The 72,089-nt window shown below is 40.9% G+C and overlaps 1 protein-coding gene across 3 annotated transcripts; it reads left to right on the forward strand.

Annotated features, from left to right (window-relative positions):
• The first annotated feature begins 25,143 nt into the window (after positions 1-25,143).
• LOC308243136 (transformer-2 protein homolog beta) lies at positions 25,144-47,470 on the forward strand. Of its 3 annotated transcripts, none has more exons than XM_080658376.1 (10): positions 25,158-25,378; positions 31,106-31,377; positions 36,459-36,592; positions 37,564-37,726; positions 39,519-39,707; positions 41,452-41,567; positions 42,966-43,049; positions 44,300-44,359; positions 45,040-45,113; positions 46,507-47,470. In XM_080658376.1, the coding sequence occupies exons 4-10, from the start codon at positions 37,694-37,696 to the stop codon at positions 46,515-46,517; spliced, it is 567 nt and encodes a 188-aa protein (XP_080514502.1). In that variant the 5' UTR covers positions 25,158-25,378; positions 31,106-31,377; positions 36,459-36,592; positions 37,564-37,693; the 3' UTR covers positions 46,518-47,470. The 3 variants fall into 3 exon arrangements, with proteins under 3 accessions (XP_080514501.1, XP_080514502.1, XP_080514500.1); XM_080658374.1 differs by lacking the exon at positions 31,106-31,377 and adding an exon at positions 39,136-39,255 and having other exon boundaries at positions 25,163-25,378; XM_080658375.1 differs by lacking the exon at positions 31,106-31,377 and having other exon boundaries at positions 25,144-25,378.
• The last annotated feature ends 24,619 nt before the right edge of the window (positions 47,471-72,089 follow it).

Genomic DNA, 72,089 nt, shown 5'->3' on the forward strand with positions numbered 1-72,089 from the left:
GAATTCGGCAAGGTAGCAGGATACAAAATTAACGCCAAGAAATCTATGGCATTTCTATACACCAACAGTGAACTTATAGAAAGAGAGACTAAAAAAGCAATCCCATTTTCCATCGCACCAAAAAAAATAAGATACTTAGGAATAAACCTAACCAAGGAGGTAAAAGACCTATATGCGGAAAACTACAGGACACTGAAAAAAGAGATAGAGGAAGATGTAAACAGATGGAAGAACATACCATTTTCATGGATTGGTAGAATCAACATCATCAAAATGTCCATACTACCCAAAGCAATCTATAGATTCAATGCACTCCCCATTAAAATACCAACAGCATATTTCACAGACCTAGAAAGAACTCTCCAAAAATTCATCTGGAATAAAGAAAGACCCCGAATAGCCACAGCAATCCTGAGAAAGAAGAATAAAGTAGGAGGGATCTCAATACCAGATTTCAAGCTGTATTACAAAGCCACTGTCCTCAAAACAGCCTGGTACTGGCACAAGAACAGACATATAGATCAATGAAATAGAATAGAGAATCCAGATATCGACCCAAACCAATATGTGCAATTAATATTTGACAAAGGAGGCATGAGCATACAATGGAGTCAAGACAGTCTCTTCAATAAATGGTGTTGGGAAAATTGGACAGATACATGCAAAAAAATGAAACTAGATCACCAACTTACACCATACACAAAAATAAACTCAAAATGGATACAGGACTTAAATATAAGACGGGAAACCATAAAAATACTAGAGGAATCCACAGGCAGCAAAATCTCAGACATATGCCAAAAGAACTTTTTCAGTGATACTGCCCCTAGGGCAATGGAAGCCAAAGAGAAAATAAACAAATGGGACTACATCAAAATAAAAAGCTTTTGCACAGCAAAAGAAACCATCAACAAAACAACAAGAAACCCCACTGTATGGGAGAACATATTTGCAAATGGTATCACTGATAAAGGTTTAATTTCCAACATCTACAGGCAGCTTATACAACTTAATAAAAGGAAGATAAATGATCCAATAAAAAAATGGGCAATGGACCTAAATAGAATCTTTTCGAAAGAAGACAGAAGGAAGGCCAAGAGACACATGAAAACATGCTCAAAGTCACTAATTATCCGAGAGATGCAAATCAAAACGACAATGCGATACCATCTCACACCTGTCAGAATGGCTATCATCAACAAATCAACAAACGACAAGTGTTGGCGAGGATGCGGAGAAAAAGGAACCCTCGTGCACTGCTGGTGGGAATGCAGACTGGTGCAGCCACTGTGGAGAACAGTATGGAGTTTCCTCAAAAAACTGAAAATGGAACTCCCATTTGACCCAGTAATCCCACTCCTAGGAATATATCCTAAGAAACCAGAAACACCAATCAGAAAGGATATATGCACCCCTATGTTCATAGCAGCACAATTTACAATAGCTAAGATTTGGAAACAGCCTAGGTGCCCGTCAGCAGATGACTGGATCAGAAAACTATGGTACATCTACACAATGGAATACTATGCTGCCATAAAAAAGAAGGAATTACTACCATTTGTAGACACCTGGATGGAATTAGAGAACATTATGCTAAGTGAAATAAGCCAGTCAATGAAAGAAAAATACCACATGATCTCACTCATTTAGGGATAATGAAAAACATTATAAACTGATGAACCAAAAGATAGTTACAGAGGCAGTAAAGCATCAAACAGAGTGTCTAATTACAGCGGTAAGGTTAGGGAGAGGTGGGGGAAATAAGAGATCAACTGAAGGACTTGTATGCATGCATATAAGAGTAACCAACGGATGCAAAACATTGGGGGGTGAGGGCAGGTATGGGAGTGGGGTGGGGGGGGGCAATGGTAAGATATGTACACATATAATACCTTAATAAAAATTTGAAAAAAAAAACACAAAAAAACAGTGGTACGTCTACACAATGGAATACTATGCTGCGCTAAAAAAGAAGGAATTCCTACCATTTGCAACAACATGGATGGACCTGGAGAGCATTATGCTAAGTGAAATAAGCCAGTCAGAGAAAGATAAATATCACATGATCTCACTCATTTGGAATATAATGAACAGAAACTGATGAACAAAAGTAGATCCAGAGACAGAAGCATCGAACAGACGGTCAAACTTTAGAGGGAAGGCAGGAGAGGGGGGCATGGTAAGAGATCAACCAAAGTACTTGTATGCATGCATATAAGCATAACCAATGGACACAGAAACTAGCAGGGTGAGGGTATGGCCAGGGAGGTCAAAGGGGGAAAAGGAGACATATGTAATATTATATATACTACTTTAAACAATAAAGAATTTTAAAAATTAAATTTAAAAAGTTTTTAAATAAAAAAAATAAAGATTTAATTAATCAGGATTCTTATTTGCAAACAATAGACACTGATTATGGAAATTATTCAAATGATATGGGACAATCTCAGAATTCAGAAATGCTGAGAACAAAGCTCAGAGAGGCTGAGCAGCCAGGACAGATCTCAAAATGATCTCACAGAACTGGTCTGGCAAAAGTACCATGACTGCTGCCGCTGAGACGTCACAGCTTATAACCACCAACACTGTGGACTCTGGATATGGACCAGGAGAATTAGAACCGCTACCCTGCTGCCTCTGGTAACTGCATGTAGCTGCTGCTGGTGCCTATACCCATTTCCAGAATGTATTCTCTACAATATTGTTCCTTTGCATCACAAACTTCTGATTCCAAGTCTGGGGTGGTACCTTGTAGAGAGCGCCTGGGAAGGCACATGAGCATTTCTTTAATTATTGTCAGCTGAGTCCAGTGGCATTGGCAGAGCCACATCCTGGAGACGTACCATGCCAGAGGCAGATACGTCGTCAGCCTGACCCTTACCTCAGGTGCCAGGGGGTAGGTTTCATTATCTAAATTCAGCCAGGCACAAGGAACGGGCACAATTATCTGGGCTTAGCCAGGAATGACGATTACAAAGAAGCCACAAGAAGGAAAAATTATAGCTTGATCTTTAACCATGTTTTCTTATAATTTCCTTTGTTTTAAACTTTAGTAAAACTTCCTGGAATCATGCTGTATATAATAAACGTGCTGCACCATCTCTCCATCAGAGGACAGCTGTCCCACCCGGTCCAAGCTTTCCCTACTGTTTCTGCGTTTGTCTCTTTCATTTTCTCAATCCCCCGTCGCCCCTACTCAGGACTCCTGTCTGCTCTCTAGCCGCGCTGGACGCAGTAAAGAGAGAATTACTTAATAGTACCTAGCTGTGGGGAAAGCAAATATCTGGGATCCATGACTTTCGCATTAGAATCAGACTCCACTGTGTGTGGAAATTCCTCTAAACATGGGAAAGGAATTCAGATGCTAAGTGACCATGAGAGAGGCAAATTTCACCACAGTCTACCCTTTTGGCTCCCCGAAATCAACATATATATTTCTTCCCACACATACACTACTTTTAAAACAATAATATCTAACATAAAGAGAAACAGTCGAGAGATGGAAGACGCTGATGACGCCTTGCCATACTAGCAGTCAGCAGCTGTGTGTCACTGTAGGTTGCCCAGTACCAAACCAGAGAGGGTCGGACCTGCATTACAACCGTTTGTCCACCATCCAGAACTGAAATATCATTGCTGACATGTACACATAAGGATCTGTTTGACATTGAAATTGGGACTCAAAAGAACTGTTCGCCCAGAAAGAAACTCACTACAGACTGACTCATTTGCCTCTCAACATAACCATTATTGCTTGTCTCATTTTTGGTTCTTATAAGTGTATTTCTAGTATCACATGATCTCACTCATCTAGGGGAAATAATGAACAACATAAAGTGATGAACAAAAACAGACCCGGAGACAGGGAAGCATCTATCAGACTGTCGAACCTCAGAGGGAAGGTAGGGGAGGGTGGGGGTTAGGGGGAGAAATCAACCAAAGAACTTGTATGCATGCATATAAGCCTAACCAGTGGTCATGGACAACAGGGGGGTGGGGGGATGGGTGGGGAGGGGTTTGGGATGGGAATAGGGGGATGAGGACAAATATGTGATACCTTAATCAATAAAGAAATTTTTTTAAAAAAGAACTAAGAAACTGAAAAGTGAAAAAAAAAGAAAAAGAAAAAGAATGCAATAATCAATAAATAATAATACAGGAATAAAAAAGATACCTAACATAATGCAACTACCTCTTATATCTTTAACCTCTCTTAAATGTGATTAAACCAAAATCTCAATTATTGTACTCAGGATCATCTCAGGATGATGCTCATCTATCTTTTAATCTTCTTATATTCCATCTTGAAAATTTGCCCACTATTCTTTAATTTAACAAGCTTATTTTTCTATATCAAATATTGAGGGAGATGGAGAACAAAGATAAAAATCAGCCCCAAATATATCGATATGTACATAAAAATGCAACTGAATCCAAGTCCTTAGCTAGTATTTACAGCTTGCCTTCTCAACTACCCATTGTTATCTTTGTGGATAGCCAGCAGCACCTCAGCTAATCAAACTTTAATTCTAAGACTTGAATTCTTGAGAGAATTAAATTACATCCTAGAATTACAACTACCTATGTAAGGTTACGATAGTTTTTCTTTTTAAGAAATAAGTTTATTGATTTTTAGAGAGAGGAAGGGAGAGGAGAGAAACATCTATGTGAGAGCATAACATTGATTGCACACCCGCCACTGGGGATCGAGCCCACAACCAGGGCATTGTGCCCTGACCAGGAATCGAACCAGCAACCTTTTGGTGCACTGGACAAGGCCCAACCAACTGAGCAACACCAGCTAGGGCTATAATTTTCATAATTTTTTACCACCAGATTTACCATTACTGGTCAACAACCCATCAAAAATTATGCCTCTTTCTTAGTGGTGCAACTATTAGTCCTTCCATTTGGAGAGAAATCAACTGGTCCCCAAAAATGTCAGTGAGATGACACACCATTGTAATTTTATGGGATTCTTCTCCCACCCTCTGACATAATTGTTTTTTACAAAGGCATGTAGGTCGTTGCATCCTAATGTCATCAATGTAGTGGGCTAGTGTGTAACAGCCTGTGGACTGATGAAACAATAAATCCTCCTGGAGCACAGAGTCAGAATTGAGCTAAGTTTGATGGCAGACAATGAAGTTGTACTGCTGTCCCTCCTGGGAAAAAGATGTTCTCACTTTATTGGGATCAAGAATAAATATAATTTGTTAGATCAACAGCTAGGTATTAGTTACCAGGCCTTACGTTTATTTCCCCAAAAAAGGAGACCATATGGAATAACAAATTCAATTGGGGTTATCACCTAATTAACTTTAAAGTAATCCATTGTCATTCTCTAATACTCATTTGCCTTTTGCACAGTCAAACTTGTGAGTTAAATGGGTCTAAGAAAGGAACCACTATCTTTGTGTCTCAAAATTCTTCGATGTTGGCCCTAATATCTGTGGTTCTACAAAATTTCACTATGATGATAGGAAAGAAGAATTCCAGGGGCTCCCACTTGGCTTTTCTACCATAATAACTCTTACTCTATAGGTCAGAAAGACAATACAGAGATTATGCCACATAATAAATATGGTGAATTTCTATGGTGATATGCCAATAAAACACATAAAAAAAGTCAAATCCAAAACATCAATTGCCAAAAATGCAGAAATATGTTATTGAGGATCTAATAAAATGCTCCGGGTGAGCCAAACTAGGACTGATCCATAGATTCAGATCCAGTGCTTTCTAAGCACATCTGTTCCGGTTGAGGCATGGCACCACCTGGTGGAAATGATCTACTCTCATTTAAAATTTAATTGAGGTGATTCTGAGTCCTGTGGATGGCCAGGACTTCCAGAACAACTACAATAATTCCAGGAATATAAGGACTAGTTGGCATTGGTTTAATTGGTCCAAATTACGAATATTGGGGTCATCCTCTACCTCATATTACCCACAGAAGCTAAATATTGACAAAGAACAATCTCTATAGGTCTATTTTTTAAAATATATGTTTATTGATTTCAGAGAGGAAAAGGGAGGAAAATAGAGATAGAAACATCAATGATGAGAGAGAATCTTTGATTTGCTGCCTCCTGCACGCCCCACACTGGGGATCGAGCACATAACCCAGCATGTGCCCTGACCAGGAATCGAAGCATGACCTCCTGGTCCCTGGCTCAACCACTGAGCCACACCAGCTGGGCTCCATAGGTCTATTTTTTTAACGTTGGTGTTCATTTCATGAAAGTATTTCTCAGTGCTTGAATGAGAGAAGTATCTCCTGGGTTCTTTCAGGACATAGCTAGAGGGGAAATGAACAGATTGCAAAAAAGAAATCCACTATAATGTTCCAATTTCTTTAAATCTTTAGATTCCTCCTTGTACCTTATATCAAGTAATAACAAGAAATAAGAGTTATAAAATTTGGAAAGAAAGAGGTGAAATTATCATTATTTGCAAATGAATGTATCACCTATCTAAAAATAGCAATAGAATCTAGATACAGCCTGACTGTGGTGGTCAGTAGATGGAGCATCATCCCACGGACCAAGAGGTCCCGAGATGTGGGCTCGATCCCCAGTATGGGGCATGCAGAAGGCAGCCAATCAATTATTCTCTCTCATAATTGATGTTTCTACTCTCTCCCTCTCCCTTCCTCTCTGAAATCAATAAAAAAATATTTTAAAAGAAGAATCTAGATACAAACTATTAGAACTAGTAAGTTCAATAAGTTCTCTGCATATTAAATCAATATACAAAACCAATAGCATTTCTCACACTATCAGTAACCAACTAAAAGTATAATCTATACTAATCTATATTAATAAAAGAGTATTATGCTAATTAGACCTGGAGACCTTCCGGACATCCTTCCGAACAAAGGTGGGGGCTTGGCCGGCTTGCAAACCACCCCCAAACAGCCCTCAGCCCCTCGCCCAGGCTGGCCACGCCCCCCAGCAGGGACCCTCACCCTGATGGGGGCGTGGCCAGCCTGCAAATGGCCCTCAGCCCCTCACCCAGGCCAGCCACGCTCCCCACAGGGACCCTCACCCTGGTGGGGGCATGGCCAGCCTGCAAACGAACATCAGCCCCTTGCCCAAACCCACCCCACCCCCAGCAGGGACCCTCACCCCAATGGGGGCGTGGCCAGACTGGAAATAGCCATCAGCCCCTTGCCCAAGCCGGCCATGCCCCCCATTGGGGACCCCCACCCTGATGGGGGGCGTGGCCAGCCTGCAAATGGCCCTCAGCTCCTCACCCAGGCCAGCCAGCCCCCCCGCAGGGACCCTCACCCTGATGGGGGCGGGGCCAGCCTGCAAACGGCCCTCAGCCACTCGCCCAGGCTGGCCATGCTGCCCAGTACCCTCTCCAATCTGGGACTGCTGGCTCCTAACTGCTGGCCTGCCTGCCTGCCTGATTGCCCCTAACTGCTTCTGCCTGCCAGTCTGATCACCCCTTAACTGCTCCCCTGCCGGCCTGATTAAGACCTAACTGCTCCCCTGCTGGCCCAATCACCCCCAACTGCCCTCCCCTGCTGGCCTGGTTGCCCAAACTCCCCTCCCCTGCTGGCCTGGTAGCCCCCAAATGACCTCCCCTGCCGGCCTGATCTCGCCCCCAATGGCCCTCCCCTGCCAGCCTGATCTCGCCCCCAACTGCTGTTCCCTGCCAGCCTGATCGCCCCCAACTGCCCTCCTCTGCTGGCCTGATCTGGCCCCCAACTGCCCTCCTCTGCCAGCCAATTTGGTTCTGAATTGTCAGTTTCTATACCAGTCAGTGTCAAAAGCTCTGCCTCCTAAGCAGCCATTGGCTCCTTACGGTTGACCCACATTTGGTTCTGATTGGTCAGTTTCTATGCCAGCCAGCGTCTCTGGGCCTATCAATGGGGCTTGATCAGAAAGGCGAGGCTGATCAGCAGTCCCGGGGGAGGCCTGGAGAGAAATGGTGGCACGGCTGCTGACCAGGCCGGGAAGGAAAGAGAGAGGCAAGTGCTGATCAACAGCTGCCACAGAGACAATGGATCAGACCCTGCTTCTCTCTTCAGGCCTCTCTCCAGGCCTGATTTCAGCCCCCTCATCAGTCAGTGCTGGGTCACCGTGCCTGCAGCCATAGCAGTCAGTGCTGGGTCACCAGGGCAACCCAGTGCTGACTGCAGGACTGATTTCTGGTTGGTCGAGCCTCCTGGTCATTGCAGATGTGACAGACCCAAGGTTTTTATATATTAGGATGAAAAATAATTTTTAAAGCAGTCTAGGAACTGGTTTACCTGTCACTGACCCAAATAATCAAATGATGTTGTTGAACTTGAAAAAGGAGGCTCTTCCTCTGGGTATAAAAAGCACATTGCCTACACCTCAATTTTCATGGACCCTTGCTAGGTATGCTCTGAACAACCCCCAACAGAGACCTTGCTCCTCATCCACCCATCTCCAGTTTTCCTGGCCCACATCACTCCTCAGATTTATGCTCCACACTGTAACCACTTTTCTAAAACCTAAAATCAATAATATAATTCACCTTTTTAACCCCTGGATGTTGAAAAAGAAGATATGTTGGGGAAGAGAGTTTAGACTCTGTAATCAGTAATCAAATTTGGAGGCCATCTCTGGCTCTTCTCTAGGCCATGGGAGTAACCTCAGTTAGAGAATATTCCCAAGCAGCACATTGTTGCCGTCTGCATATACCCGCCCTACCCACAAAGCTTTTTTGGTCATTTTTTACTATCACTTTTCCTTTTATACACATACAGTAAGTCCCTCCATATCCATGTGGGATTGGTTCCAGGATGCTCTGCAGATACCAAAATCTGAGGATACTCAAATCCCTTATATAAAAGTAGAGGCCCAATGCATGAAATTCATAGCAAGGGCCTTGGCCCCAAACCCCGCCCACCTCTGCCGCCCGCTGCAGCTTTGTCCAGAAGGACATCCGGTCTAATTAGCATATTATGCTTTTATTATTATAGATGGCATAAGAAAGCCCTGGCCCATGTTGCAAAGTGGTTAGAGCATTGGCCAGAGCACAGAAGAATGGAGGGTTCGATTCCGAGTCAAGGGCATATAGCTGAGTTACAGGTTGGTTCCATGGCCCCGGTGGAAGGCAACCAATCCATGTGTCTCTTTCACATTGATGTTTTTCTCTCTCCCCCCTCATCCCCTGCCATCCCTCCACCCATCTAAAAACGCAATGGAAAAATATCCTCAGATGAGGATTTAAATGGCATGGTATTTACATATAACCTACCGTGTTTCCCCGAAAATAAAACATCCTCTGAAAATAAGACCTACTCACAGGTTTCCTTCTGAGTGAAATATAAGGCATCCCCCGAAAATAAGGCCCCCAGGCTCTGTCTCAGAATGAAAATTAATTTACCGTAAACTGGTCACTAGGGCCGCCCCGACTGGCGTCTAGCAACCAGTGATGTTACGCAGAGTCCTGACGTCACTGCTGTGTGGAGGCGGAGTAGAGGTCAGAGTGAGCGGTGAGCGCGGGGCGGGAGAGAGGAGGAGACTTTCACAGATGTGTGTAGAAGAACAGGAGGATTAGAGTGGACGGGACGCGGCGAAGGTGGTGAGTGCTGGTCTGTCTCTGGTGACACTACCTGATGCTCGCGACCGCCTTCATGATGATTGAAGGTTCTCAGTCAGTGGCAGACACTGCTCCAGCCCAGATCCAGGCCCCAGCAAGCCCAGTGACAGTCCCCAGGTAGGCCCCAGGGGGTAAATGTCTGATAAAGGGGTAGGGGGGATGTCTGGTGAAGGTGTTCAGTGGCACAGGGGTGGGGGGAGGGGGATCACTTAAAATGACACAGGAGGATCAGAGGGGGCAATCAAAATGACACAGGAGGATCAAAAGGGGTTACTGAAATGGTAATCCCCCCTCTGATTCTCCTGTGCCATTTTGATCCCCCCCTCTGATCCCCCCTGTGTCATTTTGAGTGATCCCCCTCCCCCCACCTTGATACCCCAATTCCTTTTTTTTACCCCTAGAAATGAGCGCAAAAAGAAAAAGCTACTCCGTGGAGTACAAGAAAGGAATCGTGGAAGACTCTTGGGGCCAAAATCTTACTGCTTTCTGCAAAGAGAAGATGTTGAGTATCCTATTGGTCCGAAAATGGCGAGCAGAGTATGGTAACCTCATTGAACAAGTGGACAAGGGAAATTCTAAAAAGCGCAAGTGTGGATCAGGTCGGCAACCATTATTTTCCGAGCTGGAAGACCTGATCTGTGAATGGGTTGTTGACAGGAGAGCAAAGGCTTTGGTTGTGAATAGGACTCAGATTCAAGAATTTGCCCTTGCAATGGCACCACAGTTTGACATAGCCCCCAAAGACTTCAAAGCATCACAACACCGGCTGGATAATTTCCTTCAGCAAAGTGAACTGTCTTTAAGATCTACCAACATTGTTTAGGTTGGAATAGACTCAAGTTATTAAGCGAGCACTTGCATTCAAGTCCTTTATTGATGATGCTGACTTCTCTAAATACAATCTTTCCAACATGATTGCTATGGATGAAACTGCAGTGTTTATGGGCCAATCATCTCAAACAACAATTGAACAGCGGGGTGCCTCCTTAGCATACATTCCCTCCACCGCTTACGAAAGTGCACGTGTTTCCTGTATTTTGGCAATTCATCTGGATGGCACTAAAATCCCACCTTTAATCATTTCTAAGGGCAAGAAGGAAAAGATTGAACAACGTGTTTTGGGCGTTTTTATTCTTGAAACTGAAAAAGCCTGGACCACACAAGCAGTTATAAGGAAGTGGGTCGATTTAATGCTGCCGCTTGTTATGCGAGGGAGCCAAAGAGGTCTGCTAGTCTGGGATGCAGCCAGCACTCACCGCGCTAAAGACATGAAGACATTTCTTCATGAAAGAAAAATAGATCAGATAATGATTCCCGCAGGAATGACGGCCTATCTCCAGACTCTTGATATTGCAATAAACAAGCCATTCAAAGACAATTTGCGCATGGAAATTAATGACTGCGTTGAAAATAGAATGGAGAGAAATCAGCGTGGAAACTTTATGAAACCTAAACTGCAAGAAGTTGTGACTTGGGTGGAAAATTCATGGGAGAAAATCACTGACAGTTGCATTGCAAATGCCTGCGAGCAGGCTACCTTGACAAGAAGTACTCATTTAAAGACAGTGCTATTGCTAAACATGAGAGATTTGGTCCACTGATTCTGAAAGAAATGGAGTCACAAGAAATTCACCAGGAAATTCAGGAATTGGATTGTTATGATGATGTTCCAGAAGATGATGACATGATTGTCATTGAATAAATGAGTAAATTCTTGATACTGTAGGATTCACAGTTTGTCTGGTTTGTGTTGACAACTACCGTACTACCGTACCGTATACAGGTAATAAATTTCCTTTATTTTCATTTAACAATAAATGTGTACCATATTCTTCTTCATGGAAAAATACGACATCCCCTGAAAATAAGACCTAGCGTGTCTTTGGGGGCAAAAATTAATATAAGACACTGTCTTATTTTCGGGGAAACACGGTACTAGGGGGCAGATGCTCAATGTGGGAGCTGACCCCTAGTAGTCAGTGCTCTCCCACAGGGAGAGCCAGAAACCAGGCTCACAGCTGGCAAGTGCAGCGGCAGTGGCAGGAGCATCTCCCACCTCTGCGGCAGTGCTAAGGACCCCTCTGCCAACATCCCCTGAGGGGTCCCAGCCTGCAAGAGGGTGAAGGCCAGGCTGAGGGACCCCCCGCATCCCCCAGGGCATGAACATCATGCACTGGGGCCTCTAGTAAGCACATAAAAGTCCCTGATTGAAACCATAAAAGTAGGTGAAGTTGGCTCTGGATATTATGTAAAAAGAGATCTTGAGTCATCACCAAACCTCTGGGTGTCGGGTACCTTAAATACTGATGCTGTTCCAGATGACTACTTTAAACCAAGCAAGAATATAATCACCGGAGAAACCAAGATGGCGGCATAGGTAAGCACCTAAACTGCTGCCCCGCACAACAATTTCAAAACTACAACTAAAAGATAGAACGGACACCATCCAGAACCACAGGAAAGCTGGCTGAGTGGAAATTCTACAACTAGAAGGAAAGAGGAAATCTCACGGAGAAGGAGCAGCAAAGAGCTGAGATACGGAGACACGCGTGCGCAGAGAGGAAGGGTGGCGGAGTGCCTGGCTGGCTTTCTCTGGCGGGAGGGGGAAAGAAGCCCTCAACTGCACTGAACCCCAGTTCCGACTGCACTGAACCTCAGTTCCGGGCGAAACCCTGTGGACCCAAGCTCATACAGGGGGAGTTTGGACTGTCAGGTAGAGAGAAAGGCACATGGAGACTCGGAGACTCAGAGGAGCCGCGGCGGCAGGGGTCTGGAGGCACGAGTGTGCACAAAGACTGACTGTGGAGGTTACCACAGGCTATCCCTAGCAGAAGGGAGTCGGAAGCTCCTGACTGCACTGAACCCCAGTTCCGACTGCACTGAATCGCAGTTCCCGGCGAGCCCCTGGGGACCCACGCTCTTACTGGGGAAATCTGGACTGTAAGGCAGAAACTTGGGAACCGCGGAAGGCAGAGGTCTGGAGACTCGTGCACAAGGGCAGGGCTGACTGGAAGCCAAGACTGTCTGCCCCGCCCTGAGACTCCACCCCTTCCAAGCTGAGCACAGAGGCTTTTGCAATCTGGCAAGGCTAATCCTATAAGGCTGTCTCCAGCACCAAAAATCTCCCAGTGTAGACACAGCTGATCCTCACAGCCAATTGGCCTGCAGGTCAATTCCTCCCAGTGATACCAACAACAATCAAGACTTAACTACAACAAGGCTGTACACACAGTCCACAAAGGGATGCACCAAGAGTGTCCACCTCAGGTTAACTGGGGAGGTTGACCCACTGGGCCATATAGGAAACCTAGCACACAAAGCTACTCTACCAACTCAGCAAAGCAGTGAAAAATGGGGAGACAAAGAAACAGATCACAAACGAAAGAAATGGAGGAAAACAAACGACTGGATATAGAATTCAAAACCACGGTTATAAGGCTCTTCAAGAATATCCTAGAAAAGGCCGATAAATATAACGAGACCCTCGAAGATACGAAAAAGGACCAACTAGAAATTAAACATACACTGACTGAAATAAAAAATATTATACAGAGACCCAACAGCAGACTAGAGGAACGCAAGAATCAAGTCAAAGATTTGAAATACAAAGAAGCAAAAAACACTCAACCGGAAAAGCAAAAAAAAAGAAAAAAGAATCCAAAAAGTTGAAGATAGTGTAAGAAGCCTCTGGGACAACTTCAAGCGTACCAACATCAGAATTATGGGGGTGCCAGAAGAAGAGAGAGAGCAAGATACTGAAAACCTATTTGAAGAAATAATGACCGAAAACTTCCCCCACCTGGTGAAAGAAATAGACTTACAAGTCCAGGAAGCCCACAGAACCCCAAACAAAAGGAATCCAAAGAACCACACCAAGACACATCATAATTAAAATGCCAAGAGCAAAAGACAAAGGGAGAATATTAAAAGCAGCAAGAGAAAAAACAGTTAATTACCTACAAGGGAGCACCCATAGGACTGTCAGCTGATTTCTCAACAGAAACTATGCAGGCCAGATGGGAGTGGCAAGAAATATTCAAAGTGATGAATAGCAAGAACCTACAACCAAGACTACTCTACCCAGCAAAGGTATTATTCAGAATGGAAGGTCAGATAAAGAGCTTCACAGATAAGAAAAAGCTAAAGGAGTTCATCACCACCAAACCAGTATTATATGAAATGCTGAAAGGTACTCTTTAAGAAGAGGAAGAAGAAAAAAGTAAAGAGAAAAATTATGAACAACAAATACATATCTATCAACAAGTGAACCTAAAAATCAAGTGAATTAAAAATCTGAGGAACAGAATAAACTGGTGAATATAATAGAATCAGGGGCATAGAAAGGGAGTGGACTGATAATTCTCAGGGGGAAAGGAGTATGGAGGGTGCAAGAAGAGACTGGACAAAAATCGTACACCTATGGATGAGGACAGTGTGGGTGGAGGTAAGGGCAAAGGGTGGAGTGGGAACGGGGTGGAGGGGAGCTATGGGGGGGAAAAGGAGAAACAACTGTAATAATCTGAACAATAAAGATTTATTAAATTAAAAAAAACAAACAAAATAAATAAAAATAAAAATAAAAAATAAAAAAACAAAACAAAACAAAAACAAAAAGAATATAATCACCGAACCTTACAACTCAATAAAAAATATTAATAACCCAACTAATAAATGGGCAAGGTATCTGCATAAACATTTCTTCAAAGAAGATCTACCTACAAATGGCTCATAAAAATGCTCGACATCATTATTAGGGAAATGCAAATCAAAACCACAATGAGATACACTTCACATCCATTAGGGTGGCTAGAATTAAATGGCACTTCCTCAAAAAGTTAAACAAAGAGTTACCATACAACCCAGCAATTCCACTCTTAGGTATTTTCCCAAAAGAATTGAGAACTGAAAATGTATGTTCATATAAAAACTTGTACATGAATGTTCATAGAAGCATTATTCATAATAGCTAAAAAGTGGAAACCACCCAAAAATTTAACAACTGATGAATGGATAAATAAACATGATATATTTATGCAATGGAATAGTATTCAGCAATGAAAACAGATAAATATTATTTCACTTATATGTGGAATCTAAAGAACAAAATAAACAAAATTAAAACAAATTCATAGACACACAGAACAGACTGATGGTTGACATAGGGGAGGGGGATGGATACTGGGTGAAAAGTTGAAGGGATTAAGAAGTAAAAATTGAAGATCCAAGATGGCGGCCAACAGGATGGCAATGAGCAAGATATTGTGAGTGAGTCAGAGAGCAAAAGGAGAGTGCATGGATGTGCAGGGAGTGTGTGTATTTGTGAGTGAGGAACAGTTATATTCCAAAGGACTATCAGGGACTGGCGGACCAGGCTTCCCAGGCTGGACAGTCTCTACTACTGCTGAAATCTCTCCCAGGGAAGCCAACTCTGCTACAGAGACTGCACTGTCTTGAAGGGGAGAGCAGCTGGGATCCGAAGCCCAGATTTACCTTCACCCTGGGACCCTAGAGCCAAAACACCCAGGGGCCGGCTGCCTCTGCTGTGAACCAACAAACACCGAGACTCCAGCCTCCCCAGCCAAGGGCAACTAAAAAGTTTGTCCAGGGGGAGACAAGGTGGCAGCCAAATAGGTGGACCGATGCTACACCTCACAGAGCAGATAGAAGAAACAGCTGAATCGAATAACATCTGCCCTGAATTGGCAAATTAAACACAGCTGGTGAGGCAATCTGTGGCGAAAAGGTCAGAGAACGCCTGGAGAGAGGTGGGATGAGGGATTTGAGCTGGAGGAAGAAACTCATGTAGCCAGGACTAGAGTCTCAGACACTTTAGTCCAGTGGTCGGCAAACTCTTTAGTCAACAGAGCCAAATATCAACAGTACAATGATTGAAATTTCTTTTGAGAGCCAAATTTTTTCAACTTAAACTTCTTCTAACGCCACTTCTTCAAAATAGACTCGCCCAGGCCGTGGTATTTTGTGGAAGAGCCACACTCCAGGGGTCAAAAAGCCACATGTGGATCGCGAGCCGCAGTTTGCCGACCACTGTTCTAGTCTCTGCATCAAATCCGCATCCCTTGGGGTCATTGTTGCCCTCAAATATATATGGAAGGGGGTCCACAGGGCTGCCGGCAGCAGGAGACTCTAGATCTAAGCCCATAGCCGTGGGAGGCTGTACCCAGAAAGGCAGCCTGAAGTTCCATGCAGTGCCAGGGGGAGAAAGACAGGAGGTGGCGTGGTTTGCTCTGTCTTTTTTAAAAAATATATTTTATTGACTTTTACAGAGAGGAAGGGAGAGGGATAGAGAGTTAGAAACATTCATGAGAGAGAAACATCGATAAGCTGCCTCCTGCATGCCCCCTACTGGGGATGTGCCCGAAACCAAGGTACATGCCCTTGATCGGAATGGAACCTGGGACCCTTCAGTCCACAGACCGATGCTCTATCCACTGAGCCAAACCAGTCAGGGCTTCTCTGTCTTTATACCTTCCTTGTTTTTACTTGCTAAACCCAGTGCATAGGATCTTTCAATTAAAAAATACTCACCGAGACTGCAGGGGAAGGTGGTTTTTGTGGAAACTAGGGAGCAGAATAGGGAGAGACAAGTAGGAAGCCAGATCTGGGACAGTCCATCCCTTCAACCCTGAAGTCATTTTTCTCCTGAAGACCAGGCTCCTCCTAGCAGTGCAGCTGCACCCAGTCTTGAGTGCAGCAGGGAAAGGAAGATTCTAAATACCCCCAGGGACCCCTGGGGAAATGAGTTGAGGGGCCATTTGGCCCCAGAAACTAATACAGAAACACCAACACCTAAGGGCTATGTCAGAAATAGATGCTTGTGTAAATACGACCGAAAGCAGGCAGAAAAACAAAGTGGGAAGATTGATCCCACTTGCTTGAAACCTGGATCGCTGGGAACTTCAACTTTGTGCTGACTACCTGACAGGAAGAACAGTAGAGAGGGGTCTTAAACCAGCCCCTATAGGACATTGAAGCTCTGCTGAAGCAAATGAACTTCACTTTTTTATTTTTTATCTATAACCTAAGAAACTAAAAAAATTTTTCTCATTTTATTTTTTTATTATTATTTTAATTTATTATTATTATTTTACGTTTTTTTCCACTTTTTTTTTGATTAGTGTTCTACATTCTATTTTTATTTTTTATCATTATTTTACTCTATCTCATTTTTTCCTTTATGCCAACACTTTCACACACACTTTCCCTTTTTCATCATGTTTCTCTTCTCCTATTCCTGCTTTAAGTTTTCTCTATCCTTTTTTTACTTTCTGTTAAAAATTGATCTTCTTTATCTGCTTTATTGATGCATTAGTATTAAAGTAGTCTCTGTTGACTGACTCATATATATAATTTCCTCTCCCATGCTCCAAGTTCATGCACACTTCTCTTTTCTCTTTCTTCACTACCCAAATTTTCTTTCTTTCTTTCTTGTAGTTATTGTTTGTTTGGTTGTTTGTTAGTTTGTTGTTGTTTTTCTATTTTATGCTTTTGTTTTTCCTCTCCTCGCTTGTTCTCTTCTTCTAATAGCTTAACTAGTTTCAATTACCAACTCAGGCCTATCTGCTCTCTATGCTCCTTTTCCAAAAATAGATGAATACATAGATAGGTGGATTAAAGAAAGGGGAAAAATTTATATATTTTTCTTTTATATATATTTTTTAATTATTATTTTCTACTTTTTTTTTAGTATTTTGTTTTTTACTTTTATTCTTATACACTCATTCTCTTTCTACCTCCTCTATACTGAATCATGGCCATTTTCCCATTCAATTCCATGAACTTACATTCTGGAAATAAGCTCTGCCTCTTCACATTCAGTTTCCTTCCTTCTTTTCTAGGTGTTTATTGTTTGCATTTTTTGGATTAGTTGTTGGTTTTTTGGATTTTTTTCCCCATATACATATATTTTCCCCCTTCTTTTTTCTTTTTCTTTTCCCTCTTACTTTTTTTCCTTTTCTCAATATCATTTTTGCACTCTTTTCTCTCCCCTAATTGTCTTTTCTCTGGTGGTCACCTTTATTTGGGGTTATTGGTATCGTGAATACATTTGTGTTTTGTGCCCTCTGTGTTGTGTCTTGTCGAGTTGTATTTTGTGCCTTTAAGTCAACATGGTAGAGAATGAGCCACATAACCAGACACCCTGAGAAGAGTGAAAATGGGGAGACAAAGAAACATCCCCCATATGAAGGAAAAGGAGGAATCACCAGAAAAGGAAGTAAACAAAATGGAGGCAAGCAACTTGTCAGAGAAAGGATTCAGAGCAATGGTCTTAAGGATGCTGAAAAGGATGGAAGACAAATTCAACAACATGTGTAAGAACCAAGAGGATATGAAGAACCAAGAAGAAATGAAGAGTGACATAGCTACAATAAAAAACACAATAGAAAGCATCAACAATAGACTACAAGAAGCTGAGGACCGCATCAGTGAGCTAGAAGGCAAGGTAGGAAAAAATACCCAAGCAGAGCAGCAACTGGAAAAAAAATTTAAAAACAGGAGGAGAGTCTAAGGGAGCTTTGGGATAACATGAAATGAAACAATATGGGCATAATAGAGGTGCAAGAAGGAGAGGAAACTGAGCAAGGAATACAAAACCTGTTTGAAGAAATAATGACAGAAAACTGATATTGGGAAGAAAAAACTCACACAAGTCCAAGAAGCTCACAGAGTCCCAAATAAGATAAACGCAAAACGACCGACACTAAGACACATTATAATTAAATTGGCAAACACCGAAGACAAAGTAAGAATCTTAAAGGCTGCCAGAGAGAGACAGAAAGTTACCTATAAGGGATCTCCCATCAGACTATCAACTGATACTCAACAGAAATGCATCAGGCCCTGGCTGGTTGGCTCAGTGGATAAAGAGTCAGCTTGCAGACTGAAAGGTCCCAGGTTAGATTCTGGTCAAAGGCATGGGCCTTGGTTGCAGGCACATTCCTGGTGGGAGGTGTGTAAGAGGCAGCTGATCGATGTTTCTCTCTCATTGATGTTTCTGGCTCTCTGTCCCTCTCCCTTCCTCTCTGGAAAAAATCAATAAAATATATTTTTTTAAAAAAATGTATCATGCAAGAAGGGAATAGAATGAAATATACAAAGTCATGCAAAGCAAGGGTCTGAATCCAAGAATACTATACCCAGCAAGGCTATCATTCAAAATTGCAGGTGAAATCAGGAGCTTCACAGAAAAAAAAGGACTGAGGGAGTTTATTACCACCAAGCCAGCAATGTAAGAAATGCTAAAGCAGCCGTTTTCAACCTGTGGATCACGACCCCTTTGGGGGTCAAACGACCCTTTCACAGGGTCGCATAAGACATCCTGCATATCAGATATTTACATTACAATTCATAACAGTAGCAAAATTACAGTTATGAAGTAGCAACGAAAATAATTTTATGGTTGGGGGCCACCACAACATGAGGAACTGTATTAAAGGGTCGCGGCATAAGGAAGGTTGAGAGGCACTGTGCTAAAGGGTCTGCTGTAAAAAGAAGAAATAGGAAGGGAAGAAGGAACACAGCATAAAAACTAAAAATGGCGACAAACATGTACCTATCAAAAAATAACTTTAAATGTAAATGGATTAAATGCCCCAATCAAAAGACATAGGGTAGCTGAATGGATAAGAAAACCTGATCCATGTATATGCTGTCTAAAGGAAAACCACCTCAGAACAAAGGACTCACACAGACTGATGGTGAAAGGATGGAAAAAAATTTTTTCAGGTGAATGGAAATGAAAAAAAAAAAAAAAGCTGGGGTAGCAATACTTGTATCTGACAAATTAGACCTCAAAGTGAAGACTATAACAAGAGCTAAGGAAAGCCACTTCATTATACCAAAGGGAGAAATTGAACAAAAAGATACTCTGGTAAACACATATGCACCCAATAAAGGAACACCCAAATACATAAAAAAAACTTCTGGAAGATATCAAGGGAGATATCCACAGCAATACAGTCATTGTAGTGGACTTTACTGCCCCACTGACACCACTGCATAAATCCTCTAAATAAAAAATCAGCAAGAAACATCAATTCTAAATGACTCACTAGATCAGATGGAATTAATTGACATCTTCAGAACATTTCACCACAAAGCCACAGAATATACATTCTTCTCAAGTGCACACGGGTCATTTTCAAAGATATACCACATATTGAGACACAAAGTTTCTTCAAATTTAAGAAGATAGAAATCATATCAAGCATCTTCTCAGATCACAATGGCATAAAATTAGAAATCAAGTACAATAAAAACAAACAAATCAAACACTTGAAGGCTAAATAACATGCTATTAAACAATGACTGGGTTACCAGAGAGATCAAAGAAGAAATAAAAAGCATCATGGCAACAAATGACAATAAAAATGCAACAATATTGCCGAAGCCGGTTTGGCTCAGTGGATAGAGCTGGATAGAGCGTCGGCCTGCGGACTGAAGGGTCCTGGATTCGATTCCGGTCGAGGGCATGTACCTTGGTTGCGGGCACATCCCCAGTGGGGGGTGTGCAGGGGGCAGCTGATTGATGTTTCTCTCTCATTGATGTTTCTAACTCTCTATCCCTCTCCCTTCTTCTCTGTGAAAAATCAATAAAATATATTTTTAAAAAATAATAATAAAATAAAATAAAAATGCAACAATACATAATCTATAAGACACAGTGAAAGCAGACTTGAGAGGGAAGTTCATAGCTCTACAGGCCTACCTCAAAAAACAAGAAAAAATGGCAATAAATTATCTAACCCTACAACTCAAAGAGTTTGAAAGAGAGCACCAAGAAAAGCCAGCGTAAGCAGAAGGAAGGAAATGATAAAGATCAGGGCAGAAATAAACATCATAGAGACCAAAAAAACAATACAAAAGATCAACAAAACCAAGAACTGGTTCTTTGAAAGGATATATAAGATTGATGAACCTCCAGCCAGGCTCACCAAGAAGCAAAGAGAGAGGACCCAAATAAACAAAATCAGAAATGAAAGAGGTGAAGTAACAACCAATCCCACAGAAATACAAAGGATTCTGGAACAATACTTTTTAACATCTCTACTCTAACAATCTAGACAGCCTAGACGAAATGGACATATTCCTAGAAAAATACAAGCTCCCAAAACTCAATCACGAAGAATAAAAAAACCTGAACAGGCTGATAACTACCAAAGAAATTGAAGCAGTAATCAAAAATCTTCCAGCAAACAAAAGCCCTGGTCCGGACGGCTTTACAGGGGAGTTCTACCAAGCATTCAAAGAAGAACTAAAACCTATCCTCCTCAAACTATTCCAAAAAATTCAAGAGGAAGGCACACTTCCAAACTCTTTCTATGAAGCCAGCATTACCCTAATTCCAAAACCAGATAAAGATACCATAAAAAAAGAGAACTACAGGCCAATATCCTTGATGAACATAGATGCTAATGTTATGCCCAGATTTCATGATCCCCAAAGACCACCAGGGAGCCCAGTCCGATGCAAAGCAAAGAGCCTTTAATGGAGCTAGCTCGAGCCCAGTACCCCACCCACACACACACCTGCGCAGCGGCGAGGTGGAGAGAGAGAGAGAGCCCCAGAACCCAAACGCGATGATTTATAGGGGGCCTGGGAGAGGTAGGAGGGGTGAGGTAGTGTGGCCTCCGCTGATTGGTCGGGGTCAGGTTGCACATGGGGGCAGGGCGCGGCTTACTTTCCTCTTGCATTTCTATTGGCTAATTCAAAAGTGTGGGTTGGGCTCTTGGAGAGGTTCTAGGGTGGGAACCTGACTCCAGGAGGTGGAGGACATGGAACAAAAGGAACATGGAGTCGGTCTCTCCCCGCCCTTTCACTAAAATCCTCAACAAAATTCTAGCAAATCAGATCCAGCATTACATTAGAAAGATCATACACCATGACCAAGTGGGATATATTCTGGGGATGCAATGATGGTACAATATCTGCAAATCAATAAATGTGATACATCACATAAACAAACTGAGAGACAAAAATCACATAATCATATCAATCGATGCAGAAAAAGCATTTGACAAAATCCAACACCCTTTCTTGATAAAAACTCTCAGCAAAGTGGGAATAGAGGGATCAAACCTCAACATAATAAAACCTACATGACAAACCTACAGCCAACATCATACTCAATGGGCAAAAACTAAATCCATTTCCCCTAAGAACAGAAACAAGACAGGGATGCCCACTTTAGCATTATGCTAAGGGAAAGCCAGGCAGAGAAAGATAAATATCACATGATCTCACTCATTTGTGGAATATAATGAACAACATAAACTGATAAACAAAAATAGATCCAGAGACAGAGAAACATCATTCAGAACATCAAACCTCAGGGAAGGTAGGGGAGGGTGGGGGTAAGGGGGAGAGAACAACCAAAGGACTTGTATGCATGCATATTAGCATAACAAATGGACACAGACACTGGGGGGGGGAGTGGCTGGGGAGGGTCAATGCGGGGTGGGGGGGGGGAAGGAGACATATGTAATACTTTAAACAATTAAAAAAAAGTAAAAATTGGTAGTTACAAAAATAGTCGTGATGTATAGTACAACGTAAGGAACAGAGTCAATAATATTGTAATAACTATGTATGGTGCCAGGTGAGTACTGAATAATATCAGGGGAACACTATATAATGTTTATGATTGTCTAATCACTATGCTGTATAACTGAAACTAATACAAAATAATATTGAATGTAAACTGTTTTTTTAAAATGTATTTTTATTGATTTCAGAGAGGAAGGAAGAGGGAGAGATAGAAACATCCACGATGAGAGAGACTCATGGACTGGCTGCCTCCTGCAAGTCCCCCACTAGGTATTGAGCCCACAACCCAGGCATGTGCCCTTGAGGAGAATCAAACCTGGGACCTTTCAGTTCATAGGCTGACGCTCTATCCACTGAGCCAAACTGGCTAGGGCGAATGTAAACTGTTTGAGACAGCATGGAGGGACCTGGAGGGTATAAAGCTAAGGGAAATAAGCCAGTCAGAGAAAGCCAAGTATCACATGATCTCACTTATATGTGTAATTTAATGAACAAAATAAACTGACAAACAAAATAAATCTAGAGACATGGAAGCATGCAAAACACTGGCGGATGTCAGAGGGAAGGGGGTCGGGGGAGAGATTAACCAAAAAATTTATATGCATATACGCATAACCCATGGTCACAGATAGTAGTGCAGGGAAGGCCTGGGAAGGGGCTGGAGCAGGGTGAAGGGGGACCCTGGGGAGGGAAAAGGGGACATCTGCAATACTTTCAACAATAAAAATTAATTTAAAATAATAAACATTTTAAAAGAAAAGGAATGAAATACTGATAGATGCTACAACATGAATGTTAAATTAAAGAACCAGTCACAAAGGACTTCATGTAATATGATTCTATTTATATGAATCTAGTGGCCCGGTGCACGAAATTCATGCACATTAAAAGGGAATTAATTAGAGGAAATATTTTAATATTACTATTTGCCCTTTCTCTATAATAGAAGTGTCAGAGATGAAAGAAAATTAGTAAAATGTATATGAAAATCTCCCTCCTGTCAAAGTCTGGGGCATGCCGCGGGACCCAGAGTCAAGTCTCCGCCCACCTACACATGCCTCGAAATCACAGGAGACCCAGACTTGGCCGGCCTCACTCATGTCAAGCCCTGCAGGGCGGGGGGTGCAGCCTCAGGTCCCCCAGCACCAGCGCGAGGGCGTGAGGGCTCAAGGGCAGGAGGGCACGAAGGCACAACGACCATTTGCATATTAGCTCTTTATTATACAAGATGTCCAGAATAGGCAAAACTATAGAGACAAAGTAGGTATGAGATTCCTTAGAGTTGAGAAGGTGACAAAGGAGATTGGAATGACTATTAATGAGTACAGGTGTAATTTTGGGGGCAATGAAACTGTTCTAATATTGATTGTGGTAATGGTTGCACAATTCTGTCTATATAATAAAAGCCATTTTGAATTGTACACTTTATTTTTTTATTTTTTTAAAATACATTTAATTGATTTTTTTACATAGAGAAGGGAGTGGGATAGAGAGTTAGAAACACTGATGAGAGAGAAACATCGATCAGCTGCCTCCTGCACACCCCCACTAGGGATATGCCCGCAACCAAGGTACATGCCCTTGACCGGAATCGAACCTGGGACCCCCTCAGTCCACAGGCCGACGCTCTATCCACTGAGCCAAACCAGCTAGGGCAAATTGTACACTTTAAATGGGAGTTTTGCATGGTATATGAATCACATCTCAATACAGTTGTTTAAAAAAAAAATTTTTTTTACAGGTATCAAAGTACCTCACCAGTCCAGTACCATAATTTACGTTAAAAGATGAGGAAACAGGTACAGAGAGGACTCAACTTCCAAGTCTGGCTCTTTCCACTATAGTAGTCCCCTCCTCCCCATCCACAGGGGATGTGTCCCATGACCCCTAGTGGATGCCTGAAACCACAGATAATACTACACGCTATGTATACTTCTTTTCCCCATACATACATAACTATGGTAAAGTTTCATTTATAAATTAGGCAAAGTAAGAGATTAGCACCAATAACTAATACTAGAGAACAATTGAAACAATATACTGTAATAAAAGTTATGTAAAAGTGGTGTCTCTCAAAATATTTTATTGTACTGTACTCATCTTTTCACTTAAAGGAAGCACTTTAGGGCTTTTTTTGGCAGCATCACTACTCTTGCATTTTGGGGCCACTGTTAAGTAAAATAAAGGTTACTTGAACACAAGCACTGCAATGCTGGGAGGATATACAGCCTGGAGCGGCTGGATAACGATATGATTCACATCCCAGGCTGGACAGAGGATGGTATGAGATTTAATCATGCCACTCAGAATGGTGCATAATTAAAATTTTAAGTTGTTCATTTATGGAATTTTCCATTTAACATTTTCACAGTTGACCCAGGTTACTGAAACCATGGAAAGTTGGGTGACGGAATACTTAATCTTCCCACCTTGTGACATTACTATAGTTGTACATGCCTCTGGCACTTAAAATCATAGTTCACTAACATCTTCGGAGATTGTCTGACGTCAGCGCATCAAGATCTAGTAAAGTGCTTTGGCATTTAATACGTGCTTAAATGGACGTTTATTTAACAGAGAGATCTACAATTAAGGCTAAATATATGCAAAATAAAGAACCCAGTACATGGATATCTGCCCAAAAGAAGGCACAAAAATAGAAACGAATGAAGCAGAAAAAAGAAATGAAAGATAGGAGAAACGGTGGATATCTCCCCCGCCTCCTTCCTTTGCCTAAGACGATTTCCCCGTAAAGTTCCAGAAAGGAGTCAGGCGTTACCGGGGGGCAACACTGCCTGTCGGTCCTGGCGAACATCACAGAGGCCAACCGGCAGGCTTACTTTCCCGCCTCGCTGAGACAGAGAAGGGGGTGGGGCCCCACGAAAGGCGGCTTGACGTCATATCCGGTTCCAGTCGCGCCTTTGCGGGGAAGGGATATGAGCGCCGAGGGGCGGGGCCCACAAAGCGCGCGTTTTGAGAGGGGGCGGGGCCGCATTAAAGACGCTGCGTCACATCCGCGAGACTTAGAGCCGGTGTGGCAGCGGTGCGGAGCGGTTGGGTTCTCAGCGGTGTGGAAATTTGTGGGTGCTGAGAGGCTGCGGCCGAACCTCTGTAAAGAAGGTGCAAGAGGTTGGCAGCTTCGGTTGAAGCACATCGAGCCGAGCGGCGGAGGCAGCAGCAGCTAGGAGTCATGAGCGACAGCGGCGAGCAGAACTACGGCGAGCGGGTACGTAGAGGTGCTACAGGGGGGCGGCTGTGTGGTTCCAGCTTCTTGTATCTCTTTCCAGGCCCGCCGGCCTCGGACAGGGAGGTGGGCGATTTCGGCTCCGAAGTCAGGCCGGGAGGAGAGGAGTCGGATTGAAAAAGCGTTTGTGAATAGTGTTTTTATTCGTGAAGAGGAGAGGCAGGTTTATGTGGCCCCGGACCCGAGTCGGCGGTTTTTTCCGTTACAAGGGGGGATTAAAATGGCCGCTGCGTCCCCTCGGTGTTGGGGGAGGGGTGCAGTATCTTATTTCGCCGTTGCTCTCCTGCGAGGCCTTGCCGCCGCCATCTTGGGCTGGCGGGCTGGGCGCGCTGCCAGTGGCACAAAATGGCGCCAGAGCCCCGAGTCCACGCGGGCCGGCCCCGCGCCTCACAGGGCTACTTGGGTTAGAAAAAGAAAAGCACGTTCATTGGGGACATTCACCCGGTGTTTGGATTAAGAAAGGGTCGACTTATGAAGCACCCCCCCCACCGGCCCCAAGGATGGAACCTAGTGTGTTCTTGGGGCTTCTTTTGGGATGGGGAGAACTAACCTGAGGTAGACTAAATTCTCGGCCCGTTAATTTGAGGAGATTGCGCGCGTGCTTTGTGTTAGGCCTAAATGGAGTGCTTTTATTTGATACCGAAAGGGCTTTCAAACCAAAACTCGTTATCAGTATACCAATAGAAGAGACCACGAGGTCTCTTAACGTTTTCTTATTTTATGGAGTACATATTTTTCCATGGGATTGTGTACGACAAATTGGCGGGCAACGACGATTTATGGCGCCGTTACTTCCTTTGTTTCGAGGCATTCTAATTCTGTGGACCACTTGTACCTGTTCTTTTTGTTGTTGTTCTTTTTTTCAGTCTCCACCCGCCGGGTGGAGTTCGGTGCGGGTTGATTAGATTTCAGGAACAATTCCCAGGTTTTAAACAGCACGTTATGAAGGTTGGTGGCGGGGTGTAGGCTCTAATGACGATGCAACAATGCAAGGCTTGCATATTTGGAGATTAAGGAGAATTTGTTCGAAGAGTGGTAAAAAGCCCCACAGAACTTGATTTTTTAACTTGATAGAAATAAGGTGGGTGTTTTTACACTCCGTTACTTGTTAAGATTTTCCCCCCCTTTCTACTAGGAATAAATAAATCTAATTGTCAGGTAAATATACTCAAATATCTTAGCAAACGCGTGTAAAAACAGATTCGAGGTGGTTTAAAAATATCTTAGCTCCTGGCACATTAGTGAACTTACTGTGTAATATTGAAGCCAAATCTGTTTGATTTGAACTACTCAGGTCTCCCTTATATATTCAGGTGAATGTTTCGTAGGGTAAGAAAGTTTGAATTGGGCTCACAAATTGTGAAGGTTGTGACTTCTGGTTTCTACTAGTTGAATATACTTTGGAAACCAGTCATTGGTATTTGGACTGGAAGGGAAATGATAATTTTTAGTACTCATTGACAAAACTATTACTGGGTACTTTTTTGCACTGTTTAGGTACTACAAAATGACTGTTTTCTGACTAGCTTAGTTGAATATTCCTGGAAGAGTTACTCGGATCGTGAGCTTGTGGAGATGAACATTTGCCTAAAAGAAAATAAGTATGTTTTACATAAGAGAAACAGTTGTGGTTAGGTCCAGGTTTGAGACAGCTGAAGAGGTGTCATTAATGAGAATTTTTTTGAAGCGGGCATATTTTCTTCTATACATCCTAGTGTTTTCCATAATTCATAGAATAGGTATTCACTAAATTATTATGGAAAGAGAAAGATATAAAATAACTTTTAAGCTACATGTTAGGAGAAAAAATTTTCTTACTCAGGAGTCATGGCTTTCCCTGGAAGACATTTCTAAACTTGAAGTTGTGGGATACTTCCATTTTATTTGGTTTGGTGTTTTGTATGTTTGCTTTCCAATTGGTGGTTGGAACCTGGAGTTGTTAGAATAGACCTAAAACATGTGTTTGGACTCCCAGAGAATGCTTGGCAAACCATAAAAGGTCAGTGGAACAGTTAAATTACCATAAAAAGGCCTGGGGAGGTAGAACAGTCAGGTCTGATTAGCAAAAAACTTGCTTGTGAACACTGAAAGCAGTGAAAAAGTTGCTTTTAGGGCAGTAATCTTGGACATGCCTGTATCCTCTTTGTGGAGCCTGAAAAATTACTTTTCATTTCACTCTAGGCTCTCAAACATTCCAAACTGATCATGTAAATAAATCGCTCATACGAATCTCAATTCCGCTGTAATCTCACCCTTCGTTTATATAAATCTCTAATCTACTCTCTCACAAACACCAAAGTAACTCCAGAAATTTTTTGCCCCTAATCCTTTAGACATTGGAAGTTGTTCCTCTTCTAAATAGAAATGTTGTGTGTGTGCAGTAATAAATTATCCTCTTAAAACTGATTTAGTGTGCCTCCCCTTGTCTTGTTTTAAATGTGTATGTTCGGTGTGTTCTTGAATATTTGTGGTTCTTGTCACACTTTGATGGCAGAATCTACCTTTTACCTTTACCTGGGATTTTTGTGTCAAAGTTGATTACAAGAAATGTGTCTCTAATTAGAGTTGAGGTCCCTCATCTGGCCAAACCTATGCAAAAGTAAAATTTTTTTATGGTCTCCAAATTGAAGTATCCTCCAGAATTTCCAAAACTTGCCTGCAAACTTTTTTTTTCTACAAAGGGGCTGACATCTTTGCCATAAGAGGCACTCTTAACAGTTATGTCACATTTGGTAGATATTGGCTATTTTTGTAGACGTATTTGCAATGTAGGTACTTTATCTTCAATCTTAACTTTCGTTAGACATGAATAGTATCTGGATACCATCACATCAAGCTGCCCTTCAGATTCTGCATTGTTTTCTGTTTAATCTATAATTCTTCGTGTATTCTTTGCTTTTAGCCCCAAATTCTAGTTTTTATAATTAAAACATCTCAATCTAATTCTTTTCTAGAAAATTGTAGCCATTGCACCAGCTTCCTTTAATTAAAGGATTGAATTTATGGAGTGGAAGGAAATAGTTTGTTTCATAGTGAGTGATTAGGTATGAGTCTCCTGAAGAAACCAGGTTAGCTAAGAATATTTTAATATTGTGGATAGTGTCTGAAACTAGAAAGTGACATTGTGAAACTGAAATTCCAAGTAATAAGGTAAGTAATACTGGTTTTGTGGGGGCGGGGAGAATGGAGAGGAATTCAGATGGCGAGAGATACATTATATGGAATTCCCCTAGTACATCCAATTCCCATTTATGGCTGATAAAACCCCAAACCTAAGCGATTAATATTTTTATAGTTGACGTTTTTGCCCAAGAGTACCGAACTACAATTGTCTGTATCTTTTGCACCTTAGCATTGTGTCATTTGTTGATACGTTTTTATATTTTATACGTAAGTTGTATTATCTCACAGTGTATAGTGATGGGGTGGTGATTGGTGTGTAGGAAATTTAAGTGTTTTACCAAGGTTAGTTTTGGGTGGTATGGGCTGCATGGAATTAGGTATGGTATTGTCAGCTTTGTTTTTAAGCTGCAAACCAGAAAAGTTCTTCACTACAGCAAATTAATCTTCAAGTTACCCCAATCTTTGCTTTGAATTGGGTTTTGGGAGTTATTTTCAGATTGTTACTTTTATCAACATGGATGGTCTAAAATGGTAGCATGAGATGAGATATGTCTTTTGCATTGATTTTTGGGCTTAGGTATTAGATGAAGAATAGGTAGTCTTCTGAAAATCAAAAGGCATACTTAAACTTGCTTTTGCTGGAAAGTACTGAATATTTTATGAATGTCAATTTTAGAGTACTGTTTTTGCAAGAGATCTCTCAAAAGCATGGGCTGAAAACTGATGGAGGTATGTAAGATAGTGGTGTTTTTTGTTTTTTTCAGAGTATATTCTCAGTATTTTTCTATCTACCCAATCTTCTGGTAGAGTGGCTGCAAAAAAAAAAAGATTAAATAGTCCTTATAGTGATATGAGAATTAACCATAATGGCAGGATTGATTTGCTCCCTCCCAATTTTTAAAATATTAACCTTGCAATCAGCCTAATGAGTTTGCACGTTTTTAATGTTACATGAATTCCACTTGTAACCTCTAGAATCGTTTTAACAGAAAAATTGTTGACAGGATGGGACAAGTTTCTGCTTATTTCTAAGTAGGCTCTCCAAGTAATTAAGCTCAATAGTTGGTGTTCTGGTTTTATAAAGTGGCCACTTGGTAGCTACGTTGAAATAAACCTCTTATGTACATTATTTAGTAGTGTATTTTGTAGTTCAAATACAAAGAAGAGGAAAGGTTGGAAAGGACTAATAACAGCAGGAAGGCGTCCATATTGAAAAGTTGTGATATCTAGAGCTTTGGCCTCCATTCCAGTATCTTCTGCATCCAAGTCCTGTGTCTGTACATACTCTTTAGAGGAGCCCTAGGAGGAAACCTGCTTGGGCATTCTGATTCCACGATTACATTTGTGCTGCTAGCAAACAGTTCCCATTACATTTTAGTGATGGATACTAAAAGAAAACTAATTACTGTGACTCCCTTAAATAAAAACCTATTTAAAATTTTTCCTGGGTTAAGTTAACAATAATTGACCTTAAAACGATATTGAAATTACGCTTACTTTCTTAGAAAAGACAGCACTTCCACAAATAACCATGGCGGTCTTCATGCCCAGATAGATATAGAGACTTTTTTTTTTTTTTTTTAAGAAAGCTTTATTTTTCCCAGAAAGAAAATAAAACTAGGAGAGGAAATAGTTGACAGTGAAACAGAAGACATAAGATGAAATGCAGGAAAACTAGGGTGTTTTATGAGGACAGTATTTTGTTTAGGGTGTTGAACAGGCACTAGTATATTGATGTTAAATATTTTTAGTAACTTGAAGAGGTGAGCTATACTTTTCCCCATATTGCCACCTTTAAAAAAGTAAAATTTCTCCTTTGGACTGCAGAAGATTTTAATATTTGTTCATTGAGGGGGGGGAGTTTACAACAGTATTTGAAAATACCAATGTTGCACTCTTAATTTGTTCTGCTTTCCTTCATAGCTACTTGAATGTAGTAGTTGGCTGGCTTGGTTTTAGTTCTAAATTTAATAATTGGACCATTCAGAACATAAAAACTTTCTAGAGCAGTTTTCTAGGGGTAGGTTGAACACTTAGATATAGTCTAAATTTTTCAGATTCCCTGACATTGTCTTTCTATAGAGCTCTTTAGACCTACGGTACAAAAATGTGTGACATTAAATACATTTCTTGACCTTATAAGACAAGTCACAATTTGTAAATCTCTCCTACCCTGAGCCCTGTCATCATTGTACAAATGAATTGTTCATGCTTTCCTTTCTTGCACTTTTGTATTTACGTGTCACTTTTTGACTGGAGTTGTGCTTTTGACACTTAACATATTTTCTATTGATGGATAAAATAAGAAGTGTGAAATATAATAGTTCTTAAAATGTTAGATGAACAGTAAATGTTCAGTAGCGCACTTCACATTCAACTTAAGCATGACAAATGAGACTGATTACCATAAATATTTTAGAACCAGCAGGAGACTATAGTTTCAGGTTTTTGAGCTGCATATTCTAGGTGTTTTTAATTATTTTTTTAATCCAAAACAAGGGATTTTTTTTTTCTAGTTTCAGTTTTGGCACTGGATTTTATCCTGGAGTTTTAAAATATTCTTCATCCTGTTCTTTTTCTATTAAGGTTAATGTTGAAGAAGGAAAATGCGGAAGTCGTCATTTGACAAGTTTTATAAATGAGTATTTGAAGCTCAGGAATAAGTGAAGCTGAAATTTGAAAAAATTAAAGAATGCATGCTAATTATCAGACCAGAAGTCCCACTTGTAGAATATTGAGCAATTTGTGTGAAGTGGGGAAGATGAAAGAAGTCAGAATTTGAAACGGAAGAATGAAGAAAAGAAATAAAAATGAAGTTAAGATAAGAAGTAATCTGGAATCAGAAAGCACTACGCTAAGTAATTACTAGTCTGTTTATGTGTCCCTGTATATTTTGCTAAACATGCATGCATTATTTGTTTAATAGAAGAAAATATATACAGGGTAAAGAAGTGCCTTCCAGGGGGAACGTTTAAATTAGGTAATTCTAATTTTAACTTCTTAGTCAAATTATATTGAAATGCAACCTAAAAAAAATAACCCTTTGTAGTCAAATACCAGGCAGGAATGAGCTTTCCAGCATGGGTAACAGTTGGCTTCATGTTGTTTCCTCTAGATTTTTTCGTCTTTCTAACTGCTGCTCCTAGGGACATGAATAAGTAACTCCAGAGTTGGAACTGGTGGTCTCTGCCACCCCCCTGGACTTTTACTATGCACTGACCCCTATCTTAAGTACTAAGCAAATATACAGGGTGGGGCAAAAGTAGGTTTACAGTTTTGAGTATCCAAAAAAGTTTGTATTATTTTTTCCCATAGGAACCAGCTGTAAACTACTTCCCCCTACCCCCATATAATAGGATGTTGTCATAATTTCCCTAAAGAATGTCAGGAGAGTGGTTATAGAAGCAAGCCCTCAAAATCCAAGCAAAGCATTGAACAGGATACTTTTTGGCATTTATGAAAACATAAATTTGTTTACAGATGGCAATAGTGGAAAGCTATGACCACTTAGGTCCTAACTTTAAGATGCATGTGTGCTAAATTCACAAGGATGATTCTTAATTCTTTTCTGTTTAATGCTTATTCCAGCTGAATGACAAGGGTTACTGCTAAAAATACCGTGGCTTCCCTAAGAATAAGGTGGGTCACACGTAAAAGTGAACAGGATATCTAACTCAAAATGGCAATAGTAGCAGGTGCTTCATTCCAAAATCAGCTTTATTTCTTTTTCTCATTTTCTGCTATTAACACCTAGCTATTATAATGATGTAAGAGGTATGGGTTTATAAAGTAGCTTTCTTCTGGTTCTCCACTGCCACCACTTATGGGAGAATAAATCTAAAAGTTCTGTCATTTTCCTTCTGTATGTTTTGTTGTAGCTGAATAGAAGAGTCAGATGATTGTAATGATGTTGCCTTCAGTTGGATGGAACAAGTACACATCAAAGTAATACTCAATGCTAGCCAATCAACAGCTGTCTTCTATTTCTACCCTATTGGAGAAGCCAAGGTTATCACTTCTCCTTTCTGACCTGAAAAAACCAAAAATCAACTTTTCCTCTCACCTGAAACCTATATAACTGTTAACCAATCTTAACCCAGTAAATTGAGTTACAACTTAAAAAAAACAACTTTCCTCAGAGTTGTGGGATCTACTGCTCATGGAAAAGTGGCTTAAGTTACATTTCTAAAGAGATCCCATTTTCTGAGGTGTTAGGGCCTATCATCAATGTGAAATTGGCATTTTTTAATATTATTTCTATTTCTGTATCTTGCAAGGAGACAAAAATTATTTCCATTTGTAGGAGACAGTTTCCAGCATTTGCCTTGCCCCATTACTGCTTTGTAAAAAAAAAAAAAATTCCGCCTACAAACTAATATTAAATTCATAATGTAACTTGCATCCTGAATTACTTAAAATAGCAGAGGGTTGAGGTGAAAGTGACAGGAATGGATATTTCTATTCAAGCCCCTGGATTCTTTTATTAGGAGACTGAAAGGTTCTTGAGGTCCAAAAGAAAAAACTTAGTTTGGGGGGGTTGAGGGGGAGAGAAGGCAGTTTCGGGTTTGATTAAATGGCCCAAGGTAGATAAAGGGCAAAAATAAACATTGATATTAAACCAGTGGTCAGCAAACTGCAGCTCTTTGGCCCCTTTAGTGTGGCTCTTCCACAAAATACCACCTGCGGGGGCGCGCGAATAGACAGTGCGATTGAAACTTCGTGGCCCATGCCCAGAAGTCGGTTTTCGGCTCTCAAACGAAATTTCGATCGTTGTACTGTTGATATTTGGCTCAGTTGACTAATGAGTTTGCCGACCACTGTATTAGACCTTCTCACCCATAAAGGTATTTTGTTTACCTTTCAGGGTGAAGGGGCAGGCCTCTTGGGCAATAAGGTAAGGCTGATTAATGTGAGGGAGGGGTGCAGATGAAGCAGAGAGAGCACAAAGTTCCAGGAAGATGCCTTTGTTGAGGAAAAAACAGGTAGGATGCATAACACTTCAGAGGTTGGCTAAGTCAGTGACACTTAACTAGCATCATAAACATGTATGGTGCTTTTAAGAAATGAAGGTACCCAACTCTAGACAATAGTTAAAATCAGCTCCAGATAGGGGATTTGTGTTTTTAAATGCATCTAGGTCTACAAGAGCCAGTTTTAAATCTAATTACTGCTTCCAGTCTTTTAAATAATACAGGAAAAACCTAGCAATTAGATGGCTATTCCCACTTCTGTCACCTTGCAAAGGTTTTCTTAGCTACTGCCTTCTCAGAATAGGAAGATGAGAATAAGGTGTTTTGTTGTAAGGCTGACTTCTTTTCCTGGTGTGTTTCCTGTAGGTTGTATGTTACTATATGACATCCAATTCATAACAATTCTTTAAGACGTTTTCAGGGAAATTTTGTCTTTGTTTTAAGTATGTTCATCTTAGTTCATGATTCTTCTCCTTGAGGTACAGATGTTCAGAGTAGTGCTTCTTTTGGTAGGATTTAATGTTGACACCTGTTGTTTGTCAGCTAAGAGTAGACTTGGTATAGAGGATTTTCCCAGCTGGTTTTGCAGATTTGCCTGTGGATCAAGGTTTAAAGTTAACTGTATGCTTTTAGATTTGGCTGATAATTTAATTTTAGATCTCATTTCTTCTAGACACGCTAAATTTCCTTGCATGTATTTCCAAAACCAGCTAATGGCCAACATAACTATAAAGGGGTTAACTTTTTTAAGAATATTCCTGGTGAGAACAGTTGGTGCAGGCATTGTTTAGATGTTAAACTAACCAGGTATCAGTATAGAAAGGGAAATTTTTGCATTCTGGTGTTTCCCCCTTTCCTGGTTAAAGAAATGATTGCCCACAAAATATATATGCCAGGTAGTTTCAGAGGCTGCGTGAATTCTTAAAATTCTTGATCTGTTAGAATTTCATGAGGGAGGTCTCAATATGGCTTAGAAGGCTGTTCTATTTAATAAAGCAAGAGGCTTTTTAAAGAAGGGGAATCTTGACCCTCTCTACTCAGATCCCTATGCTGACTGGTTTCAATTAACTGCATAACTCTGTTGGTAATCTTTTTAACTCTTACTGTGAAGCATCCATATTCTGCTCCCTTCCAGAGCATGTTTTCTTCTTTGGTTTCCATTAAAGGTTATAATTGTTCCATGACATAATCATTCTGGTAGTGAAGTAAATACGTGTGTTTAGTAACTTTTGGGTCTTTATTACTACCTTCTCTTCTAGATCAGATTTTGCCTGTGGTAGAAACTAAGCCCCCATTTTTTAAAATTACTTTGTCCAAAGTACCATCTATTTCTTTGACTCTATTATCACTCCTGGAGGGAAGGAGTGGAAAGTTTCGCATTTCGTGTCACATCACACCATGTTTTATGATGACTTGAAATGTTTCTAAAGTTGTTATGGCCTAAAAACCAGAACTTATTTTATAGGCTAAGTTAACTCTTCCCTATTCTAATCTTCAATTTTTAATTTGTTTCATCATTGTATATAAATTTTTTTCTCTGGGTGTCATAGGACAGATCCTCCAAATTTTCTCTATTGTGCTGTAAATCTAGAACATAGTCTAAAATGTTTGAGGCTGTAATTTAAAAATAGTCCTGTTCTATTTTTTCAAGAATAGCCAGGATATTCTAAAGGCCTACCACACAGGGAGGTCCTTAACTTTTATCCAGCAGCTTCAACATCCATTCTTCCCTCCACAGTAATGTTGGTTCCTTTTGAATCTGGCCATTTTTATTCTATCTTGGGTAGAAAAACTCACTGAACTTTATGCCTTTTAATTTGGTAACTTGAAATAAAGGTTGTCTTGTTTGATGATGCCTTAGCTATCAGAAGTGTGTGGATGTTCTCCTTATCCAGTTTTCTGTTTCTTCATCGGGCAGAATGTTTCTCTGGTTCCATTATTATATATGTATGCCTTTTCTGCTGATTAGTTGGCCATTGGTAAACTGCTGGTTATCCTATTTATTCCACTGTTAGTTTTGTTCTGAGAGAGATATTCCTTTTTGTGCCACTTATCCACTGGCTAATCCCAGTTTTGATTGGGAAAGCTATGGGTATGTAGTATACCTAGACTTTGGTTTTACATATAATTCCTAGATTCCCTTTCTAAGCTTAGATTAGAAGCTCCTAATTTAATATTCTGGTTTTAATAGGTACATTAGATAGCTTTTCTAACTTTCCGTTTGCCCTGGCTCATCTCCATTTAACTGAGGAAGCAGTAGTTCTCTGGCACCCTCTCTACTCTTACCTTTGCACAATTCACTACCTTTCTGCTGTAGCTCCATCTGGTATCTTTGTTTCTGGGTCTTCCAAGGCCTCCTACCATGATTAGATGGAACAGGATCTTAACTGTCCGGTGTCCTTCAAGCTGGTCCTTGCTTTCCACTAGGCTTCTACATTTCTCTAGGACTTGAAAAAGTTTGTCCTTCTCTCTTTTCCCACTGAATAACAATTTGAAAAGTTAAGGTCTTAATAAAAAATCAAAAGCATTTTAAAAGTAAGTTTTATGAATTTCATAGGGTTTTGTTTTTATTGATGGTAACTTGATTGAAATAGGTATAATGGGTAGAAGTCATAGTTACTATTAATAAGGTTGTTTCTCACCCTAATCTTTATGGAGTAACATTCCTTAAACACGGTCCTTGGACAAATCCCTCAGCTGCTTGGCTTTGACACCCCCCCCTTTCTGAAGAAAGTGGATCAGTTAACTTATCCCTGCTCCAAAAAGGTGGAAGTTCAAGTTAATCAACTTATGTCAATTGGAGCAATGCAACTGTTATACTGGGTATATTCAGTTCCTGCCCTTACTTATATTTTCTTACCTTGGAAGGAAGGGGATTGCTTTCCCTCACCATTTGTTTCACGGCAGCTTATTTGTTTTTAAAGTTGTCCAGAAAGTATACAAATTAAACTTTTGACATCTACGTGTAGGAATCCCGTTCTGCTTCCAGAAGTGGAAGTGCTCATGGATCTGGGAAATCTGCAAGGCATACCCCTGCAAGGTCTCGCTCCAAGGAAGATTCCAGACGTTCCAGATCAAAGTCCAGGTCCAGATCTGAATCTAGGTAAGAAAGACTGTTGCTCTTAGCTTTGAAATTGGTGTGAACTTTGATAGAGAGGATTAGATTATTTGTTGGCCTGTATAATAGTAGAAGTTAAGTTAATCGTAAGTTCTAGAAGACCAAAGACTGTTTAATCGTTAAAAGCCTCTGGGCTTTAGAGTTAGGCTTCAAATCTTACCTGTTGGTTTTTTTTCTGGTTTGGGCAGATTAACCTTTTTCCACCTTAGCTTCCTTATATAAAGGCCAGTTCTTCAGAATTGAGTTTAAGTAAACTACTTTACTGCAAATATACTGCAGAACATTGGTTTTCAATAACTGCAATTTTTGATTAATAGGTGTAGGGTAGTATTATTATTGAATGTACATATAAAGCAAAAGTAATACCACATGTACTTTGTTTTTAATGTTGGTCAAAAGTATGCCATACATCCTGGTTTGACCAGGACAGCCCCATTACATGCCTGTTATGAAGCATCATTAACCGTACCTTTTCTCTCTTACAATGTGTCCATCCTGATTTAGATTACTATTCATATCATCACTCTATCTACTTAAGAGCAGCTGGTTGCTTTTAAAACACAGCAGAGGAAGCTACTATGATGGTGATTTTATCTTAAGTGAATGGTGGGCATAATGGGAGAAGCAGAAAAATAGGGTGGTAATCTGAGAGGGAGACCGATTAAGCTAGTATGAATGCATGTTTCCTAATTTTCAAAAGATAATTCAATGTGTTCACTTTTATTTTTTTAATAAGAAAGATTGGAAGAGAACTAGTGGTTTTGGAACTCTTTCTAACAGTTGAATTGACTATTGGTACAGAAAAAAAGTATCAATCCCACCCATTTGGTATCATGTTAGTATGTATATGCCTGGATTGTGTTCTGTCTTCTGGAGTTTAACTCTAGAGTATTAAAAAAATGAAAGCCATATTTTGTCAGCTATTTAGTCATGACCTTTAAGCCTTTGTTTTGCAGGTCTAGATCCAGAAGAAGTTCTCGAAGGCATTATACAAGATCACGGTCTCGGTCTCGCTCCCATAGACGATCCCGTAGCAGGTCTTACAGTCGAGATTATCGGAGGCGTCATAGCCACAGTCATTCTCCCATGTCTACTCGCAGACGTCATGTCGGGAATCGGGTATGATAAAAAATATTCTGTGTTTTTGAAGCAATAGACTGTCTAAAACCACTTAATTTAATAGTCCTATCTCTCTTTGAAGTTAGAACTGATTTTGACAGTGGAGCATTAGTAGAGAGTTACCTTTTTGAGGCTTTCTAGTGTTTTGAAATAATCTCTTTTTAAAAGATATCTCCCAGCGTGGCAAGGTAATTTAGTTGGTTTGAGTATCTTCCCGATATGCCAAGGTAGTGAGTTCAATCCCCAGTCAGGACAAATAATAAGAATCAACGAATGAATGTATACATAAAGTGGATCAACAAATCTGTTCCTCTCCCATGTAAGGTGTACATTTGGACTATCATTCATATTTAAGTTAGCGCATTGTCACATACGTAATTCAGCCCATCAAATAAAATCTCCATGTGCATTACTGTTATAATATTAGTACATTAGATCATATAGCATCTATGTATGTGTTCCATACTTAATGTTACTTAAGTTTTCTGGGTTGGTTATTAATACCTTTTATATAATGCTTTCCCATTTAATTGTAAGCAAGTTTCTTTCAGGTAGTAAGGCTTTTTCTTGTCTTTCATGAGAGGTTCCAAATGAGATGGCATTTAGTGTATTTATATTGTGATTTCATTGTATAATCTAAATGATTTTGTATGGTGTGTGTTTGTTTTGAGAGTGGAATGGAATTTAGAGTAAATAAATGAAAACGGGGTAAATTCATTATGGCAACTGGAATGTCATCAAGATGTAGTTCACTTTATTATAATGATTGCAAGCACGCTGTTTAATATCTGTTAACAGTATTGCACATCTTTGACTTCATTTATGTGTGTATGGGAATAGTTTATATGTTTCTAAAAATAGGATCAAGCCTAGCATGCCCTGTATTTTAATTCAGCATTTTTAGTTTATCATTTATTCCTCTGGCTTGTAGAGACAATGCTGTTCTGATTATGTGTACATATTATGAATGTGTGAACTTTTTATGTTTTTATTTCTTTTTAGAGAGGGATAGAGATAGAAACATGGATGAGAGGGGCATCGATTGGCTGCCTACTGCATGCCCCCTACTAGGCATCGAGCCTGTAACCCAGGCATGTACCCTGACTGGTGACCTCTTGGTTCCTGGGTCAACACTCAACCACTGAGCCACACAAGCCAGGCTATGTGAACATTTCTTAAAATAAATTGCTAGAAAGTGAATCACTCAAAATGGACCTCCAATATTCCCCCCCCCCCCAAAGAGTTAGTTTGTTTTTTAATAGTATGTGACCCTTACCCCCTCTATTTAATTCTAAGGTTAAAATTGCTCCTGTTGTAATCCTTTCTGACGATTTGTTTGTTTGTTTTAGCTAATCCTCATCTGGGGATATCTTTTCCATTGATTTTTGTTTTGTTTCTTTGTTTTATAGAGAGGGTGGAAGGGAGGGGGAGAGACAGAGGGAGAAAAACATCGATGTGAGAGAGACACATCCACTGGTTGCCTCCCGCACACGCCTCGACCGGTGCCGGTGATCAAGCCTGCAACGGAGGTACGTGCCCTTGACCGGAATCTTAACGGTCTGTGGGTCGATGCTCTTACCACTGAGCCAAAACGGCCAGTGCCTTTCTGCCCATTCTTAAACATGCTTGCAGCACTTGGCTGTAACACATTCATTTTTAAACTGTTTATTTAGTCTGTTTATCTACTTTTATTCGTAGTGACACTTTTGGCTAATTTGTGTATGGTGTTTCCTTTTTATTTGATTTATGGCAAAGTTTTTAAAAAGTTTAAAATCTACTTTTCTATTTTTAGGCAAATCCTGATCCCAACTGTTGTCTTGGAGTATTTGGATTGAGCTTGTACACTACAGAAAGAGATCTAAGAGAAGTATTCTCTAAATATGGCCCCATTGCTGATGTGTCTATTGTATATGACCAGCAATCTAGACGTTCAAGAGGATTTGCCTTTGTGTACTTTGAAAATGTAGATGATGCCAAGGAAGTAAGTAAAAGCCTGCCTGTACATTGTAAACTAGTAGCCCTATTGTAAACTCCCAAGTATTTGAGGAAGGACAACTTTTGTTTTAATATTGTAAATAGGATGTGTAAATGTAGCTTGAGTTACAGGAAATGCAATCTTCTGGGAATAGATTGAAGTCAATAATACTTTGAACTTTTTCATCCTTTTATTATGGAAAAATTCAATATATACAGAATAATAAAAAAAGTGTGATAGGGCAATTGGTTATATTATGCCCCATTTCAGTATACTTAGCTTCTGGCCTGCTATACCTCCAACTCAGTCACCCAACATCACCACCACATTATTTTGAAGTAAATCGTTATCTAAAATATAAGAAGGTTAATACTCTTTAGAATATTTCATCAGTGTTTGCATTGAGCCATTTTCTACAATGAAGAACTTTTAAAATGGATAGCTGTGACTCAAGAAAAAACTGGTTTCATATTTAAATGTTAATTGACTTTCAGGCAGAATGGTGGAAGTAAAAAAAAATTAGTATGTTGACTGAAAGTGAACATTTACATGGTGAATATGGGCCATATTTTAAGAATTTGGACTTTGATGCGGATAATAGCTGGCGTCATCTCCAAGAGATGGTATAGCGTACAAGAAAAGCTTGGGAAACAGTGATAAACAATCTGAGGTCAATATTGAGATTGGTAATCAGCTCTAGGTAAAATTATATAGTTATTTATGAAAACTATACTTATTTTTGAAAACCATTCTGCTAAAGGAAGAATGGAAAGCTAAATGCAAGTAATTAGGATAGACTACAATTTAAGATATTTAAAGGGGCTTCTTAAGATGTCATTCTGCTTCATTTTAGTCATTCATGACCAAAGATATAAATAGGGTTTTTCCCATGGTTACTAGTAGCATAGGCCTTGTTTCCCTAATTTTCTACTACAGTACCACAGCTTTCTGAAGAATAGCATACTATTACTTTGTATCTGAATCAGTAGTGCCAAGAACTATCTTCTGAGGGCTTAAACTTTCAAACAAAAAAGTAGCATAATTGGAATTGGAAATTAAAATCTACTTATGGAAAGGGTGTTCTTTAAATGGTGAACAAAGAGCTAAGTCTTTGGACTAGGGTTTTTTTTGTATTTTTTTGCTTTGAAGTTTTACTGCTCTATATTCTAGATGAAGGAGCTATATGTAGCTGTCTTCATTCAGCTTTTTGCTTCCATAGCAGGGATCCACCAACTTTTCTGCTAAAAACAACTAAATATTTGAGGCCTTGTGAGCCATTAGGGGAATACCAGTCACAACTTTTCAGTGCTGTCATTGTAATGCAAAAGCAGCAATAGACAATCTGTAAATTAATAGCTGGGACTTAAAACATTTGTGGCCATTGAAATTTGAATTTCGTGTACACTTACGAAATCTTATTCCCAGCCATTTCAAATCATACCTAATGGTTTGTCGAATACGTATTGCTTTAGAGCTAGAAGCACTGTTAAGTTTGTTGTTAAATAGAACAATTACTTCAATTTGACCTTTGTGGCTTTTTTGATAAACTTTTCTGAGTTTTATGACTACCTTTTAAAAATTTAATAGGAGAAACAACCTAAAGTTGTAGGCCATGATGTTTTACCAACATTGAAATAAATTAATGCATCTAGCTGAAACATCCCATCAGACTTTATTTTTTAACTACTGGATAGTTAGTTACTGTTCAGGATGTATATCACAACTTTATGTATGTATGTATGTATTTTAGGCAAAGGAGCGTGCCAATGGAATGGAACTTGATGGACGTAGAATCAGAGTTGATTTCTCTATAACAAAAAGACCACATACCCCAACGCCAGGAATTTATATGGGAAGACCTACCTAGTAAGTTTATTTTCAAGTTAGAAATTTTATTGATGATTTAATTTGTTCACTTCCTCCATGTGCTCCAGGGAAATCTTTGGCATTTCATCTAATCTTGCCATAGTATAAATAATTTTCCCTTTTTTTCTTTTTCTTTTTCTTTTTTTTTTTTAAATATATTTTATTGATTTTTTACAGAGAGGAAAGGAGAGGGATAGAGAGTTAGAAACATCGATCAGCTGCCTCCTGCACACCACCTACTGGGGATGTGCCCGCAACCAAGTTACGTGCCCTTGACCGGAATCCAACCCGGGACCTTTCAGTCCGCAGGCCGACACTCTATCCACTGAGCCAAACCGGTTTCGGCTTCCCTTTTTTTCTTAACTAGCTAAAACTATATTTGGTAATATATATTCTGTGGAAACATTCTGATTGTGACACAAAATCTGATTGACACCATTACATAGATCCCATCTCACTTTATCATAAAGAAATGCCATATATTTGGCTTTGCTTAGGTAATTAAATGTTTCTGACTTGGATTATTTTTCCCAGAATGGAAACTTAACCATTATAGTTAAAATCAAGTTTGTGTAAATCATACTTGAGTGCATTCTTTAGTTTTTTGTTTCCTTAAGCAGAGTGGAAAACATGGGCTGAACTAATAAGATATCTCTCATTTGTCATCATTCTTATTGGTGTGTATTAACAGAAAGCTCTAATTTGGAGTCATTTTTTTTTCCACTTTAAATACAAAGCTCTTATGTAAGGTAGAGAATTGTACCATAATTGCCATGTTCTAATAGGCTGAACCCCCAGTCTCAAAAACTTAGTTGTCTATATGATTTTATTTTCCTTGAGTGAAAATGTGGAATTGACAAATTGGCTAAAGTTGAAAGCATGTTAGTATAATATATGTGCGCCCCCCCCCCCTTTTTTTAAGAACACATTTCTTTTTTTTTTTAATTATTCATTTCAGAGGAAGGAAGAGGGAAAGATAGAAACATCAATGATTCTCTCATCATTGATATTTCTATCTTCCTCTCCCTTTCTCTCTAAAATCAATAAAAATATATTTTAAAATACATATTTTTGTACATTGTTACCGGGGGAGGGGGCATTGTTTATCCACTATGTGAGAATTTAAATGAGAGTAATACTCATTTCCCAGTTACTTCATTAACAGGCCTATGAATTTTTGCCCAGAAGAGGATAAAGAGATTATACTTGAAGCAATTTCCCAGTCATGTCCTATAGAGTTTGGCTGTGTAGGTTGTGTTAACATTAAGAACCAAATGAGCATGGCATTTCTCTGCTGCTGTTAATAAATATCTAAACAGTTTTTAACAGCAAAAAGTCATGTCTAGAAAGATAGGGAAGGCTACTTGATATTTTATAAAGATTTAATACTCTTCACAGTGGCAGCTCACGCCGTCGTGATTACTACGACAGAGGATACGATAGAGGCTATGATGATCGGGACTACTATAGCAGATCATACAGGTAAGTTAACCATAATGTGAGTTTCAAGTTGCCAAAGACATGAAGGAAGCAACAACTTCTGAATCTCAGTTGCAACCCTCCTGATTTTAAGAGAAAGTTTATGTAAAAAGTTACAGAGGTAGTAGAAGGGCCCTTGGGGCTTAGGAGAGAAAAAAGCAGAGGTAACATGCCTGGGGAGCAGAAAGAAAACAGAAAGGTGGGGGTGCAAGTTCCCTAGAAGGGAGAGTGCGCCTCAGTTGTAACATAACATAAAGCAGTATTATGCCTTTTGTCGCCTTTAATAAAAGCATTAGTTTTTATGCCAAGATATCGAGAGCTAGTTTTTAAACCAGATTTTTAGGTTTTGTCTCTTTAAATTAATCTGTATACTTTGAGCATGGCGGAAACAATTACAGACCATACTTCCGTTTTTCCCGTTTTTTGTTTTAATATTGTTTTAAAGCAAAATAAGCTGTGCTTTGAAAGTTAACGCTTTATAAAGCAGGGTTGTGGGGGGCGGGTTTGTACATCGAATGTATCATGCACTAAAAGGCAGGTAAAGCTGATTCTTGGAAGAGTCCATAAAAGTATATAAGAAAAATAGTATTAATTTGTTCATTACCAAACTTCAAATTTTTATGGGGTTGGTAGGGTTATGCCTATCATACCTGAAAAACAAAAGATCTTTTCGAGAATACTTTCAAAGATCAAAGTAAAGTTTCCTTTATTTTAGCAGCAGCAATAATTGAGACCCTGCCTTACTTGTCAAAATGTCAATTGTGTAATAAGTATTGCCATAGTAGTAATCCGTGATACCTGATCTTGGTGTGGTGTTGGGGTATAGATATCTTCTCTTAAAAAAAAAATTTGGTAATGTTTTATGAAATTGACAATTGTTGGTGTCTTAATATCTATGGAAGTGAGGCCATAGGGTGCTTCTGACATTGTCCAGCATTTTATTTTGGACAATTTATTTAGAGTATTTTTTGCATTAAATGGCACTTGAGGGATTGCTTTATGGAAGATGAGGATATTAAAGTGGTAGATTTGATCTTTATTTTAATTAATTTGAGCATTTACTTATATTCTTTGTTGTAATGATACTTGTTTTAGCCACCAGAGCTCTGTGCCATTTTATAAAAAGAGTGGCAAAAGTAGCTCTTTATCATTTTACTTACCAGAATCTAACTTTCGCATATCACATGTTTGTTTTACTTCATGAATTGAAAATTCTTTCAAAAACTCATAAATTTTAATTTCTGCCTTTACAGAGGAGGAGGTGGAGGTGGAGGAGGATGGAGAGCTGCTCAAGACAGGGATCAGATTTACAGGTATGCCAGGAGAGGGTTGTAAATCTGTACAATAGTAGAAACGGCACACATGAAGACTCCATTACTAGTCTTTTGGTAGTTAAACTATGTGGCATCGCACAAGATTGGATTGCATGAAGTTTATAAAATGTTGTAACTGACCCCAAGTGATGTGGCCATGGCTTTGTGCATTTGCAGAAATTGGTTAAGCTTTTACTCAGTAGTATCGTTTTTGTACTTGAATAAGATAATGATGGTATAAGGTCATTGATTAGGACCCATAATATTTTTAGTATCTATTCCTGATAGCTATTCTCTTGTGCTACATTTTCTTTGTTGGCTGTTGAACACTTAAGTCAGTCTTAACAAATTGAAATCACTTTGATACACTAGTGAAATTTATTTTGGGTATAATTCATGAGGGCATGCTTGGAATTAATGGGAAAGACTTTTTTCTCATATTTTACTTAGTAGAATTTAAAATGGGTTAGTACATTATCAATGGATGAAACAGCAAGGAGTATTTGACTTCTGGTAGTATTAGGTGATCAGACCTTGAAATCCTATGACTAGTACAAAGTTTTTGAAGGTTGATGGTAGCCTTCTAGTTTTAGAAACTGGTAGAGGTACTGTGCATAATTATGTCTTTTCATCTAATTGTGATCTCTGGAATCTTAAATGGTCTTGACATTTGTTTACAGAAGGCGGTCACCTTCTCCTTACTATAGTCGTGGAGGATATAGATCACGTTCCAGATCTCGATCATATTCACCTCGTAAGTTTTTGACTTGATATTATTTAGTTTATATATTGTAATAATATGGCTTGCCCTACTTAATTTGCCAAACCATAGCAGAGTAACTTACTTTGCAGAAAAGGGGTTCATTCAAGTAGTTGTTGTTTTTTTAATTTTTTTTTTTTTTTTTACAGAGAGGAAGGGAGAGCGATAGAAATATCAATGAGAGAGAAACATTGATTCAGCTGCCTCCTGCACATTCCCTACTGGGGATGTGCCTGCAACCAAGGTACATGCCCTTGACTGGAATTGAACCTGTGACCTTTCAGTCCACAGGTCGACGCTCTATCCACTGAGCCAAACCGGTTAGGGCCATTCAAGTAATTTTATTATATACCAGAGGCCCAACACACAGTATTCGTGCAAGAGTAGGCCTTCCTTTCCCTGGATTCCAGCACTGGCTTCCCTCTGATACCCAGGACCTGGGCTTCCCTTATAGCCCTGGCTTCGTCTGGAAGGATGTCCAGTCTATTTAGCACATTACACTTTTATTGTTATAGACTAGAGGCCCGGTGCACAAAAATCATGCAAAGGGTTGGGGCGGGTGTGTCCCTCAGCCTGGCCTGCACCCTCTAATCCGGGAAGGATCAGGCCTAAACCGGCAGTCAGACATCCCTCTCACAATCTGGGACTGCTGGCTCCTAACCGCTCAGCGGCCTGATCACCCCTAACTGCCCTCCCCTGCTGGCCTGATCACCCCTAACTGCCTCTACCTCGGCCCCTGCCCCTTGTCTGCAAGATGTCTGGTCTAATTAGCATATAACCCTTTTATTAGTATAGGTAATCCCGCAAACCTTATGTATAGGGTTCCAGATGGTATGAAAACAACCCTTGGGACCTAGTTTCTAATTAAAATAGTAAATATAGCCCTAGCTGGTTTGCCTTGGTGGATAGAGCATTGGCCTGTGGGCTGAAGGGTCCTGGGTTCGAATCCGGTCAAGGGCACATGTACGGGTTGCGGTCTCAGTCCCTAGTAAGGGGTATGCAGGAGGCATCCAATCAATGATTGATTCATCATTGATGTGCCTATTTCTCCCTTTCCCTTCTCTGAAATCAATAAGAAATATATTTATTTAAATAAAGGTGTGTAGGTAGGTAGGGTCACCATTGTTAGCACAAGTGCTTGTAATTTTTGCACAGCTTGGGAACATCTTTGTGACTTAACCTTAGCTCAGGTTGATAATTACTTCCCAAATTGTTTCACATTGATTCATCTCTAGAGTGACTTGTGTGAAAGTCTTCCTGTATTTTCACAGAAGAGAATCTAGTACATAGGAATCTGAATGACAGATCATTCTAAAATTCTCAGTAAAATATACTTGCTAATCAGTTCTCAGTATTAATGCCCTTTTTCTTTTCTCTCCAATTCCAGGTCGCTATTAAAGCATGAAATGGAAGGCTTTCTGAAATCTACCTTAGAGTTTGGATATTGTTTGTGGACAATATTTTTTATTGTCTCCTGTTTAAAAAGTGAACAGTGCCTAGTGAAGTTAGGTGACTTTTACACCTTTTATGATGACTACTTTTGGTGGAGTTGAAATGCTGTTCTCATTCTGCATTTGTGTAGTTCGGTGCTTTGTTCCAAGTTAAGTGTTTTCAGAAAAGTATGTTTTGCATGTATTTTTTTACAGTCTAAATTTTGACTGCTGAGAAGTTTTTATTGTACAAAACTTCATTTAAAGGGTTTTTCTACTGAATCCAGGGTGTATTCTGAAGATCGAAGCCTGTGTGTAAAATGCTACCAAATGGCAAAAAGCAACAATAAAGTTTGATTTTTACTTTTCTTCCTAACATCAGTGCTTAGCAGAATTGTTCAGACTAGGTTGTCAATAGTAAATTTGAAGACAAAAATGTTCATTTTCTTTTAGTCCATGGAACCTACCATACTTAATATACCTGCAACTAAATATTAAAAATTATGCTCTGTAACTCAGTACTGCTAGTATTAGAACTAATGATCTTTCAATACAGCAAATGCTTAATGCTTATATTAATGTGAATTTGTCAGCCTTTATGTAATCTGTATTATATAGCAGGGAAAAAGTGGCACAATGTATGGCTTTAAAAGGTTATTTCTCGATGGTATTTCAACTGGTTATCAGCAAGTGACAATACATTCCACCACAAATGTACTCTAGTTCTAGCTTTTAGACTACACGAAAGAAACTGGGTGCTTCAGAATTTGGAGAAAGAAACACTACTGTGTTGTGGATGAACTGAAGACTGCCTGTTCATTTTTTAAATATTATTTCAGGTCCTTTGCATACCAGAGGAGGCCCAATTTCACTCAAATGTTTTTGAGAACTGTGTTAAATAAATGCAAATGAAAAGTAAAATGCTGGTACAGTTCAGTTTACAAAGATTTTACTTTAACCTAAGGAGTACTTAACCAGAATGATCCTTCCTACTTGGGGGTTGGCATTGTATTAAATAGTCTTCACCCTTATCCTGAGGGTGCCTGAAATGCATGTTCTCAGTATTGTTTCTTCCGAATTTCATGTAAATCGTGGCCAATTCTGTGGAAATTGCTATAGGTAGGCTATTTTGTTGGCCTGCTGATCTTTTCTTTTAATTGATTTGAGAGAGGGGAAGGGAAATAGATACGGAGAGGAAAACATCGATCAGCTGCCTTCTGCACACCCCCAACCAGGGAATGAGTCCACAACTTGGGCATGTGCCCTGATCGGGAATTGAACCAATGACCTTTTGGTTTATGGGTCAACACTCAACCACTGCTGGGCAGCCTGCTGATCTTTATATAGTACAGGCATATCAGAGGTTTGGTTCTAGAACAGTGGTCAGCAAACTCATTAGTCAACAGAGCCAAACATCAACAGTACAACAATTGAAATTTGAGAGTCGAAAACTGGCTTCTGCACACCCGCACGTGGTATTTTGTGGAAGAGCCACACTCAAGGGGCCAAAGAGCCGCATGTGGCTCATGAGCCGCAGTTTGCTGACCACTGTTCTAGAACATCACAGTTTGAATTATGTTAATTTTATTTTCCCAGTGCATAACAAAAGTCATGTTTACAGTATACTGTGATCTTATAAAGTGCAATAGCATTGTCTTAAAAAATAATGTACATGCTGCCCTAGCCGGTTTGACTCAGTGGGTGGAGCATTGGTCTGCAGACTGAAGGGTCTGGGTTCAATTTTGGTCAAGGGCACATGCTACGGTTGTGTCGTCGGTCCCCAGTAGGGGGCATGCAGGGGGGCAACCAATCAATGATTTTCTAATCATTGATATTTCTATTCCTCTCCCTCTCTGAAATCAATAAAAATACATTTTTTTTTTTGAAAATGTACATGCCTTAATACTTTATTGCTTTAAAAAAAAAAAAAAGGCAACTACCTGAACCTTCAAGTCTATCTTTTTGCTGGTGGTGGGTCTTGCTTTGATTTTGGTGAAAACGGTTTCTGCAAAATGCAGTAAAAAGGGTATGCCTGTACTTTTAGTATGTCCAATATACGTTACAAAGCACTTTACATATATTCATTTAGTCTGTATCAATCATAATGTATTTACCTTAAATCAAACATTTGTCAAAGGTCCAGTGCCAGGATCAGAGCATAGGCAGTCTCAGTCCACAGTATTCATAGTTTGATGCCATTCTGCCTCTAATCTGGATGATTAAAAATACAGTTAATGAAGCATAGACAATATTTGTAGGCCTTAATTTGTCAAACTTAACTCAGCATTGTGTCTCTTGTACTTCTGGTAGCTGTTATAAATACATAGATCCCTTACATGCTTATACAATTGAGTTGTAGAATGATCCAGAAGGGGGGGTGGAGAGGGGTTTGATTATAAGGGATAGATTAAAGGTTTGAAGTTGTAGTCTATTCATGTGCTGTGGTGCTGGTAGTCCTCTGGTTTCACTGAAGAAACGTGCATACTCTAAACTGGTCCCTTGGGTTCATTGCCATAGATTATTATGGGAGGCGGTGAATGGCAAATAATTTAGGGATGATATAAATTAGCCTTGAAATGTTTGAAGGCAAAAGAACCCAGGATATTTATATGCCAATGCTATCTATATTGGTAATAGCTGCAAGGCTAAGATGAAACGAGATGTAAGTTGATTTGGAGATTACTGAATTAAAATAGTTGAAAACTGTAATGTAAAGGGCCTCGTGAACACACTATTCAGGAAATTAAGTAGAGTCTCAACAGTAATTTTGGGGGGCCTTTGAGGACCCTAAGCCTTCTGAAATGTTTGTAAATTCTGTTACATAAAGAAAACATGCTTCAAAATTAAATCATTCCCATTAATCAGTAAACTTTACAAGGCTTGGGAAATTCTGAATTAGACAAAGTTTTGCCCAGGATAAATTATGTCATAAAAATTTTAATTCTTTTTTTAAAGATATTTTACTGGTTTTTTTTTTTGTTTTTTTTTTATGGAGAAGGGAGAGTTAGAAACATCAATGAGAGAGAAACATCGATCAGCTGCTTCCTGCACACCCCGTATTGGGGATGTGCCCGCAACCAAGGCACATGCCCTTGATGAATCAAACCTGGGACCCTTCAGTCCGCAGTCCAACGCTCTATCAACTGAGCCAAACCGGTCAGGGCTGTCATAAAATTTTTATGTAATTTTGGAGGATGAATGTGATGATTTATCAATGAGTGCACACATCAGCAATTGGCTCGGCCAACCAGCTAACATCTTGTCTTGATAATATAACCAAAAACCTAGATCCCATGAACATAGGCTTCACGTAGTAGAGGAATTATGTTCAACCCTTTAAAAAGGCCAGAAACCCTCGTAAGTGACCTGTGCATAAGGTGAGCCTAAACTAGTTTTACCAAGGCATCCTACAAGCTCATGTTTTAGAAAGGAAAATTCTTGCTTTTGTGATGAAATGGGGAACTATTGGTAGTGTTGAGCAAAAGAGTGACAGTTACATAAAGGCTCAACTGTGCCCAGCAATATGTAAAGTATGAGCTCTCAAACCTAATGGCATCCACAGACAGGTACTATTCTAGTATGGGAGATAGCCATGAGTGGGGTCTTGGACATGTGGGATGGGGTTGGATTGGAGGGTGAGGTGGTTCTAGTGTAGTCGCAGCAGTGGGGCAAGCTGTGGTGTCCAGGTTTCAGTGGCGATGACCTCACTGAACTAGGATGTGACTGGCTGTAAACTTCCAAACTTGGCTATCCTGAGTGCAAACTATCAAATGTGCTTCTTGAAACAAAACTGCTTAAATCAACTGGCATTGATTTTTATTTACAATCAAGAATCTTCATTGATGCCTTGGCTGGGTCTCAGTGGTTAGAATGTCAGCCCATGAATTGAAGGGTCACGAGTTTGAATCCTGGTAAAGGGCACATACCTGGGTTGCAGGTTTGATCCCCAGCCCCGGTCGGGGTGCTTTTGGGAGGCAATTGATGTGTCTCGATGTTCTCTCTATCCCTCCCACTCCAAATATATTAATGGAAAAAGTACCCTCAGGTGAGAATAAAAGAATCTTCATTGATACATTCGTGATGCCTAATTGGTATCCATCTTTCTAGTCTGAATTCATGTCCCCTCCAATCCATTCTCCACTGAGCAGTGAAACTGTCTTAAAAAGTAAATCACATTTTTGCTTTCATATCCTTCAGTGCCTCCCTCTTGTATTTAAGTATAAATCCAAACATTGTTTAGTGACCTGCCAGACCCTTCACTAGCTAACCAACTCATTAAATCTCCCCAGACTCATCTTGCAATTTCCTTTGAATACTAGAAGCAGGAGCTTCCTGTGTTTAGTAACCTGGAGTAGTAGTCCCAATAATAAGCCACATGGGGAAGAGAGAAAAGAAGAGGCAAGATGGAGACAACTTGGAACTGGGTGCCTCTACTATGGAAGCTTGGGACTAATTCCTTAATCATGTTGCTTACTGCCTGCCTGGCCTTGGTTATTACAACACAATTTGTTTTAAAACATGCTTATTAAAGCTAATATGAGCTCTCAAATCTAATGGCATCCACAGACAGGTACTATTCTAGTATGGGAGATAGTCATGAGTGGGGGTCTCAGCCATGTGTGGTGGGGTTGGGGTTTTATTAAGGCTAAAAAGGTTATCAGATTCACAAAATTATCTTTTCTCTGAAAAGATTGTTCCTGGTAATACAAAGAGGGTTATCTTAAAATTGTATTTTTACTGTATACTATATTTGGCTCAGGCTAAATATTAATTGAATGACTTTGGTTTCCAGTCCAGCATGTAAGGAGCTTGGAAATTGCCATTCCAATCCTATCAATAAGCTGAAAAATTAGCTCTTTTTAAATCCTTAAGAGGTGAAGACGCAGGACAAACCACTACCCCCTAAATTAGAGATCAAGATTGAATCACAACCTACGGGAGCAGAAACCCATAAGCATAAATCTAAAGAACCAGTTTCAGGGTAGGAAAACCTAAATTAATTGAGTTGGTGGAGGCTTAGTCTGGTGATAATTGTAAAAAAATTAGATCATTTCAGAATATTGGTAATAGAAGTTAGAGAATTTGGAGGGAAGAAATTACAGTACAAATAAAGGACTGAGAAAACACGTATATCTCCCTTTAAATTTACAACTGGGTGGACGTTATAATCCAACCAAGTTTCTTCTCTCAACACATGAGAGAGCACTTATTGGTACGTATGAAAGTGGACATACTGGAATACATGGGGGCAGCAGGACAGGGAAGGTGTCCACAGAATTCCCTGGCCACCTAGGACCCAGATAAGGCAGTAGCAGTGAAATAGTTGGGGTGCAGCCTCACACCACAACCCAGCAGAGAGTAAGGGTTTCTACTATAGGCATCAAGAGTTAAGCCCCACTGCTGCAGAAGTGGAAAGCAGTGGAAACGAGTCTGTGGGCTAGCTAGACCACAGTGCTGCCTGCAGCTATAAGAAACAAGATGGCAGCACGGGGCTTGCCTACCTGTTCCCCTCACCCTCACCCACTACATCCCCAACCAGTGTGGTGGTGCCCTGAGATCTAGTCAACCAAGATTACAGGAGGGATACCCACCACCCCAGTCACCCAGGTAGCAATCCCCAGGACCTCAGCAACACCCCACCACCACAACTACCGTAGCCCCAAAGAATTAGTGCAGGTTTTTAAAAAAAAAGTGCTGTAGCACCATCTAGTGGGGAAAAAAAAAGAAAAACCATCAACCTGCTGAACAGTTACGATAAAAATGGTACTAGATATGACTCAGGTGAAAAAGAGAATTAAGATTTCTTTTTTTTAATGAAAGAATTCTATGAGAACTATCTGACTCCATTAGAAAGAGCAACGGAAGGATAATGGGTATCCCAGAGGAGGAGAGGGGGAAAGGAACAGAGAACCTATTCAAAGAAATAATTGAAGGGAACTTCCCAAACCTAAGGAAGGAACTAAACATTCAAGTTCAAGAAGCTAACAAAACATCATATTAAAGCTGTCAAAAATTAATGGTAAGCAAACAATTTTCAAGGCATCTAGGGGAAAAACAGTAACCTATGAAGGAAGCTTTATTAGATTATAATCAGATTTATCAGCAGAAACTACATCATCAAGAAAGATAACTGTTGGTGAGAAAAGGAAACCCTTGTAACTGTTGGTGGGAATGTAAATTGGTTTAGCGCAGTGGTCGGCAAACTCATTAATGTCAACAGAGCCAAATACCAACAGTACGATTGAAATTTGAGAGCCAAATTTTTTAAACTTAAACTTCTTCTAACGCCACTTCTTCAAAATAGACTCGCCCAGGCCGTGGTATTTTGTGGAAGAGCCACACTCAAGGGGCCAAAGAGCCGCATGTGGCTCGCGAGCCGCAGTTTGCCGACCACTGGTTTAGCGGCTTTAGAAAACAGTATGGAGGTACTTTAAAAAAGTAAAAATAGGACTGGCCGGCATGACTCAGTGGTTGAACATCGGCCCATGAACCAGGAGGTCAATATTTTATTCCTGGTCAAGGCACATGCCCAGATTTTGAGCTAGATCCCCAGTAAGAGGCATGCTGGAGGCAGCCGATCAATATTTCTCTCATGGGTGTTTCTATCCTCTCTTCCTTCCTCTCTCTGTAAAAAAAAGAAAACAAAACTAGAGGCATCACATTTCATGATTTCAAATTATATTACAAAGCCACATTAATCAAAACAGTATGGTACTAAAATAAAACAGGAACATACACCAGTGGAACAGAATAAAGAGCCCAAAAATAAACCCACACATATATAGTCAACTAATCTTTGTGCCAAGAATACACAATGCCAAGTCAACTAACAATGGTGCCAAGAATATACAATGGAGAAAAGATAGTCTCTTCAAAAAACAGTGTTGGAAAAAGTGGATCTTCACATCCAGAAAAATAAAATTGGACCTGTATACCATAAACCAAACACTCAAAATGGACTAAAGACTTAAATATAAGACCTGAAACCACAAAACTCCTAGATGAAAACATAGGGGAAAAAAATCCTTAATATTGGTCTTGGCCAGTGGTCGGCAAACTCATTAGTCAACAGAGCCAAATATCAACAGTACAATGATTGAAATTTCTTTTGAGAGCCAGATTTTTTAAACTTAAACTTCTTCTAACACCACTTCTTCAAAATAGACTCACCCAGGCCGTGGTATTTTGTGGAAGAGACACACTCAAGGGGCCAAAGAGCCGCATGTGGCTCAGGAGCTGCAGTTTGCCGACCACGAGTCTTGGCAATGCTTTTTTGGGTTTGATACCAGATAACAAAAGCAAAAATCAACAAATGGAACTACATTAAACTAAAGTTACTGCACAGCAAAGGAAACAACAAAATGAAAAGGTGATTTATGGAATGGGAAAAAATATTTGCAAACCATATAACCAATGAAGGGTTGACATCCAAAATATACAAGGAACTCATACAACTCAATAGCAAAAAACAACAAATAAACTGATTAAAAATGGGCAACTGGCCTGATAAACATTTTTTCAAAGAAGATATACAAATGACCAACATGTATATGAAAACATGTTCAACATCACTAATCAGAGAAAAATGCAAATCAAAACCATAGTGAGATATCACCTCATACATGTTAGAATAGCTATTATAAAAAAGAATAAAAATAAGCCCTAGCCGGTTTGGCTCAGTTGATAGAGTGTTGGCCTGCAGACTGAAGGGTCTCAGGTTCAATTCTACTCTAGGGCATGTACCTTGGTTGCAGGTTTGATCCCTGGCGCCACTTGGGGTGCGTGAGGGAGGCAACCAGTTGATGTGTCTTTCACATCTTTGTCTCTCCCCTCCTTTCCACTCTCTCTAAAAAAATCAACGGAAAAAAATATCCCCAGGTAAGGATAAACAAAAAAAAATTAATAAAAGTATTTTTAAAAAGATAAAAAGTGTTGGCAAGGATGTGGAGAAAAGGGAACCCTTGTGCACTGTTGGTAGGATATACTAGTAAATTGGTGCAGCCACTATGGAAAACAGTATGGAGGTTCCTAAAAAAAATTAAAAATAGCTAGCAATCCTACTTCACATAAATATTCAAAGGACATAAAATCACTATCTCAAAGAGATATCTGCACACATTTACACATTAGATATCCTATCTAATAAAGAGGGAATATGCAATTGACCATCATGCCCTCACAAAGATGGCAATGCCCACAACCAATAAGGAGGGAATATGCTAATTGACTGCCATGCTCAAAGATGGTGGCACCCACAGCCCCAAGATGGTGGCGCCCAGTCCCCTCAGCCCTGCCAGGGCAGCAGGCATATGGCACAGCCGGGCGCGCACCTGCCTCTGGAATCCCCCAGTCCCCTCAGCCCCCCAGCCGCCCAGGGCCAGCCTGAGGCATAGGCAAGCCTCAGATGGTGGCTGCCCAGCCGCCCAGGGCCACCTGAGGCTCAGGTAACCAGGGCCAGCCAAGGCTTGTGCTGCCGGCAGTGGCAGCAGCAGAAGAGTGATGGGGTGTTGCCTTCCCCTGATCACCAGGTTGCCTCCCGCCCCTGAGGGCTCCTGGACTATGGGAGGGGGCAGGCTGGACTGAGGGACTCCCGCTCCATTGCATGAATTTTCATGCACCAGGCCTCTAGTATATATATTAACAGAGAGTAGAATGATGGTTACCAGTGGCTGGGGATGGGGAAAAAGGAAGATGTTGGTCAAAGCATACAGACCTTCACTTATAAGATGAATATGTTCTAGAGACCTAAAGTACAGCAAAGTAACTACAGTTTTAATAATTTCTATACACCTGAAAATTGCTAAGAGAGTAGATCACAAGTGTTCTCAACGCGTCCGCGCATGCACATATACATGCTAACTATAGGAGGTGAAGGATATGTTAATTAGCCTGATTGTGATAATCATTTCATAATTAATACATATATGAAAACATCACTATTAATATCCGTTCCCCTTTTCTCTTTTAATAGAACTCCTGAGACTTTTAGGTGATTACAGAAGACCAGGCTAAATAATTTCCCATTCTTTCTTACAAACTGGTCATATAACAAAATGCTGACCAATAAGATGTGGGTAAAATGCTAGGTGTAATTGTGGGCCATGCTCTTAAACAAAAGAAGAATGCCTTCCACTTTTCTTCTCCCTTACCTATTGGCTGGTATACAAATGTGATGGAAAAAACGTTGTAAACCAATGATCAGCAAACACAAACATACCCATTTGTTTACTTATTGTCAATGACTGCTTTTGCACTACAATGGTATAGTTAAATGGTTGGTCCATAAAATCTAATGTATTTTCTATATGGCCAGTGACAGAAAAAGTTTTCCAACCCCTGGATAATTTTTTAAAAGACTGACAATGCTATGCTGATGATGATATGAAGCAACTGGAATACTCAAGCATGGCCATTTGGAGTGTAAAGTGTTACTAGTAGAAGCACTTTCTAAAGCTACTTGGAAAACAGCTTTGATAAAGTTAAATATACAGCAGCCTTGTTACTCAGCAATTCCATATCTATGCATATGTCCAAGAGTGTGTGTGTGTGTGTGTGTGTGTGTGTGTGTGTGTGTATGTATTTCTGTATACACACACACACACACACACACACACGACATGCTCAAGACTGTTCAGAGCAGTTTTATTTATTATAATCCAGAATAGAAAAACTAATTGTGATATATTCATGTGATAAAAACTATACTACTACAACACCCAACCACATGAATGAAACCCTAAAAGATATTGAAAGACACAAAAGAAAATGTACTATATGATTTCACTTATATGAAGTTCAACAAAAGGGAAATTACTTTGCAATGACAGAAATCAGAATAGTTGATATTTGTGGAATGTTGGTATTGACTGGAAAGGCATGAGGAAGCCTTTGTTGGTCCTAGTGGTGTTTACAAATGTACATTTGTAAAAATTCATTGAGCTCCAACCTTAAAGTTTGTGTACTTTATTGTATGTATAACAATTTTGTGTGTTTTTTTTAAACCCTCACCTGAGGATATTTTTCCATTGATTTTTAGAGAGAGTGTAAGTGAAGAGGAGAAACAGAGAGAGAATCATCGATGTGAGAGAGACACATCAATTGGTTGCCTCTCACACGGGCCCAACCAGGGTCAAGGACCAAAGATGGAACCTGCAACCAAGGTACATGCCTTTGACAGAATTGAACCCAGGACCTTTCAGTCCACAGGCCAATGCTCTATCCACCAGCCAGGGCTGTATAACAACTTTTTTTTTAAAGCTGAGGAGGTAAGCAAAAAAAAAAAAAAAAAAGAAAGAAAGAAAAAAAATCAATATATATTGTAGTTAATATAGAATAATTGTTGTTGATTAACTTTTGGCCAAGCAACAGATTAAATATATTTTCTGAAAAGGTAAGACTTAAAAATGCAATAAGCTAGAGCAGTGGTCGGCAAACTATGGCTCACGAGCCACATGCGGCTCGCGAGCCGCGATTTGCCGCTCTGTTGACTAATGAGTTTGCCGACCACTGAGCTAGAGTAACAGATAAGCATTTCTAAACCGTGAATGAAAAGAATCAACTACAGTAATAGTCAACAAATCCTATATAATAAAAGAGTAATATGCAAATTAACCATCACTCTGCGATACCCACAAGCCACGCCCACAAGCCATGCCCACCAGCCAATCAGGAGCGAATATGCAAATAAAACCAACCAAGATGGCTACAGCCACAGAGAGCAGGAGGGAGGCTTGGGTTTCCCTGGCGATGGAGGAAGCCAAACTTTCTGCCTGCCCTTGCCGGCCCAGGCCTCCACTCAAGGCTACAGTTTCAATGATAGAAGATACATAAACCGGGAGAGGATCCAAGATGGCGGCATAGGTAAACACCTAAACTGCTGCCTCACACAACAATTTCAAAACTACAAATAAAAGACAAAACGTCTATCACCCAGAACCACGGGAAAGCTGGCTGAGTGGAAGTTCTACAACTAGAAGGAAAGAGCAAACAGCATTGAGAGGTGCACAAGCACTGAAAAGCTGAGGTACGGAGGCGCGCGAATCGGGCTGGTGACGGGCATCTGGGAGCGCTGCTTTTTTCAACCCGAAGGGAGACAAGCTCCCAATTACTCCGAACTCCAGTTTCTGGGGAGACACGGGGGACCCAAACTCCTATGGGGAGAAGCTGGACTGTCTGCCATCGGGTCGGAAAGTGAAGGTGGCTTGCTTGCAGGGCTGCGCGCAGGAATAATTGTTTACTGTGCGGGGACACGGTCAGAGACACAGAGCTGGCTAACTGGCAGCCATCGCTGTTTACCACGCCCTAGCCTAGTGACGCCCTGAGACCCCGCCCTGCACAATCTACAAACCCACCCAAGCTCCAAGCAGCGGCTTTAGCATATGAATGACCTGCCCTATCGCAGCTTAACCTAGCAAACTTGCAGCCCAGGTCAGACAGCTCCAAAACCTCCAAACCCCAAGCAAAGAGGAGAAAACTGTAGTTCTCACTGTAGCGCCTGCTGGGTGGCCTCAGACAGTAGCTGACCTGCACCCCATTAGAGATCCATAAGCCAGTGTACCTAGTGGTCAGTGTGAGACACCAGATTTCAACTCCTCACATCCATAAGTGACACATTCAAGAGGTAGACTCAGTGAGCAAGTCCTGCACCATAAGCGTGTCTCCAGCACAGCAGTTCTTCCATTATAGACACAGCAGGTCCTCACAGCCAATTGGCCTGGAGGTCAATTCCTCCCAGCGTACCAACAGCAATCAAGGCTTAACTACACCAAGACTTTGCACTCAGCCCACAAAGGGGTGTACCAAGACTGTCCACCTCAGGTGATTGGGGAGGCTGAGCTACTGGCCCCTATAGGTCACCTACCACACAAAGCCACTCCATCAACACAGGGAAGCAGCAAAATGCGGAAACAAATAAACATGTCACGAATGAAAGAAATGGAGGAAAGCAAACTACTGGACAACATAGAGTTCAGAACCACATTTATAAGGTTACTCAAGAATCTTCTAAAAACCGCTGAGGAACTTAGTGAGACCTTTAAGGATATTAATGAGAATGCCAAAAAAATGGAAAAGGACCAGTCAGAAATTAAGCATACACTGTCTGAAATAAAGAATATACAGAAACTCAACTGTAGATCAACGTACCCCAAGTATTAAACCAAAGATCTGGAATATGAGGAAACAAAAAACACCCAACCAGAAAAACAAAAAGAAAAAAGAATCCAAAAATATGAAGATAGTGTAAGGAGACTCAGGGACAACTTTAAGTGTACCAACATCCGAATTTTTGGGGTGCCAGAAGAAGACAGAGAGCAAAATATTGAAAACCTATTAGAAGAAATAATGACAGAAAACTTTCCCTACCTGGTGAAAGAAATAGACTTACAAGTTCAGGAAGCGCACAGAACCCCGTACAAGAGGAATCCAAAGAGGACCACACCAAGACACGTCATAATTAAAATGCCAAGGGCAAAAGACTAAGAGAGAATCTTGAAAGCAGCAAGAGAGAAAGGGTTAGTTACCTACAAGGGAGTACCCATACGACTGTCAGCTGATTTCTCGGCAGAAACTATGCAGGCCAGAAGGGAGTGGCAAGAAATATTCAAAGTGATGAACAGCAAGAACCTGCAACCAAGATTATTCTACCCAGCAAAGCTATCATTCAGATTTGAAGGTCAGATAAAGAGCTTCACAGACAAGAAAAAGCTAAAGGAGTTCATCACCACCAAACCAGGATTACATGAAATGCTGAAGGGTGTTCTTTAAGAAGAGGAAGAAGAAGAAAAAGGTAAAGATAAAAATTATGAACAACAAAATGACATCAAATACATACCTACCAACAAGTGAATCTAAAAATCAAGTGAATAAAAAATCTGAAGAACAGAATGGACTAGTGAATATAATAGAATCAGGGCCATAGAAAGGGAGCGGACTGACAATTCTCAGGGGGAAGGGGGTGTGAGGGATGCGGGAAGAGATTGGACAAAAATCTTACACCTATGGATGAAGACAGTGGTGGGGGGTAAGGGCATGGGGTGGGATGGGGAATCAGGTGGAGGGGAGCTATGGGGGGGAAAAAAAGAGGAACACCTATAATAATCTGAACAATAAAGATTTATTTAAAAAAAAAAAAAAAGAAGCAATTAATGGCCCTAGCTGGTTTGGCTCAGGGGATGGAGTGTCGGCCTGTGGACTGAAGGGCACATGCCTGGGTTGCAGGCATGATCCCCAATAGGGGATGTGCAGGAGGCGGTCAGTCGGTGGTTCTCTCTCATCGTTGATGTTTTTTTCTCTTTCTCTCCCTCTCCCTTCCTCTCTGAAATCACTAAAAATATATATATTGAGAGGAAGGGAGAGGAGGGGAGGGATAGAAGCATCAATGGTGGGAGGGAATCGTTGACTGGCTGCCTCCTGCACGTTGGACCGAGCCTGCAACCCAGGCATGTACCCTTGACTGGAATCAAACCTGGGACCCTTCTGTCTGCAGGCTGACGCTTTGTCCACTGGGCCAAACCGGCTAGGGCAATAAAAATATATTTTAAAGAAAGAGAAAAAAAGCAACTAATGAATGCATAAATCAGTGGAACAACAGAACAATGTTTCTGTCTCTATCTCCCTTCCTCCCTTTCTCTCTAAAATCAATCAATAAAAATTGTTTAATGAAAAAAAAAAAAGAAGAAGATACATAAACCCAAACAGAAATGGCGGCAGCCACGGAGCTGGAAAGAGCAGGAGGCTAGGGTTGCCCCCGGTGATGGAGGAAGCCAAGCTTTCTGCACACCCCGGCCCAGGCCTCCGCTTAAGGCTACAAAGTTTCAATTATAGAAGATACATGAATCCCAAAACAAATGGCTGCTGCCTCTGAGCAAGCAGAAGTCTTGGCTCTGCTCCAGGCTACAAAGTTTCAATTGTAGAAGATAAATAAACCCCAGATAACAGGGCCTCCGCTTGGGTCGCCAGGGGGCGTGGCCAGCCTGCAAACCACCACAGGCCCCTCGCCCAGGCCACCCCACGCCCCAAGGGAACCCCCACCCTGATCCGGGACACCCTTCAGGGCAAACCAGCTGGCCCCCACCCGTGCACCAGGCCTCTATCCTATCTAATAAAAGAGTAATATGCAGATTGATGATCACTCCAATACACAAGATGGCTACCCCCATGTGGCTTTAAGATCCTGCCCCCATGTGGACACAAGATGGCCACCACAAGATGGCCAGCAAGTGAGGGCAGTTGGGAGGGACCAGGCCTGCAAGGGAGGGCAGTTGGGGGTGATCAAGCCTGCAGGGGAGGGCAGTTAGGGGTGACTAAGCCGGCAGAGGAGGGAAGTTGGGGGTGACCAGGCCTGCAGGGAAAGGCAGTTGGGAGGGACCCAGGCCTGCAGGGGAGGGCAGTTAAGGGTGACCAGACCTGCAGAGGAGGGCAGTGAAGGGTGACCAGGCCTGCAGGGAAGGGCAGTTAAGGGTGACCAGACCTGCAGAGGAGGGCAGTGAAGGGTGACCAGGCCTGCAGGGGAGGGCAGTTAGAGGCAAACAGGCTGGCAGGGGAGCAGTTAGGCATCAATCAGGCTGGCAGGGAAGTGGTTAGGGTGTGATCAGGCTGGCAGGCAGAAGCGGTTAGGGGCAATCAGGAAGGCAGGCAGGCGAGCATTTGGGAGCCAGCAGTCCCACTGGGATCGGGCTTAAATGGGCAGTTGGACATCCCTCAAGGGTTCCCAGATTGGAGAGGGTGCAGGCTGGGCTGAGGGACACCCTCCTCCCCCGTGCACGAATTTCGTGCACCGGGCCTCTAGTATTACAATGTTTAGCAAAAAGAATAAAGCACCAGAAATGCACACAGTATGAGTCCATTTATATAAAATTCAAAAAAGAGGCAGATTGAAAGTATGTATATTAGAAATGCATACTTAGGTGGTAAAACTACATAGGAAAGCAGGGAAGTTAGTCTCATTAAGTTAGAAGAATAGTTACCTTAGGCAGTAATAAAAAGGGTTGTGATGAAGAAGTAACGGGAGAGAGGGGCTTCTGGCATGCTGGTGATGTTATTTTTCATCAATATGAAAACTATAATAATGTTCATGTTATTACTATGTTGAATTGTACATATGTTTTAAGTACTTTTCTTAATGTATGTTTTGTTTCACATAACAAAATGTTTAAAATGAAGTAAAGATATATAGGAAGGATTTGAATAGCAATAAAAGAAAGCATCACATTGTATACCTCAAATATACACAATTTTTATTTGTCAACCATACTTCAGTAAAGCTGGGGAGCAGGGAGAAAGGACAATAAAAAAATCTATTCATAACATATTACAGTACTTTGCCTCAGTAGTGAACAATATCAACATAGTCATATTAAGGTAAACGATGCATATTATTAATACACTGAAAATTGTGACATACACATATTGAGAGGATGGGGATGAAGAAAAGGTGGATGACTAAGTAAAGGGTGCTAAGATCTCATCTTCCATAACAAGAAATGAATAATGTCTAAAACTGAGAAAGTAAGAAATAAAATTTAGAAATAAAAGTAGATACTACAAGAAATACTAGAAGGAAAGGTAGAATAGGTGTTGGTGGTTGTTGCTGGGGAAAAAACTGAGAACAGAAGAGGAGAGTCTCCTGTGTTTCTATTTATATTCTTTAGTTTCATATGATTTTAAAAGTATTTTGACAAAAACACCTTTTATAAAATAATTATAAGCACATTAATTCTGTTCCTCCATTATTTACTTATTAATGGGAATTCCACACATTCCAACTGAAGAAACTGATTTCACTCAACAAAATAGAAATGTATTATGCTTGGCCTAAAGTAGAAAAAAGTATATGCAAAAAAGTGTGTGGGAGGGAGTTGTGTGTGCATGTGTGCTAATGTAGACATGCTTTTCATCACTTTTTCTGATTAAATTTTCCTTAACCTTCAAAGAGGTTAGTTACTGTTTCTGAATTTCATGTGTCTGGGAACTTTGAAAACAGGCTCTTCTGTTTGATGTCCCTCTTGTTTCTGTTTAGAACTTTTGACTCAGCTGTGTGGCATTTCAGGAAATTTAACCATGCTACTGGTGATCAAAACTGATCTGTTGGGAAATCAAGAAATGGACAGACAAGGAGCTTGCTATAGCTGAGGAGAACAATGGAAAAGAAAATGAAACTCTACTTAGAATAAGCAAAGGTTAAGGGAAAACAAAACTCATTCTGGAGGATCCAGCTGTGTTTATGAGCTGTGGTCTTGCTAGTGACAGCAGTGATTGGCTTTTTCTTGAGGAGTTACATGAACCAAAAGTGTGGAATTATAGTTTAAACTAGAGAATACAAATGTTATACAGAGTCATTTCATAAGCAAAGTGTTTCTGTTGTTCTAAATTTGGTGTGATAAAGTGAAACAAATCTCTATATATAAAAGCTTAAGCAACCAAATAACCAAACAATGGAATGACCTAATGACTGGTCGACTAGCCTCTATGACATGCACTGACCACCAGGGGGCAAATGCTCAAAGCAGGAGCTGCCCCCTGGTGGTCAGTATGCTCCCATAGCCAACCTCCTGCAGTCCCTCCCCACCGCCAGACAGCCAACCTCCTGCGCTCCCTCCCCGCTGGCCAACTTCCCACAGTCCCTCCCATTCTCCCCTGCCAGCCAGCTAACCTCCCTCGGTTCCTGGGCGAGACAGCCCAATCAGCCCCCATTGCAGGCCAGGCTGAGGAACCCCGCCTGTGCATGAATTTGTGCACCGGGCCTCTAGTAATTAATATTTATTAAAGCCACTTATTCATTTATTTATTGAATAAAGTTACAGTGTTAGAGATTTTACTAGTCACTGAGGGTGATGGTAAGAGGCAGAAGCAAGTGGAGGGAGATGAAGAGAAACTGGCATACAAAGGTCCCTGACTTTAATAGAGGAAACAAGACAGGTACTAAAATTAATATAGCACTTGTAGGAAATGATAAAAGATGCACAGATGAAAGCCAAAAGCAGCAGCCTGTGTTTTGAATCAGGGGAACCAGATCTTGTGTGAGGAAGGAGATGCCATATGATCCTGTGCCCTGGAGGATGGGTCAGACATGTGGGCTGCACCTCATAAAAACTCACAGAGGGAAGGGATTACAGATATTTCTGACCCTTATTAAGGGATTAATAATATTTGCAGTTAATGGTCTAGCTTGTATCTAAGAGCTGGACTCAGTTTTCCTGAGACAATCACTTCTATCCAGCAGAAAGCAGGAAAATGTCCAGCAAGTCACTCTCTGACCAGAAACTGCTGACACCAGGCACCAGTAGGCCCCCTGACTCAGGGCAATGGGAGTGGCTAAACCCTCATCACCGCTGGGTGCATGAGTCTTGACTACAGCTGATGGAACAGGGCCTGGCTTAAAAATTGCCTTTCATGCCACTTGCCAAGAGTGAATGTTCACTAATATTTTCCCCCCTGGGCAGAGAAATAAATGACAGTGATTTCCTTGGCTTTCTCTCATGAGGTAGTTGGTTCAAAATGTGGAGAGTCTGGTAAACTTTGTGCATTTCTGTACAGGCCCAAGGCTAAAACTTATATAAATATAATTATGTTTGTGGGTTTGCCTATTCATTATCACATCACTTAAAAACAGCTAGATGTGTGAAACATGTCAAGTTTAAAAGCAGGAAAAACAGCCCTAACCAGTTTGGCTCAGTGGATAGGGCATTGGCCTGCAGACTTAAGGGTCCCAGGTTCAGTTCCAGTCAAGGGCATGTACCTTGGTTGCAGGCACATCCCCAGTGGGGGGTGTGCAGGAGGCAGCTGATCGATGTTTCTCTCTCATTGATGTTTCTAACTCTCTATCCCTCTCCCTTCTTCTCTGTAAAAATCAATAAAGTATATATATTTTTAAAAAACAGGGAAAACAATATTAATTGAGACATAAATATAAAGTAAGATGATACATACATATGAAGTAAGATGATAAAAACAAGCATGAAGATAATAAACAGAAAATCCAAGATAGTGGTTTACTCTGCAGGGGAGGGATACATAGGGAGCTTCTGGTTGTATTTATATTGTCTTATTTTATAATGTGAGTGATAAGGGCATTTTCTATATTATTCTCTATACTTATTTGTGTGCCTGAAATACCTAATAATATTATCACCTTATTTCAAAAGTCTCAATTTTGCCTTTTTATAAGCTTTATTGAGATATAATCTATATACACTAAAATTTACCAATTTTTACTACACAGTTGTGTGCTAAGGTCTCAGTGAGTTGTGACAAGTATATAGTCATGTATCCACCACAAAAATCATAATGTAGGCTATTTCCATCATCTCCAAAAATTAAAAGTATTAAATTGCCTGAAAGGTAAGAGTTTATGTTTAGCCATGACAGAAACTGATATTCAACCAGACCTCCCACCTTGAACAATTATAAAAATGGACAAAATACATGAAATAACAGTTTTCAGATATCGCATAATAGGCATTACATATATTGTAATCACTAGAGCAACTAGTGAAAAAAGACTATATGAGATGTGGCCAAAACCCCAATGAATTTAATTAAGAAGGAATCCTAAAAAAATCAAATATATAAAAATAAAAGTTATGAAAGGGAAAACAGAACAGAAGAGAGCACAAACAGAAAATAAGTAGTAAGGTGGTAGATCTAAATCCATATATATCAATAATTATACTATACTAGAGGCCCAGTGCACAAAATTTGTGCATGGGGTGTTGGGGAGTGTCCCTCAGCCCAGCCTGTGCCTTCTCACAATCTGGGACCCCTCGGGGATGTATCAGTACGCCAAGCGGCAGGCAGCCAGGGAGGAGCCCAAACTGGGGCCGGGTGCCACAAAGCTCATACTCGTCCTGGCCCGCTGCGCCTTCTGCCACCGCTCCCCACCCAGTAATGCTGCTGCGGAGTCAGGAGAGGCTCCTGCTGCTGCAGCTGCACTCACCAGCCATGAGCCTGGCTTCTGGCTGAGCGACGCTCCCCCTGTGGGAGCGCACTGACTACCAGGGGCCAGCTCTTGTGTTGAGCATCTGCCCCCTGGTGGTCAGTACGCATCATAGTGACTGGTTGACTGATCATTCCGGTCATTCTGTCATAATGGTTGCTTAGGCTTATATACATATAGATAGAAATGGTCTGAGCACACTCATTAAAAGACAGATTGCCAGATTCAAGAAAATAACTGTTAGGTCTGATCAAATAACTGAATCAATGCCCTTCCCCTAGGAACTGGCTTTTCGGGCCATTTCACTATGGACATTCACTTTGCTGCGACCACATTCCATTATCTCCCCTCTGGGTATGCACAGAGAATTCTCTACCCAGAAAAAGCCCACCAAACATCCTTTAAAAGCCACTGACTCCCATCATCGGGTGCTGGAGCCATCCAGGCTCAGCCACCTGGTGTGAGGATGATCGAATAAATTCATAATCCCTCACTATTCTGGCCTCTTGTGTTCCTCCTTCGGCGACCTAACATTTGGTGCTGGAAACCCGGGAGGGTTCCACAGGGATGGGGAGCCATGGTGCTGGCTTCGGTCACTCTGAGTTTGCTATTCCGAGAGCAGTAGGCAGCGGCAGCTCATCCTGGGCTTACCTCCAAATCCTACTTGGGTGACTCGATTGCCAGCCTCGATCAGGCCTCTCTCCCTTACAGGTCCCCCCACCCCCGCCCACCAGCCAGCCAAGGACACCAGACAGGGCATCTCTCCTTCTCCATTGCTGACCTTCCATCCCAAGCCAGCCAATCTTCTCTAGGAGAGTGACGTTCCACAATTCCCCTCATCCCGGGTCTTCTACCCACTCTCTCTCACTGACTTCTCGGAAGTCTCTCGTCTCAGAAGTCCTAGCGCTAGGCCAGAAGACTCATCAGCCATTTGTCTTTGGGTCCTTCTGGATTGAGGACACCCAGTCCAGATGGTCACCTCTCATTTCTCATGGTGATTTGTTTAGCAGCGGGGATGCCTGCCCTAAACAGTCACCTTTGGATTTGTGTTCTGTCACTCACCGTTCCTGTCTCGTGGGCCACACCACACTCCCTCTGCACACTCGCGGGGGAGATCATGCCCAACCACCTCATTTTATTTTGTAACACTGGTTGGCCCCAATATAAACTAGATAATAAGTCTCAATGGCCTGAAAACGGTACTTTTAATTTTAACACATTGCACAATTTAGATAATTGCTGTCACTGCAATGGAAAATGGTCAGAGATTCCCTACATCCAGGCCTTTTTCACCCTTCAGTCCCAATCCTCTCTCTCAGTCCTGCTCTCCCCATCAGACCTTTCTCCTTCATACAAAACATCTTACCCCTAACACTTCTGATTTTGAATCTACTTTTGACCCAGTAGACCACCGACCTCTAATCCCTTATATTTCCCCTCCCTCACCTGCAGTAGATACCCAAAACCCAGACCCTCCTAACCAGCAAACCACCTTCTCCCCCAGTCCCTGAGAGCCCAAATACTGAGAACATGAGCTCCAAAACAGCCTTTTCCCATCTAACACTCGTTCTCAGGCCACCCAAAGACTGCCTTCCTCAACAGCCTCTTCTATTCCCATGCCCATTCTACCCCTGAGGGAGGCAGCAGGAACTGAGGTCAGTTATGACAAACTTAATGAAATCACTCAAGGCCCTGACAAAAACCCAGCTCTCCTCCTCTGCCGCCTCACGGAGGCCTTACGGAAATTGACCACCTTAGACCCCACCTCCCCAGTGGGAACCCTTCTTCTGAACACCCATTTTATATCCTAACCAGCCCCCGACATATGCTGCAAACTTCGAAAAATAGACACAGGTCCAAAACCCCTCAAAAAGACCTCGTTAACCTGGCCTTTAAGGTCTTTAATAATAGAGACGAGGAGACCCAAATCCAAAAACAAAGCAAGATCAGGCCAAGGCTAAGGCCCAGAAGGAGGCCTTCCAGCTCCTAGCCACTATTCTCATGAACCCCAAACGAAGTGCCAGTCCTCCAACCAAGGGTAAGTCAGGGGCTAAGCTTCTCTGGGCCCATGCTTCAAATGCAACAAGGAAGGACACTGAGCCTGGGCCCTGCCCAAGGTGCGGAAGGGAAGGCCACTGGAAATCAGACTGTAGTCTGGCCCCTCTGGGTCGGACCTCAGCCAGTCCAGCAAGGACTCCCTCTGGATCCAGTTTGGAGCTCCCAGACCTCTTGGGACTGGCCACCGAAGAAGCTGCCCAGGCCTGACAGGGCCCCACAGACTTACATCACCAGGACAGAGCCTTGGGTAACAACTGTGGTGGCATGCAAGCCGATCTCCTTTTTAATTGACATTGGGGCCACTTATGCTGCCCTCTCTGAATTCGCTGGGACCCTTGTCCCCTCCTCAGTCTCTATTATGGGGGTGACGGATTAGTCTCACAGCCATTAGCCACCTTACCCCTTTTCTCATTCTACCTTGGTGCCTGGCCAGGGCTACCACGCATTCCCTCATAAAACCTAGTTATCCCAAACCACAGTCACCTAACTCAGTTTCACCCTCTCATCCCACAAGGCCAAGCCATTCCTTGGATGTAAATGCCTTATCTCCTCCATGACTGTCCCCTCCTCTGAACAAGAAATGGTCTCCTTTCTTGGGCTCGCTGGACACTTTCACCTCTGGGTTCCCAACTTTAGTCTTCTCCCACTGAGCAAAGGGACCACTCACTGAGCCTTTACATCCCAAGGCCACATTCTCACCCCTTTAATGCTCTAAAAACTGCTCTGACCTCAGCGCCTTCTCACCCTCCCACTCCACCCTTCTCAAAGAACAAGTCTCTTTACTGCAAAACTGCTAATGCTTACTTAACAGAAGCTGAGCTCATTATCACCCAAACCTTAGCATGTTATCTCTAAGGGAAAATATGGCAGTTTTGAATCCAAGCAGCTAAGAGGCCTGGGAACAAGCTGCAGGGCCTGCTCCCTCCTCCCCCTGCCTTTTCTCCAGCCTCACATGCCTATACATAATTTTCCAAAGTCTTTGGTAACTTAAAGGTTTCGGAGCATTGCCGGATTAAATGATAAACATCTAAATATTTTAAAATAGCATAACATACTGAAACATTGATTGCTAGACATGTTTTTATTCGCCTGCTCTTAGTTTTTATTACAGAAGGTCTCTTGTACTTTGTTGAATGTATATTTTCTTGAAAGTAAGAGTGTGTTTAAAGTGTGTTGATAAATGTCAATCTAAGAAATGTTGGCTATTTGCTTTTTGGTTATCATTGAAAAATTAAGGTTTCTAAGAGTGAAGAATTCTAATACATTTTAAAGAAAAAAGAAAGAAGTGGTCTGTACAAGTTGCTGAAGGTATGACAGAAAGAAAGAATATGAGAGTAGAAATATTTAATGGAAGGTCTGAGGCTTGGTTATGCATTTTTGAAGGACATAGAAAGAAGGTTTGAAGGCTAATTTGAAAGTGTGAAATTTGTGAAGGTGGCGTATGTAATGAGAAGGAAAAGAGAAATGTTGAAAGAAAGAAATAAGTTCTAAAGTTAACTATTTAAAGTTTAAACAAAGGCCAGACCACTAGCTAATTTATAGCCTGCCTGTAACTAAAAAGCCCTTATCTCTCCCCTGACAAGGACAGAGAGGGAGAGGGAGAGCAGGAAAGAAAAAAAAGGGGGGGGGGGGGGCGGCCAAGGGCCATTTTACTCTGAGCAAGAAAGCCTGAGGTTTCAGCCTCTAAGCTTGGCAGGACACCAGAATATTCAGCAGCAGAACTTTAAGACAGGAGCATACATAATGCCTCAGAACCATCCCCCCACCCCCCCAGCCTGCTCTTTAGATTGGCTGGGGGTGGGGGAGGGGTGGCATCAGTACTTCATGGGTCAAAAGTATAAGTTTGCTTACTTTGCTTTTCCAATAAAGGAGTATACTTTAGTTGCTTAATAAGTTAGCTTTTCACAATATAATCAAGGTCTCTTATAAACTCATTTACTAGTATATGAAAAGCCAATATTTTATGAGCAACTGGTTCTAGTAAAGTCCAAAGTAAAATCTGCATATATATGCAAATGAGCACTATCCAAAAAGAATGCTGTTTAGAAGTAAATTTACTGGTAAGCTTAAAAAGAAGAAATTTAGAAATCTCTTCACTACTATTTACAGAATAAACTAAGAGTTATTATTCAAGTATTAAATCTCACCATTAATGAGACATCATAAGTAAAAAGAAAGTTACTTTTACTTGAGATGTATGCATCGCAGCATTGGTCATTATGTCTCTCTCCTACCTGTTTTTCTGAGAGGTAACCAAATTGGTTGTTCTGTTTGAAAGAAAGTAAAAGTTTTTATTTATTTTTTTTATGTTTTGAAATTTTACTGGCTATTTTTCTATTTTTTTAAATTTAATAAATCTTTATTGTTCAGATTATTACAATTGTTTCTCCTTTTTTCCCCCATAACTCCCCTCCACCCGGTTCCCACCCCACCCTCTGCCCTTACCTCCCTCCCACTGTCCTCATCCACAGGTGTACAATTTTTGTCCAGTCTCTTCCCATACCCCCCACACCCTTTTCCGCCTGAGAATTATCAATTCACTCCCATTCTATGCCCCTGGTTCTATTATATTCACCAGTTTATTCTGTTCCTCAGATTTTTAATTCACTTGATTTTTAGATTCACTTGTTAATAGATATGTATTTGTCCTTCATAATTTTTACCTTTACCTTTTTCTTCTTCTTCCTCTTCTTAAAGAATACCTTTCAGCATTTCATATAATACTGATTTGGTGGTGATAAACTCCTTTAGCTTTTTCTTATCTGTGAAGCTCTTTATCTGACCTTCAATTCTGAATAATAGCTTTGCTGAGTAGAGTAATCTTGGTTGTAGGTTCTTGCTATTCATCACTTTGAATATTTCTTGCCACTCGCATCTGGCCTGCATAGTTTCTGTTGAGAAATCAGCTGACAATCCTATGGGTGCTCCCTTGTAGGTAACTGTTTTTCTCTTGCTGCTTTTAATATTCTCTCTTTGTCTTTTGCTTTTGGCATTTTAATTATGATGTGTCTTGGTGTGGTCCTCTTTGGATTCCTTTTGTTTGGGGTTCTCTGCACTTCCTGGACTTGTAAGTCTATTTCTTTCACCAGGTGGGGGAAGTTTTCAGTCATTATTTCTTCAAATAGGTTTTCAGTATCTTGCTCTCTCTCTTTTTCAGGCACCCCCATAATTCTGATGTTGGTACGCTTGAAGTTGTACCAGAGGCTTCTTACACTATCTTCATATTTTTGGATTCTTTTCTCTTTTTGCTTTTCCGGTTGAATGTTTTTTGCTTCTTTGTATTTCAAATCTTTGACTTGATTCTTGCAGTCCTCTAGTCTGCTGTTGGGTCTCTGTATAATATTTTTTATTTCAGTCAGTGTATGTTTAATTTCTAGTTGGTCCTTTTTCATATCCTCGAGGGTCTCATTGAATTTATCGGCCTTTTCTAGGAAATTCTTGAAAGACCTTATAACCGTAGTTTTGAACTCTATATCCAGTCGTTTGTTTTCCTCCATTTCTTTTGTTTGTGTTCTGTTTCTTGTCTCTGCATTTTCGTTGCTTCCCTGAGTTGGTAGGGTGGCTTTGTTTGCTAGGTGTCCTATATGGGCCAGTGGGTCGGCCTCCCAGTTACCTGAGGTGGACACTCTTGGTGCACCCCTTTGTGATCTGTGTGTACAGCCTTGTTGTAGTTAAGTCTTGATTGTTGTTGGTGTCACTGGGAGGAATTGATCTCCAGGCCAACTGGCTGTGAGGACCCGCTGTGTCTATAATGGAAGAACTGCTGTGCTGGAGACACACTTAGGGGGCAGGACTTGCTTCAGTGGGGCTTTGGTGCTCACTGAGTCTGCCTCTTAAATGTGTCACTTATGGATGTGAGGAGTTGAAATCTGGTGTCATCTCACACTGACCACTAGATACACTAGCTTCTGGATCTCCAATGGGGTACTGGTCAGCTACTGCCTGAGGCCACCCAGCAGGAGGTACAGTGAGAACTACAGTTTTCTCCTCTTTGCTTGGGGTTTGGAGGTTTTGGAGCTGTCTGACCAGAGCTGCAGTTTGTTAGGTTAAGCTGCGATAGGGCAGGCCATTTATATGCAAAAGCCACTGCGAGAAGCTTGGGTGGGTTTGTAGATTTGCGGGGTGGGGTCTCAGGGAGTCACTAGGCTAGGGCATGGCAAACAGTGATGGCTGCCAGTCAGCCATCTCTGCCTTTCCGCATTTCCAAGTCCCCACACCCCACGACCCAGCGCAGTAAACAATGATTGCTGGGTGCACCTCTACAAGAAAGTCACCCTCACTTTCCAACCTGATGGCAGACAGTCCAGCTTCTCCCCATAGGAGTTTGGGTCCCCCGCGTCTCCCCTGAAACTGGAGTTCGGAGTAATTGGGAGCTTGTCTCCCTTCGTGTTGAAAAAAGCAGCGCTCCCAGTCGCCCGTTGCCAGCCCGATTCGCAAGCCTCCGTACCTCAGCTTTTCAGCACTTGTGCACGTCTCAATGCTCTTTTCTCTTTCCTTCTAGTTGTAGAACTTCCACTCAGCCAGCTTTCCCGTGGTTCTGGGTGATAG

Source organism: Plecotus auritus (assembly GCF_963455305.1).
Source record: "Plecotus auritus genome assembly, chromosome: 2".
NCBI lineage: Eukaryota > Metazoa > Chordata > Mammalia > Chiroptera > Vespertilionidae > Plecotus > Plecotus auritus.

Bases quoted from the DNA above. Each gene is read 5' to 3' on its own strand.
- LOC308243136 (XM_080658374.1), top strand. From the start codon at position 25,343: ATGAGCGACAGCGGCGAGCAGAACTACGGCGAGCGG. The intron at 36,593-37,563 runs GTAAGAAAGACT...TTTGTTTTGCAG, and splicing joins AGGTCCAGATCTGAATCTAG to GTCTAGATCCAGAAGAAGTT. The intron at 39,708-41,451 runs GTAAGTAAAAGC...TATGTATTTTAG, and splicing joins ATGTAGATGATGCCAAGGAA to GCAAAGGAGCGTGCCAATGG.